A 72,089-nucleotide genomic window follows, 5' to 3' on the forward strand; every position below is an offset into this window, starting at 1 on the left:
AACTATCAACATTTGTTTTCCCCCTTTGAAAGGCAGACAAAGAAAGCACTTCCTTACTGGAGTGTCCTTTAGCAATACACTCTGATGGCTGATTAAAGTCCTGACAGTATTCAACATATTGTGGTTTGCTTTTAGTCTTGCCATACCTCCCAACGCTGGAAACATTTTTTGCTTAAATAATCAAAAAGCTCTTATGAGCTTGTCATAAGATATCCGAGCCTTGGAAATAACAACAGTTTGCATGAATTCAGAATTTGCTAGAATTTTTTTCAGCTTTTTTCCCCTGAATTTGATCAGGGAATAAAAAAATAAGAGATCCGTTGTGAAGGGTTCAGACATCTGCCTAATCCAGGCATTACAGAGCATTATTCAATGAGCACCAAACATTTCCTCATTCTGCGCCCCAAAGGTCAGGTGTCTATAAAAGTGGCACATCAGTCCTTCTTAGGAGGCAGAAGTGTCAATGAGCACATTTAATCTCCATGCAAAGTGCCCTTAACGTCCAACACACGGACAAAGAATGGAGAGGGAAACCGAGGGACGAGTCTGCTGCTCAGAGGAAAAGCAAAAGAAACTTTTATTACAACCAAATTATCCTGAACCTTATTTCTGCATTTCTCCCGTCCCTATTCTATCATTTTGTTTCGCACACATAAGCTATAACACATTCTTAATGGGCGAATATAATGCAGTGACAGATCTCTGCACATATCCATCGAGAGTGAGGGAAGGTTAGCTTCACAAAAAAGTCCGGTGGCAGGGGTCTCTGTGTATCTCTAAGCACAGTAAAAGCAGTCAAACTCCCCCCTTTCTTTTCGCAATGGATGTGAAAAATGAGGGCAGGAATTGTTGTGACGCCTGAAGAATTGCTTTTCCTAGACAATTTTTCTGCCACATTCATTTATCAGTAAAGTGAAAGGCACTGGGAACACACACCAACAGTGACTGGCTGGTTCAAAGCACATAACTCGAGCTGTGGATGAGACATTGAATTCAGAAGATGACTGAAATAATCAATTAAAATGACACGGTCGGGTAAGGAAGAATAAAATGTCAGTGTCTAACAACATCCCGTCACATGTTCCCAAAGCATCCCCGATATTATAGATCGTGGAAATCACAGGAAGAAAGCCGTGTTCAGTTTGTAAGCCATGGCTGAGTTGATTGAACAAATCATGACACAAACGTCTGTTGGATAGCAAAGGAAGAGGAGACGAGCTGCAGCAATCAGCCCGACAGTTTTCAGGCCCAATTTCCAATCGTCCAATTTCAGACCAAAATGCTCACGTCATAGTTTTGTAAACATAAAAACTGTTGGAATCTTTTTTATATAGTTTTTGCTTGTGTCAGTTTGAAAACCTATAACAGTGTATTTTTGTCAACCACAGCTATTCTAGGAAATGGGCAGACTGCGTGCGGTGGTTAGGGTTATGTTAAGGATTTGAGGAAATGTCTGGACTCTTGAGTGCGGGAACACGGGAGCTGAGACGGGTTTAAAAGGTTTAATGCACAAGGTCTTGAGCAGAATTAATCACTCATCACATGAGATGGACAGACGGAATCGATTGCTGTGTCAGCAGTAATGCTGGCGTTGTAACGGACTGTTGTGGTGAAGAGGGAGCTGAGCCACAAGGCAAAGCTTTTGATTGACCGGTCGATCTACGTTCAGACCCTCACCTGTGGTCAGGGTCTCTGGGAAGTGATGGAAAGAATTAGATCCCGGATACAAGCGGCCGAAGTGAGTTTTATTCGTAGGGTGGCTAAGAGAGGGTAAGGAGAGCGGACATCCGGAGGGATCTCGGAGTTGATCCCAGTTGGGTCGAAAGGGGCCACTCAAGGTGATTTGGGTCTCTTGCAAGGAGGCAACCTGGGTGCCTTCCATTGCAGGTTTTTCTGGCAATGCCAAGCTGGGAGGAGACCCTGAGGTGGACCGCAAACTCGCTGGAGGGATTACATATTCCATCTGGCCTGGGAGTGACTCAGGATCCCTCAGCAGGAGCTTGAAAGTGTTCAAGATGTCTTGAACGCCCTGCTCAGCCTGCTGCCACTGCGACCCGACCTTGGATAAGAGGAAGAAGATGAACACTGGGAAATGTTCTCAGAGCCGCTGGTTCCAATGCGTTTGTGGTTCTAAGCAGTTAGGCTCTCGGAATTCGAATCCAGTCGAGTGGGAGTGCTGACAGAGAAGCAGTTATAGGGTGAAGAGTTTCTATGGCAAGGCAAATGACAAGTGGGCATTACATACTGCAGAGTTTGATGGTCTTGTTCAGTCAACTGAGCTCAACTGTGCAGTAGTGGTCAGAGATCAGGAGCCACGCCCAGGCAGCAGCACACGTGAACAGATACAGGAATCAAGTGAGGACAAACACTGCAGTGAACCAGGAAGTGAAAACATAAAGAGCAAACAAATTTACTGTGGGTCCATATTCCTTCCAGATGAACCTGAATTATAAGAGGAAAATCATTTATGACAATAATTGCCATCCATGTTTCCTTGAATGTCTTGGAAGGACTGACACGAAGCACATACGATGCAACATCAAGTGTTTCATTTCCCAAAAGTTTTAGGTAAAAGTGAAAGTCTTTGTTGTTACGTCCATCAAACAAACCAAAAGGTCAATATCCATCTAGATTCAAAGTCTGTCTCTCAGCGGCTAACTATACTGGCTGGTTTGGCTGTTTGTTTTTATCAAACCAAGTAGCAAAGCAAAAGTAAGGCAAGTTGGCAGAGAATCTTGATATATGATTGTGACATAGAGGAAATGAAACACGATTTTATAGAGATTACTGAACAACACGGTTTCCTTATTCCCAACAGCCAAACTTTTCATTTCATTTATTTCATGCTGCAGAAAACATTCTTGTCAACCACAAAGCAATTTAATTGTTTATTATATATTTATCCTTTCCTTTTAAGATGTTTATCATTCAAAAAATATGCAATTTACTTTTATATCCTTATGTTAAATAAGGGAAACATATAGCTTCAAGAAGCATGAAGGAAAAATATCAGTATGATGACTGTTTTGTAACAAATAGGCAATGCATTGTATCTGTGCTATTTCTATTGTTGTTATTGACGGAAATAATGGTGGCTGTTTGTTTTCTCTGTGGGGTAGTGTTACATTTACCTTACAAATATGGGAATTGTATTGATTCTCTTCAACACGACAAGCATAAACTAGATTCTGCCCCGCAGAGAATGTCTGATATTTAAATGGCTTCAGCATTAAAGGAGTTATTTTTCAAAACCCCTCTATAGACTCACGGGAGACCATTGTTTTCCACAAGTTTATTAGTGCTGTTCATAAGTAAACTGAACTTTATGTGCAAAAAAAGTGCCACTTCAAAAACGCCTCACATAGTAGGTGTCAGTTTTCACAGGGTGTAAACCAATCAAATTGGTTAAATATGTCAAAGCGTCAACTAATTTACAATAAGAAAACATATAGAGAGAAATATAACGTAATGATAGCCATGATTGCAGGAGGAATGCAGAGAAACGCCAGTGATAATGTTGCAACTCCGATTTGAATGACAATAAAAGCCATTTGTGTTACAGATAGAAAAGAGAATCAACTCTCACAATGTACTTTCCCCCTCTACAGCCGCCACAAAATACAAATCCTCCATGGTCCTGAAACCTTGAACTGTGCGACAATGTAACCATGTATACATGCTTCCAATTATTCAGATTCATTAGGCTAATCATCCGTAACAACAACACTAACACACTGGGGACGTGTGGAAGCAATTAGCTCCATTTATCTGATATAAGCCTCAAAAACCTGCTCTCTCTCTCTCTCTCTCTCTCTATTGAGGGTTATGCAGTTGTTTCCAAACAAAGAGCAGGGAAGTCTATCACATGTGAATTTGTGGACCGGGTACGTCATCTGTGTATCAGCACAAGCCCCCTGGTCACGCAACACGCTGTAGGGTTTTTGAAGATGAGCTCACCCACCTTGAGAAAAACACTGCCACTAGATGGGGTGAAAGTGTTCACATCCGGAGTGACTCATCTTTCATCTCGAGCATGTGAACGACAAACTTTGACTTGCAGGACGAGCGAAGGAGCGCCAGAGGGTCAACTAAAATGTTGGTTGTAGAGAAACATACATACACGTTTCCCCACCTGGGTATTTCTATGAACCCCTGCTAGAACGCCACTAACAATGGAGCCAGTTCTTCACCCACCCCATCCCAACACCGTCCTTGCTTATTTGGGAAAGGATCCCCTTCTCTCTAACACAACCTCCACCATAAAGAGCCCCAGGCCTGAGCTCTCTTCTCTCTCTCTAGGGGCCTGCACGGGAAACCCAGCGTTCCCTGTGGATCAAACTGCAGATGTGAGGATTCTCCTCGAGTAACTCCCGATATAAACGTTCTCTCCTTGTTTCCCTCTCAGCGGACGTGAGCGACAGAGGGAGGACACCGTGTTTTCCTGAGAGAAAGATGGCTGGATCAGTGCCCCGGACATCCAGATTCCACACCACAATACCTTCATGCCTCGGGAAGACAAGAGGGTTTTTGTTGTTGTTGTTGTTGTTGTTGTTGTTTTTTTACACAGTTTCCTTTGGGTCCTTTGTTACGGGATATTTTCGATGTGTCCCCTGAGACAAAGCTTGAAAAAAGCCGCCCCCTCCCCTGCACCCTCGATTATTAGCTTGGATCCATTAAATTGGTTGGATTGTTATGTGTTCATGATTATGATATTTGATCCCATTGGTATTCAACAATTGAGTAAAGACAGCCTAATATCAGAAAACCGCCTTCACCTTGTGCAAAAACACAGCTAGGTTTCTTACAAGAACTCAATAATATGATGAAATTGCATCCTCGCTTCATTGCTCTGGTTACCCATGGTTTTTAGAAATGATCTAGAAAAATTGTGATAATTAAATCACTGAAAGGCCTTGCACTGCTCTACTTCGCAGACCTTCTCATCCCTTATAACCCTGCTCATAGTCTTCATTCTGCTGAGCAGCTGATGCTCTCAAAGCCCAGAGCAAGACTTGAGATGTGAGGCTTTGACTGTGAGGTTCTCTCCAACTGTGGAACAAGCTCTCTCTGTCGATCGGACAAGCATACGCTGTGTCCTCTTTTAAGAATTCGTTTTTTTTAAAATGGCTTTTAACTTTAGGTTTGTTCGTTTTATTGCTAATTTCCCTATCCACAGTCTCTGGAATTAACTTAGTATTTTTTCTGTTTTTATGTCCGTGAAGTGCTTTTATCATTTTATCATATATGAAACTTACGGTGGAATTACAAGAAGAATTGTTAACATATGAATACAATCTTAATATTTTCATCCATACTATCCGATTTTGTCGTAAACCATTTAGAGGAAACCGACATTGACATTGTTTTTATTCTAAAACATAAGTGCTTAAAATTACCACAACACAACAAATTGAAGTCGAACCTTTCATTGATTGAAACATCAATATTAACCTTCACACATTTCTTCTGTGGGACCAAAGTACACTTGAAATAAATGGAAATATGTGTAAAAACAATGGCAGAACCTATAACAAGGGAACTCATTTCTTTCTCTCTATCCTCGGCGAAATCGAAAATGGCTGGCACGGAGGTGTCCTTCAGGTATGTCCTTAGCTAGTAAAATATTACTAGAAACATTAAAATAATATGACATTATTGCAGAGTAACTGGCGGTTATTCATAGAAGAGGTTGGGGTGTTAAAGTGCTGATGACTTACAACGTTATATTTGAATGTGGTTTTTAAATTTAACAGTGCAATACCGAGGCAGATGGGGTGCGGATGTGCAGAATCCCGTTCATCCTTACCAACAATGGTTGTGCTCAGTTTTCAAAAATGGAAAACTAATTTTAGTAGCTTTTTAAAAAAAACAACTGCAGGGCTGAAATACAAACATCGCACATACATACATCACCTGAGCTCCAAAAGAAGTCACCAGGTGTCCAGGTTATTCCTATGCTTCCCTTTTTAACCCTGCGCTGTCGGCCGATATTTTTGGACACACAGGTCATGTCCCTCCGCCTGCGGAGCTAACTCTGTGATAAGCCTTGTGTAGCGTTATCACTGCTGCTAGCTGCTGTTTCTCACTGGAATATGTGTCACGCTAGCTGCCAGAGATATTTATCAAAGGTTGCGTGTGGTAAAGATAAAGCGGAGCAATTTAAGTATGTGTGCGGGTGTGTTGCACACAAATTAACTTCCAAACAGTCATTTCATCGGTTTCCAGCAGCTGCTTTGCTTCTAAATAATGACAACGATAAGCTGCAATGACATCGCGGAAATGAGTTTTTCTGCTCCAATGCTGTGGGCGCATTGTCGACCGTATGGAAGAAAAACCGCTCCAGTTCTCAAATGGCATTTTATAAAAGATATTATGAATAAACAGTAAGAAAACAATGTGAAATCTATGTTTGATCTCGTGACCTGCCACCAAAGCATAATCTTCAGCTGCATTAGGACAGGCACTGAATTCCTTTTCTACTGTACAGTATGTGAGAAGGCAAATGTAGGCAAAGAGTAAGCCCATGTGAGAATACAGATGGAAGATTCACGGCGAAATGTGTCCCGCTGCAGTGAAGTGGAACAATCTCCCGCTACGTTCTTCATATGTGAACGGCAAAATCCGGGGAATTTCTGGACCAAATTTTTCGGATGTTGTCCAGAGATCAAATCCGAAAAGCTTTTGTCAAGAAACTCGTCTATACCTCTGAAAAAAATACTGAGGTCCAGATCTCTGTGATCGCAATGTTGAGTACCGCCATGACTGGTATTTTCTATGGTATCTGCTTTTTAACTATCTAAATGTCAAGTCACTCATGGTGCGTTATTGCTGCAAAGAAAAAAAGGAACATTTTCACAGAAGGACGAAGGTCACATGAGGCAATGCCAAACCAATTCAGATCATTTCCAGAATTGCATTTTTTGTTGTCGCAAGACAATGAAGGAGCCGGCTCGTGTGAAATTCTTATTTGTGTTCATTTAAATACATTTAGCTTCAATATTTTCTCACACCACATCCCAAAAATAAAACTACCCCGACCCGTTTACTGAAGATATTTACAACCATTGATCCAGAGCGGCACTGGGGAGCCGGGGCAGATGGTAAGTAACCAGCGAGTGACTGAGCGTGGCCCTCACTGCGATAAACTATTGTTATAGTCGGGAATAAATTAGGTTTATAACCATAAAACACTCTGAGTGGGGGGAGATAAATCAAGGCATCTTGGGTGGATTAGACATCCACTTATAAAGTCTCACTCTTGAGCAGTTTTTGCACGCGTGGCCTCAACCCTTCGCTTACTCGGATGATTCAGACCTCAAGGTCACAAACATCGCAGATTTCAAAAACAGAACACTCGAATCAGATGATTTAAAAAATAATAATTAATTCAAGTGTCTAAATAAGCACCCTGCGCCGCGGGGCTGAGCGAGAAAAATAATAATAATGATTCAATGCCTGTTTTCTGAGCCTTTACCTGCGTGCTGCTGCCTGCATGGTGTGTCAAAGTGATGTTTATTTGTGATTATTACTATCCCACCTGGGAACTGCAAAGACAACAACCGTCTCATACTGGTCAGTGTGTAGACCTCGACTGGAGACGTGCGGCTGTAGGTTTAGTGGCAGTGCTGAGGGGGCATTGTCTGTGTCTCTATGAGAGCAGATGAACTCTCTGTATGAATGAGCGACAGTTAAACTCTTTCATCCCAGCATCCGCCAATTTTAGCTCTTCCATCTCCTTCCGACTGGCCTGCCTCCTTGTTTGTCTGCCAAGTCTCCTCCATCCGACCGGCAGTAGCCCTCAGTGTGTTTCCAGTAGTTCAAACAACCTGATTTCCCACACACCTGTCTACCATTTCCATATTAGTCATATATATATATATCGTTGAGGAATTTTCGTCTATCCTCCCTGAGAAACTCTTCAGATGAGTCTTCTCAGGCACCAAGCAAAGTCATCTTATCCATCGCAAGACGAAACAGTCATTGAGCAGAGGAGGTCTCTCTCTCTCGAGGTGTCATAGTCGCGGGGAGATGACGACATTACTCTAAACTAAACACACTACAGAGACCAGGGATGGGCCGACACTGTGAACATGTTGATCTCTGTAGCGAACCGAAGTCTCCTCAATATTGAGCTCTTATAATTAATACTTCTGCTTAAGACATCCACGGTTTCCGTCTTCCTGAATCAGAATTGACTCCATCAATTATTCCATTTTAGCGGACTCTGGCGAACAGGACTCTAAATTATTGCATTTCATATATATATATATAGTATGCACAACCATTTCCAACTACATCATCATCATTCCAGATTGTCTTTAGCAGCTTTTTGCCTGTTGCCCTCCTGCCCTGTTCTTTGAACTTTTCCGGCCTTTTTTAGACTTTTGCCGGCTACATTTCGTCCCTCTGGACTTGCTCGTCTGTGCTGGCTGGCTACTTGTGGCCGACCTGTTTGACACCGAAAACTCTGCTCTTAACCTACTTGAGTCGTGCTTTAATTTAACACCATGGCTAACTGAACGGTTGTCTGTAAATAGAAGAAATAATAGTTAGGGACAGTGGCTTCTACATTATTACTATTTGTGGTTTGGTATGTTTGATATTATTTTCTTTTCCCTTTGAAGCCGCCTCCCTACAGGAAGTTGGGTCAGTGTGTTGGTTTCTTTAGCCAAGATGTCTAATGACTAAATGTCAGTAAACAATCCAAAAGGTCTAATGTTACAAGGATGTCTATTATTGATGGATGGCCAGCAGTAGTCTAACGTTACTGTTGCACCAACAAAAACATTGATATAAGTTAACATAACGTATATTATTTACAAGTTGACTACTATATTAATAATGTGCTTGATAAAGCGTGGTTTTATCTGCAATTCATATGGGATAATTAGCAGTGGTTGAGGAAGTATCCAGATATTTGACTTGTAGAAAAATACCACTCTGTAAAAATAAAAAAAGTCCTCTACTTATAATGTTATATGTAGGTTTTGTCAGAAAAATGTATTTAAAGTATTAAAAATAAAAGTGCTCAATGCAGAAAATTACGCAAGTGACTATTACTATGATATATACCACCATTTTATTATCATTATTAATGAATTGATTTTACTGTCGTCGTTTGTTGAGGTGACACTCTCTTACAAACTTATAACAAAACTTACAAACTAACCCTAACCCTTATCTTCATAATCAATCTGCTGATACATTCTCCATTAATTCATTGATTGTTTGGTTTGTAGAAATTCCAAAAATAGTGAGAAACTTGCTAATGTGCTTTTTATAATTGGCAAAACATAGTCATCCAATCTCTGATAAATACACGCAGAAAGCTACAGAAATGCGTCTATATTATCTTTACAATATATTTGGACTAATAATTGAGATCCAGTTTAATTAAAATATTTGATTAAACATCTTCATTCATTTAATTAGTATAAATGAAATGCAGTATCACCAGAATTAGGCATAGTAAGAATAAAAACATTCCCGATAGATCATTAAATTGGCTTTAAAAACATAATCACCTTTTTTCTTAAAACATTACCTGAACTGAAGTGCTGTTTTTTTATATTAGTCCTCTTTCTGTATTGTCTGTGGATATGAGTATTTCTAATTCTACCTCATTATAACCACGATGACAGGGAAGGCTGACCTTGTCAGTTGACGATATGGCAATATGACAATCTCTTTCACTCATTTCAAAAGTAGCAAAACTAATTTCCTCATTAGGCAAATTAGGGAAAGTAATACGAAAAGAATACAGCTGAAGACACTTATAGTAACCATCTTAAGAGATAAAAGATAAATAAGCAGGGCTGCACAGTGGTCCAACTGCATTAGATTCAGTTAAAAGCAATATAAATCATAGATAAGTCTTTTTTTAAGGGTGGTCAGAGTTGGGCCAAGTCTTTCACTTTCTGGATGTCTGTGCTCTAGTTACATTATGCTCCAGCTCTGCGGGGCCTAATTATTGCTTTTCTGTGGTTTGAGAACAGTTAGGAGCTCATGGCATGATGGTGGGAGACATTGAAGTAGTTATTTTGTCCAGAGATTTGTAGACAAACGGCTGCTTTATATTTTGTATTATACCGTATGAGTCACTGTGAACCAGCTGACAACAGAGAACTGGTATGATGTGTTTAGATTTCTTAAATGTGCAGCGACATTCTGTAAAAGCTCAACCTATACAATCCAGTTTTTCATACCCAAAATAAAGCCTTACAATAGCTGTGTGACGCACGGAGATAACACGTGGATACATATTTTTTTACATGTTGCCGGGTTATGGACCTTGAGTTTTGTTCTAGGCTCTTAGAATGAAAGTAGATAGATTTTTGCAATTGATAGAAGTGACTTAGGTTCAAGTCTTGGTATGGTTATATGTGAAGCTTGTCAATAATGTAAAAATCCATTCAACAGTCAAAGCAAGCAGGAATTTTTAATGTCAGCTAAGTTTGTTCCAAATGTATAAATACACAGCACATGGAGACAATTTTTGTCTGCAGCAAACTGGCTACACTTGTCATTTCCTCTATTTACCATCTGAAATTGAAAACTTCATTCGTATTCTCCTTCCGATACGTTTCATTTACAAATATAGACACCGTGGGTTTGCTACATCTGCTGCCATCTGCTTTATTGGGCAATGATAAGGTCACTGCTCGATCAGATTTTCAATGAGCTCAGATTAAATTCATAGTAACACTTTTACGGCCATTTGGAGCATGTGAGGATGAAACATTTCACCAGTTAAACATTTTATTCTTGCTGGTATTCTGAAGAAGTTTGATATAAAAAGAGTTACAACCATTAAACCATGTCTTAGTCTTTGGAATTAAACCCAACATCCCTCCGATTAAAATAAATAAACTCTGTTTCAACAGCATTGTGTCTCAAGATGTTGTGTATCTGTGCTCAGGCATACGTAAAACTTTGATTTTAACTTATTTCATTTTAGGAAAATCATCAAAAATATACAGAATTTATCTTTGTGGTGAAATATACATCATGCAAAAAAAAATCCCAAGAGTGTCAAGCTTTATGAGAGGGTGTGTGCAAGGCTACCGCTTGAAACAATGAACACATTTGTAGCCATAACACTCTTCACAAGCCATGTCAGTGTTCCATGGATTGTCACCAGCCTCCCACCTGCATCTCTAGGTGACGCCAGAGGAGATGATCTGGATCCTGCAGGTGGAGGTGGTGCAGTTTCCTCTTTCACTGCTGCACCCAATGATCCAGACCATGACTGGATATAAAAAAATAAAACTGTAATAGTGAGAAATGTGTCATATTGTAGGCTATAGAGAAAAAGGGCAGAAGACACAGCACTCGGATTAGATGAGCTCCACGCAGTTAACTGAAAATGCATTATTCCCTCAGCTCAGTAGTAGAAGGAAAAAAGTTTGCAGTCTGCTGCTCTGTTTCACATTAAATAGCAATAGAAAAGAAACTTATGCTCACTTTGGTCGCATAGTGTGAGCGTGCACGCTATAATGGTCCTCAGCTCTCAGTAATGTTATCACGAGAAGAGAGAAAGAATCATTCAAATAGATGTTTTTTTCACATCAAAAATGATGAATTGGACCTGCAAAAAAAAAGCTAACAGAAACCTAACCAACCTTCATATTAATGCATGCATAACATTGAACTGTACTTCATTTATTTAAATGTGAAAACAGACATTAATCAACAGCAGTGTTATGTGGTGTAACATCAACTAAGATGTGATCTGATTTGCAGCTGCTGACTCCAGAACTAACGGCACATTGAGATTTGAAAAAGTTAACTACAATAACGCTGATGTTCCATTATGGTTCATGAATGTAACCTACAAGAAACTTTGCTACAGCCTTTTTATATACAGTCTACAATCATTACAGCTAATGGGTAACGTTAAACCACCGCATGACAACACACTGCCAAATTATTTGAACACTTAGCTTAGTATTCCTTGAATTATGGAGGCTGACTTTGCTGGTACCAGCGTGGTTCTCAAATCCATCCCAAGCTCCCCCCTTTTGTCACTTCTGTTTTCAAAAAAAACCCAAAGATGTTGAAGGCCAAAGTCTTTGACTTCACAACAGCAGGACAAAAATCAATTGGATGGCGTCATGATGGGTTGCCAATTGGTTACAACTTGCATGGTAGTTTCACACCCCTGACGTTAGCACAGATATACGACAAGACCTGTGCTTTCCTGTCACCTTAAAGGTTGTGCACATTTGTAAGTTGTCTCATTGACCACGCAAAAGCGTGTTACAGGACAAGTCACATTCACACACACACACACTCATTCGCTCAGTAGGGCACTCAGAGGCAGTTTAGGGTTGTCTTTCCCAAGGACACACCGTGTCATGCATGCGGACTAGGGGAAGCTGGGAATCGAACCGCTAACCTTCGGGTTACATGGACGAACGACTCTACCTCCTGAGCCACAGCCGCCAATGGTCACTGATTTGAGGGGAAAACAACTTCAGAGATAAACGAGACATTGGAGATGTATGAAAAATCTTTTGTTTGCCACCGAATGAGTGTGGATTTATAATTGGAATTTGGAATTGGAAAGATGCAGGGCTTACCGGAATGAAAACTGTTTTTGTGTATTCGTAATCTACAATTTTTTACCTCGCTATGAGTCTTGTGTAATCAGCTCTATATGTGCTTTGCGTTGTGGGGTGTTGTCCTAGCGCTTCACGGTGTTCTTTGACGTTTCTGATCACGCTGCATGAAGGCGACCTCCTGAATGCGCAGTGGCAGAGAGGCCGAGAGGGTAAGCACATGTGGGGAACTGCCTGCTCCCAGCTGTCAGTCTGCTTCAACCACCGTGACAAGACCGCCAGATCAAAACTGAACAGAGAGGACCAACAGATGACATTACTGTCTGACAGGTAGCAAGTCACTCCGCTCGCTCTTTGCTCCGTTATTCCAGTATCGCATTCCTCCTGTACTTCCCCTACTGTGTTTCTTTCCTATATATTGTTTTGCTCTTCCTTCCTTTTTCTTCCTCTCAAGCTAAAGAACACACTGTCCAGATGAGAGGAGCATTATATAGCAAAAAGGGAACACGGAGAACTCGAGGTAACAAGCGGAAGGACACAGAAATCTTTGTATCAGAGGCTGTGTCCGTGTTGGAGCAGCTGCATATACTGTAACCCTGAAATAATGGCTTCAAAAACATCACATTACTCTTTTTTTCCCATTTCATCTTTGTCCTTTGTGATTTGCTGCCTCTTTCTATCATCTCTGTGTATGAGAAGCAAAAGCTAAAGTGGGTGTCAGGCTCTTGCTAACGCTTTTTTTTTTATTGTGGAAGGGGAAAAAAAATAGTGGAGGATACCCCCCTTACCCCATTTCACAGTATATCATAATGGCCCATTAAGGTCTCCCTTTGCATTTGGATTAGTGGCAGTTTTGGCTGTGAATCCCCATCTGAAAGTCAATTCATTAGGCTCTGAAATGGCATCGCTTTCCATTAACAACTATATAATGACAAAATTAATGAAACAATGGTTTTATCACCATCGCCGATAAAAAAGGGAGGGGGGGGGGGGTCGTGTTGTTAGCTCATTTGCACTGGGGAGAATTTTGCTTTATCATGCACACTGGTATGACAATACTAGCACAGTGCAGGATTACAGAGCTAATATCCACATAAACACATGACAGTGAGAAGGAAATTAACCTCACCGGGCTTTATTATAGGAAGGAACACCTGTTACAATCTCGCATTCATGTAATTATCCAATCAGCCATTGGTGTGGCAGCAGTGCTGTGCATGAAACAATGCAGTTACAGTTGAGGGGGCTTCAGCTCACATCAAACATAATAATGGATGAAAAAATATAAAAATACGATCACAGGCATGAGTATTTGTGAAACAGCAGACCCCCTGAGATATTTTTCATGGACAGAAGTCTCAAGAGTAAACCCGTGTGAGGAGAGAAAAAAGGAAAACATCCTGTGAAGTAAAGTTCTGGAGATAGAAATGCTTCACTGATGGTGGAGTTCAGGAGAATGGACAGATTGGTTGCGCTGACAGTCTATTTTGATGAGAGGAAAAGTATGTCAGACTGCAGGTTCAAAAGCGAAGCTCTTTCAGAGAGATATCAAAGGTTGATTTAGCGAAATCAGCATTTGGGTACATTCTAGTAAAGCTGTACAGGGAAACTTGACAATGTCAAGCAGCCCAGTGGACTGAAGAGCACAAATCTTGTGGATGAGCAGAACCATCATTTGCGTGGTGAAGAAAAACCCTTGTACGATTGCACAGCCATAATTCACGAGTTCTCTCAAGGATGTATAGGTGCAAATGTGTCACGATCAAGAGAGAACTCCAACCTGGGGAGGATTCTCAAACTATGCAAACCCCAGGTTGCTGTTCGCAAAAATAATAATAACAAAAATAAACCTTGTGGAGATCTTGAAACATACTTCTGTGGACTGATGAAACAAAAAACACACTTCATCAGAATTATGGAAAAGACTCGGCGGGAGAAAAAAAAGGAACAGCTCATGCCCCAAAGCCACCACCTCATCTGTGGCTCTGTTATAGCTCGGGCTTGTACTGCTGCCAATCGAGCTGACAGATATTGTAGACGGAAGCAACGAGATGAATTCAGAGGTACAGAGGAGCGCTTTGCAAGACATCTCATATTCACTCTCATACGACAATTTACATTTTAGCATCCAGCAACACTGCAATCGTTTTTTGGCTGACGTTGTGGAATATTCTTGACTGGTCAAACACCTGATCTCAGAACGACTGAGCAGCATTTGAAGACCAGACTAAAGACGAGTGAGATCCCACCATATATATGCCACTAATGCCTCGTTCACACCCAGGACCATGTATTGCGCTGAAGTCGGTCGGGCCAGTGTGGCAGCCGAAACGACTGACATCAGAAATCAGGATGAGGACACACAAAGAGGATGCAGCAGAGGGGGAAAAGCAAAGGGGGGAAGAGAGATGGGTCCATTCGAAAGAGTCAAATTGATAGCAGGAGATATAAGTCGTATCTCTCTTTTATCAGCATGGGCAAGGTGAGACCTCTGGACGACAAGATGGACGAGCTGGTGGCCCTAGTGAGGCCTCGGGGGGGAATCACTTTATATGTGCTTCACCGAGACATGGCTACACCAGATCCTGATAGCCACTGTCAACAGCTTTAAGACTTTTCGAGGCAGACGTGATGGAACATTTTTTGACGTCAGACATTGAACTGTTCAGGAGTTCTCACACGCCATCTTGTTTGTTGTTTACATTCACCCCTCAAATTAATCTGGCAACAGCGCACGGCATCATCCGCTCGATTACCGTGAGACTACAGACTGCACCCTGGTGCTTTCTTCATGATCTCCAGCGGCTGCAACCGGACATGACTGTCCCTGCTTTCACTCAGTTTGTGAACTGTACTAAAGGAGACAGGACCCTGGTAAAGATTCTATCTTCTCTATTCACTTCACACAGTGTGTTTATTACAATTTCTATTCACAGTACATTTTACTTTTTGCTTACATTTTCCCTAATTGTTTTTTATGCAATTGCAACAAAGTAATTTCCCTTCAGGGATCATTATCCTTTTTTTCTGATTCTGATCTACCACAGAGGTATCCCTCTATTTATAAATTAAATAATTCAAGCTGTGACTTTTATGTTGTATCCATTATTTTTTATTCAAAATTCAATGTACTGAAGCTCAGACCCTGAAGAACAAAAAAAAAAAAGTGCATCTATCCAAATACTTCTGGGCTTGACTGTATGTAGACGTTTTTCAATCAGCGGCCACATGTGATTAACTCCCTCGGCGCTAAATGCAGTCTATTTATAGTGTTATTCGGTTTTTCAAAGTGTGTTAGTATCTGCAAAGGAGAGGGTGGTTAACCAGGCAAGCCTTGAAGTGGGTCAGTCCTCCCTGTTCTTGTGCACAACCCCGAAAAACAATGCGGAGCCACACTCCGAGTCCTTGAGATAATTGTGACACAATGAAGTTATGCATAAGATGACAGAAATGATGATGAATGGGCGGCTGCGCTAATAGAAATGACTTCTCCGTGGGATATGGGGGATGATTGACAGTGAGGAATAAAAGCTAGGACAATCAATAGCTATTGATTGATTTCACAAAGGCAGAGTTCACAGAAAGAGAGGCAGTTAGCGCGCGGGGAAGAAAAGGGAAGGGGGAGTTATCAAAAATGTGCAGTTATGCCATGTTAGAGGTTATAAATATGATTAGGAATCATATATTGTGATTCATTTCTATTCTAGTACATAATGGACAGGAGGGAAATTTGAAAAAAAAAAGAAAATAAGTGGTTCCTTGGTTGAGAATGTGATCAGGTGCCTCGATGTGAGTACACGCATGTATAAGACCACTGCCATACATAATGATAATCAGCACTGGATGGATGACAGATGGAAATCTTTTGTGTAAGTGAGATTATCGGATTGTTTGCACACACGGCATTGAAAATAAGGACATCCCAGCAGTATTTTTCATTTTCTATTGTCTTTATTAATATTCTTTATTGATGAAAGCAGGTTAGGGACAGCATATTCAATTACATATCAACATATTTTTATTTAAAACATCACACTTCAAAAGTTGTTTTAACAAAATGGGGTAGAAGACTTAGATGTCATTTAGTGGAGTGAATCGAAAGGAATACAGAGGTATCGGCATACCTAGTAGATCAGGTTATGGATATTATACCTGTAGTAAAGAAAAGGGCTCAAGATCTGATTCTAAGTTTGGAGGCATGGTTGAGATATTATTGAAATATTCAATAAATGGTCTCCCTAACTATAGGAAACCATCTGTAGCTCCCTTGAGAGGGATTTTTTTTTTTAAAGAATAAACATCACATCATTTAACCAAACTGAAAAGGAGACTGGTTTTGGAGATTTCCAAGATAGTAATTGTCTTCATCTTGCTAAGAGTATTGTGAAAGGCAAGTAATATCTCCATGTCGGCCTCTACATTGCAATGGTTCTAAACTAATACGGCTCTAGGACCAATACATCAAAAATAGTCACAGATTTGAGATTTATTTCAACCAATCTGAGCCCTGCACATGAGGAAGGTGAGTTCATTCTGTCCATAACATCTTTCCATCAATCATCTTTCAACTCCATCCTCTGCCCTTCTTCCCACTTAGACCTACCTTGAAATATTTCGTCTTTAGTAAAAAGTGTAATTTCTTCATAAACATTTTAGACGAAACCATTTTCAATCGGCGGAATTGGAGAATACGATAAATTGTAAACCAGTTTTTCTGTCCTTGAGAATTTGTGGGTATCAAACATAGATGTTGCATCGGTGAGGTCTTTGGGAAGTTTGTTGCACTTTTCTTTTACCATGGGACGCAAAAGACATTATTTCACACAGTAGAACAGCCTTGATGGTTTCTCACAGCAGTGAATAGGAAATCACACTAATTCTCGACCGGGAAAATGTCGACAGATTTAGATGTTTTGTTGCAAAACTCCTCATCTCCAAGCAACAGAGCATCAAAGCACCAGGGAGAGAGTTTCATAGTATTGAGAGGAAATGAAACATCAAATTGAAGTGGTGCATGATCTGAAATCCTTACGGTGTAATATCACACTGATACAAATATAGCTGAAAGTTATAAAAAAAATTATCTGTATGAGAAAAAGCCTGCAACACTGGACCAAGAACAACATTTAGACCCCCTCCAAAAAATCAATTTGTGCGCATTTAAATCTGCTAGACGAGGCAGAGGTCTGTTCATGAATTTAATACCGTCCGAAAATTGGAGATTAAATGTTAAATGATAAAACTCGGATTTGAACTGAGGTTCCTGTCACAATTATGTCTCCTCCATTGAGGTCCGATTTTTTTATCCAAGGCCGTAAATTGAATTCTATCATTGGTCAGTATTGCTACAACTCTCGCTGAAATGTTAAAATTGGAGTGGAGGATTTTTCCTGATCCAAGGCTTATGTAGTCTCTTTTGATCCTCAATGTTTTAATGAGTCTCCTGCAAAAATAAAATATCTGGGTTTCAGGCTGTAATATAAGTGAACACTCATTTCACCGGGCTTTTCAGTCCGCATTCATTCCAGCTAAGCGTCCTAACAGAACAGTCGGACACGTGTCCTGCAGTATATGACATAGGAGCCATAGCTGTTGTTTCTATCAGAGTTAAGGAGGCTGCTGCCACATTTATTATAAAAGACTCCTCCTACTTCCTTGTCAGGTAGAGAAAATAACTAATTCCAATGAGCCTGACATAAATAGACATGCAGGCAAAACTACTGAAAAAGCTTAACCGACTCAATAATGAACAAACCAGAAATAGACACATACAAAAAAAGAAAAAAAACCTTAAGTTCGTAGTTCCCTGTGAAATAACATTGGGAGTTGTAAGTGACAAACGTGATCCCTACGGTGCATTCTTCTCTCTGTCATAGAGGAGGTTGCTCTCTCTCATTCAGGGTGTATGAAAAACACTTTCAAAATCTCATGAATAATCATCAGCATACATGTGTAATTGGTTAACTGCATAACAATAAACATAGAGCAGTAATGCGTTCTAAGGACAAGGCCTCAGCTCGTGTTTCTGTGATCGAGCCGTTGTTGTATTTTAATAGAAAGTGTTGTGCTGAATATATTGTCTAAATTACAATTGAAATTCTGTACAGGACGTCAAACAGTACAATAATGCAGACGGCACCACGGTCAACATTTAAACCACGGAAAAATGTTGTATAATAGCACTAAAGTAAAAGTCATAATCTCTCTTACTCTTTCCCTTCTAGTATGTTTGAGTCTACTTCACACGTCGCCAATGATTATTGTAAAAAGGCTTGAGCCTCATCTGGTATCAATGAAATAGACCTGATTATCCATGTAGACTGGGGTGTTGTTTGCTAAAACATATTTATTATAAAGAGTGGCTTTGACATTGTTGAAGGCTGCAAATCTTCTGGCCTAATCAGGGAATAACACAATGTTGTGACCATGGAGAGTCATGACCTGACGTCTATTTGTCAGTAAGTATGGAGCAGAATGAGAAAAATGTCTAGATCCACTGTTGCTTCCCTCATCGCTATTGCAGTCAAGTCGGTGTAACCCTGCCCAGTAGAAGTGATGGCGAGAATAAGTCTGCGCCAAACAATCACTAGGTCTAATCCGTCCACGCTCCCACAAATTCCAACTATCCTTGTGTTTGAATGGTGGGGATCGATTTTCCACTTCATCCACTTTATCAAAAAGCATCTCATTCTGTGACCACAGAAATCTGTAGCAGTGCTCCGGTTCAACAAGCCCGTCAGTGCGGTGTGAAAGTGACATTTCCATCTTTTTAAATGCACTGGCCTTGCAAACTGATGGTTGATCTGAGGCAGCTCCGCACGTCTCGTCAATTTGGTTTAAAGCGGTGTCCAGCAGGTTGAAGTCATTTGAATCGCCGCTCAAATGTTTTCCAAGTCATTAGGGAGTAGTGGGTCCGAGTATTCATCAGTGAAAGGTGCTGGATTTGACAAGTGGACACCTGCGACCTGCACCCATTGGACCGTACCAGCTGTCAATCACGTTGCATCCAAGCTCCAATGTATACCCTGCTTCATCGTCTATTATACTCTAGTTGAGACCATCATTTACAAAATGAACATCATGCTGTATTGCAGAAGACATGAAACTAGCGATTGAACCATAAACTCTTCAGGAAAATGTTCACTGATGTTATAAATCAAATGAGAAGAAGGGTAATTTTCTCATAGACTTCTTTAGAAACTGACGTCTTTTTGCAACCTGTGGAGTCGCCCTCTGAAGGCCATTTGAGGGAATGCAGGTTTTAGGCACATTGGCTTCACTTTCTGGCCACGGAGACTACGTCCATTTGGCTCGCACCATTCTTTCCTCTTTGTAGCAGGCATGGTTGAGCACAAAGCATGTTAGGTTGCATTGGCGACAGTTTAAAACTCAATAATATTCACGAGTGTATGAGACAGAATTAAGTCATTTTAATTTACACCTTAACTTGTGTCTCATGCAACCACTTGCTCGGGCGGTTTTCTTTTCTATTGTAAATTGGTTTTTGTTTGTTCATTATATTTTCCATTCTTTAGCTTTCATTCATTATTCATCATTCAAATGAGAAGTATAGCACGCCATATAATTTGTTTCTGTTCCTCACTGTGTTTGTTAGATCGCTTACAGCACGAAAACACACTGCAGAGCAAGGGGGCGATTATGAATTGTGAAAAACATATGCCGTTTGGAATGCTCAAAACAGACATGGCTTATGCAAATGCAGCCCATGCTCCACATGCAAAAAATGTAGTAAAAGTATACCTCTGATCTTACAGCCCACAGCTGCTCTGGTTCCTCTTACTGAAATCAGAAATCCATTAAACTGAATGGGGTGTATCTGTAAAGATACAAAATAAAGTGCATATTGCCTTGTTTTGTTCCCCAACCTCCGAGTCAATACCTCTGCGTTTACATTGTAATCATGGTAAATTGTGGGTGGTGTAGCTGATGTAAGGTTGCAATTAACTTACTTAAAACTGGCAATGCGCCACGTTCGCCACCGCACATTCCACTAAATTGCACAATTAACCTGATAATGGCGAGCCGCGACTGAATAGTTCAGGGCCAAACAGCCTGAGCGAAATAAGAAACGATAAGAGGCGAAACCTTATCTTAAAGACTGTGCCTGACTAGATAAACACAAAAGCACCCACAAGCAGAGTTCAATAATTAGATCAATTAAGCCAGTGGGTAATCAGATGCAGAGAGAGCGCCGACTCACAAAAGCTTCCTTTCAGGGTGTGGAACGGAGGGGCCAATTCAGCCCGCCGCTCACATTGTGTTGACTGAAGGGCAGCTTAATATGGTTAATGTTGGTCTCTCACACACACACACACACACACACACACACACACACACACACACACACACACACACACACACACACACACACACACACACACACACACACACACACACACACACACACACACACACACACACACACACACACACACACACTTCCTGAATCCAGGAAATGCTTTGTCGGAGACATGTATACTCTTGTGTCCTTTGAGAAAATCCAAACTAAAAGCTCTTGACACGATATTACACACAGAGAAAGTCAATCAAGCCTCTAATTTACACCCATTTCCTTATTTCCTCATTAGACATTAAACCCGATCTGTATAATAGCACAGCTCTCTGTCTCCTCCCTCGTCTCCATCTCTGTCCGTAGTGGCTTTTTCTCTGCCTGCGTCTCTTTATTCCATGTCTTCTCCAGCCTCAGTATAATGGACATGTCGTCACATTTTTATACACCCGTGCACAGACAACAGTGTGCACAGGCCTCAATAAAAGGTATTTAATCTTTCTGAGGCATCCTGAGGCTGACATGAATCCGTCTCCTAAGGAAGGGGTTTAAGAAAAGATCATAACTACTCAACCCTCTAACCTTACCGAGCCCATTGTTTTTCATCTGCCACTCCTCTTCACACTTAAATAATGGCAACGCTTTTATTTTGGAGACGGGGCGCTCGATAACACAAAGTGTGACTTATATAATATGCTCTGTTTTGCTACAGATGGATGCTTTTCCTTGGCATCTTCCACTTACAGGCGCTCTGTTGCCTTGTGATCTCTCTCAAGATGGAAAGAATGAGCCGAGCGGGGATCTCTCCATGGTGCTGAACTATTTCCAGCTGAACAACTGCCCTCAGGCCACGGCAGGCAGAAATATGCCTCAACAGTATATGACAGTGCTATATCCACGCTTCAGCAGCAAGAACTGGCACCGGCTTTATAGTACCACTGTAAATGTTGGCGAAACATCTTGGTTTTTCACATCGGTGAAATGCACAGTATTAAAGAGGAAACCGAATAAACATGTCAATGTTTTTTTTTTGTGGCCACAGCGCCCATGTTCACAATTTAATCCTAAATCCCTGTGTGCATCTATTTGGAAACACTTTGAAAAACAAATAGGAGTCGAGAGAGTCTGTGCATGTCTTTATTCCAGCTGTGGCACCGGCCAAGGTTGCTCTGTCCTCAAAGCGCAGGTGAGAGACGCGTCTTTGAAAACTCTGCGGAGGCTAGAAAGCTTCATCCTATTCATCATCTTCAAAAATCTAAAATCTCTGAGTCAAACAATTGCGACACGTGGCGGGGGGGAATCGCGGCGTGTAAGCTTTATTTTGCATTCACTGGCGTCTTGCCGTCCGGTTTTGCGATGCAGAAGAACTAAATCAGTGCAGCCAGCCCTGTTCAGTGTGCAGAATGCATAGATGCATCAATTCAAGTCGCTTCATTTACTTTTCTTTGGTTCAGTGTGCGCACGGCTTTTATCTTTTCAAGTGAAGATGGGCGCCCAAGTCTGTATCAATTTTTTTGTTTGCCTGCCACTGTGTATGAAGGCAGATGTGGAAGAAGAAATAGAGAGGAAGGGGGGAATACATGGGATCGCCTCATTGGTTTCAGTGTGGGGTTGATGAGCGTTTAGAAGAAAAAAATTATCAACGAGAGAACATTTAGAGGTCAGCGGGTGTCGGGAAATGTGAATGCAAACATTGTCGCTCCCACCAAATTGAACACACAAAGAAAACTCGTTTGCACAAGCACTTATAGAACAGTACACCATGCTTATGGACGGAGCTGCACACGCAAACACAGGAGGCGAGGGACATTTCACACCCAATTAAGAGGACTGGTGCATGGGGGTCCAAGCCAGTGTGTGTGCATTGTAGTGGTGAAATGGCTGCTGAGCCGCGGTGCCAGTCAGAGTCTATTAGATTAGTAATCGACTGCTGAATTGATCACCAATTATTTTGACCATCGACTAATCGGTTCAGGTAAAATAGTGACAATTCTCTGATTTCAGCTTCTTAAATGTGAATATTTTCTGGTTTCTTTGCTCCTCTGTGACAGTAAACTAAATATCTTTGGTGTGTGGACAAAACAAAAACATCATCTTTCGGGTAACACAATCAACATTTTTCACCAGTTTATGGCCCAAACAACCCTAGACAATTTTACAATTTCGTTGAACAAGCCAGAACCTCTAGAAAGGAAGAGCTAGTCAGAACGCCCCCTCTTTAAATGTGAGCATACGGGCCAAGTTTAACAGAGCAGCATATACAGCCAGCAACAAACACACACAATGCAATAAAGTTTCAATGTTTCCCCTCAGTGTATTATACAAACTCCACAAACCACACAAAAGAACACTGTTGCCCAAACCCATGAGTCAATTTCTCAGTCTTAGTCAATATATATAAGTAGTGATTCCGTTACAGGTCGCCCAAAAGTCAGTAGGAGTGGTACCTCCTGTCCGGTTTGCAGCTGTGTTGTGTGCGCGCCGGGCTACCGGTGTTTACCTGCAGTTCCCGGAAGTGGCCGGGCCGCGGTCAGACTCCGGCGGTGAACGAACCGGGCCGTGGTCGGAGGGAGAGTTGGGGTGAGACGTGGATATACGCTGGATCCGGAACTTAATCACCGCGGGCTGCAGCGCGACGCCGGGACGGTCTCACCTCTTCCTCTTTTAGTGGGTGAGTTCGCGCCATCGTCCTTTTTTTTTTTTTTTTGGAATCAGCCAGTCATCAGGCGAGGAGGGTCGGCGTCACGAGGGGGCGTGTCCTTAAAAGCGTAGCTCGCCCAGCGCCGTTGAATGAGGGTCGTGACAGCGGAAGTCCAAAATGCTCGCACGTCACGTGTCTCAAGTAGACCTCAGATAGTTCCCGGAAGTTCTTGGCGCAGAATTAGAATCCATTATTCAGAGCGACAGAAACGCCATTTTTGGTAATTAGTAGTCAATAAATGTATCGATTTACAATAAAGCAGACCCACATGCCTATGCAGTTGCTCTATGTAATTAGTCAATACGTTTTCTTAAATCATAAATGTAAAATTTGCTGAGACCAAGTTGTTATATCTGTTAACATAAGTGTTGCATTTATAATTTCTATCTCATTTTTTAATAGGCCTATAACAAATTGACTTTTATTTTGAAATCTCTGTTGACGCTATTTAAAGTCTCACTGCGCTGCTCTGGCGTGATTGAGACGGCAGGACAGCGAGGAGGAGAGGTTGGACACGTGCTCATGGTGAAGTTTTACCCACCTAACTAGAAGACTCAAAGTTGAGTTAGAAGTTATACGGACTTATCAAGACGGAAGGATTATTGCCTTGTTCGCAGCAGGCAGCCAACGAGGTAATTTCTTTGTTTGTGTTTTTACTTTGTTAAGACGTGTTTTCCACATGCTGTGCGTGTTCTATTAATGTCTGCTAATTTATTGGTATACTGTGTGTGTGTGTGTGTGTGTGTGTGTGTGTGTGTGTGTGTGTGTGTGTGTGTGTGTGTGTGTAGTTTTGGATTTGGAGAGACGACTCCAAATAAACCTGTAGAAAGAAAGCCCCTTGTGTTTTCCTGTGCTTTGAGGGAGTTGCAACGATATACTTTCTGTAACAATTTTAACGATACCGATACTTGTACTACTCTTAAATGGGTATTCAAATCACATGACACCACCCTCAAGGGACTCTGCAGCTCTGGGTTAATTTGCTCTATGTATGGAGTTAGAATTGGGTCATTAATACAGCGCACAAAAAAATGACTCACGAGAGATCTATGTGATTTCACACGCGCATATGTTAACCATAGCGCGCAAATTTAAATGCCTTGAGGCTCAAGAGGGTCTGCTCTCGCTCGCGGGAAAAGCAGCTCCGCTGCTCGAGGGTTATTTCTGAGCTCGCGCTGCACATCTTACACTCGCGCGAGACGCAGCTCCGCTGCTCGTGGAGCGCTTTCTACGCTCGCGGAGAAAGTTTTTGACACTTTGGGGGCGGAGCCTCTGGACTTTGACTGACAGCCCTTAGGGAGCCGGGAGTTGCCAGGTTGGATTTTCACGTAGGTAGGATACTGTTGGCAAGGCGATAGACAGTGGCCGCATCGGCAGTGTGATATATCTTCGAATATCAATGATCAGGACTCAGGCATTCCTGTATAAAGTCACTAGAAGTGGAAATGCGAGACCAGACCCTCTTGAGCCTCAAGGGATTCAAATCTGCGCGGGATGGTTAAATGTGTGAAATCACATACATCGCTCGTGAGTCATTTTTTTGTGCGCTGTATATATGACCCAATTCTGGCTCCATACTATGGCTTTACTTTCACATTTTGAACACAACAGTTTTAATATCGTCCGCCTTTTGTGTTTAATGTCCTTTTATTCAAAACGACATTATTTGAGAGTTAATCATGAACTTTTGAACCACATTTCAATAGATTAAATTTGTACTTGCACCTCTTTTGTCTTTAATATTGGAGATTGAAAGGACAATCAAATCATACGATACACTTTAAATATCAGTGCTCAACACCTTTGCCGAGGGACTAAAATGTTGTTTGGGTAAAAATTGAAAATACTCCAACAGAACTTTTCAGTCCTCTGACCTTTTGCAGGACATCTTGAAATGTGCAGAGTCTATTTCTATGTGTATGAGATTATTTTCACTTTCTGCCTGCAGATAACTCAAGAGCCTCACACCCAACTCCTCTGAGACCTTTTGTTTGCCGCTCTGATAGTCTACTTTAAGACATGCACACATCCAAACAAACCAGTGTGTCAGGTGCAGGGTAGAAGTGAAAAACTAATTCTTATACCTGCACACAATAGCTTTGAAACCCTCCGCGGAGGAATCATTCATTTGCGATGTGACCTCTGAGAAGGTCTTGTGGGTATTGCACAGGCTTAGTGAGGCGAAAAGAAACAAAATCAGCTGATCGAATGCACCCACGTGAAAATGGGTGCATTCCATCAGCCGACTGTGTGTTTTTCTTTTTGCTTCCTCGATATATAAGCCTCACAGTACCTTTGCAATACCTGCAAGACATTCTCAGAGTGGGTTTCAGAACTATTCAGTGTGCAGGAAAATCACAACAGATGTTTCTCAGTGAGCGTTCTGCATTCGTCTTAAAGAAAAGTCCAAACAAAAACCATAACATCTGTTTTCGTATTTAACTGTCTGCTAAGATCTATGTAAAATGTGTTGCATGTTACGAATACAATTTCAATATTTTGTAGCTGCTTAGAGCATATAAACTAGCTTCAGCCCTTTTTCCTCATGAGAATATAGGGGACCGAGATGCAAGAAACAATGTCAGTTTTGTGTTTTACTCGTAGAGTGTATATAAATTTGGACGTATAGTCACTGGGTCTGGAGACTGATGCCGATGCGGAAGTGCCTCAGATCTGTATTTTCTGGAATGACCAGCAGAGGGCGACCCCACTGGTTGGAAAAAAACCTCTTTCTATTAGTCTATGAAAAATAACTTTACTTCTCACTTGATCACCGGACCTGTCATTTCCGGGGGGTTGATGTCCTCAATCCCTAGTTTCAAGTCTTCTTCAGTACAGCATGATGTTCATTTTGTAAATTATGGTTCCATTTAGAGTAAAATAGAAGATTAATCACAGTGTACATTGAGGCGTGGATACCGCATAATTGACAGCTAGTATCGTCCAATGGGTGCTGGTCGCAGGCGTAGGTGGGCGTGCAGTGGAGGGATTCTTAGTCAGGCACATCCTCCACGCCTCCAAATATAGTTTCTTCCTGTTTTCAAAAAGGCACTGGCCAAATTGCTAAACTCCCCCCAAAAAATTGGTGACGTCATTGGTTCGTTGCCACTTGGTTTTAGAGTGGAATTTTTGTGCTACCCCTCTGACCACACCCAACTTTGATGCCACGGTGCTCTCGTGAGCTCTTGTCCATCAACGCAGCAGGATGGCACTTTAAACTTGGAGGTCTGCAAAAACAGGAGACCAGTGTAAAGTTTGCCTTGCTTGTTCCCTTATGCTCATTGGTGATAAGCATTCTTTACAGTCTGAGATCACACTCAGCCAATTGGCCTCATGCATGCTGCTCACACTGGACCCATCAAAATATTGATTCATCCTTCAGGTCCGTTTGCGACTTTTGAATATGTTTCTTTTCAGCTCTTTCAGCGCCTATTAAGGGAAGGGGAGAAAAAAATCTGGAGCTTCTCTGTGGTTTCCTTCCTTTTAGAAGGCACGGGAGTACTGAGAGCAGCTCAGCACTCTGCCTGCTCTGAAATCCAGGAGGCAAGATGATTGGATAAGTATTCACCGCACATTGCCGTCCCTGAATGGCCTCGTCTACCTTTTCGCACTCGGGGCTCGCCGGCCGACACCCATGCACATTCGCCGCGTCTGTTAATGGATGCGGTGGATTCGGTGAGGGGAGAAGGGGGAGGGGGCAGAGAGGTTGTTAACTTGTGTGGCTGAGGCAACGTGTGTTGAAACTGGACCCTAGCTGAAAGGGTTGGCGCCAGAGGTTGCATCCCACTGTCACGATGGCACAAAAGGGGAGAAAGGCACACAAAGGATACCAGATGAGTTCGGTATGTGTGTGTGACTGTATGTGAGAAAGCGACGACGCGAGCAGGAGGTGACCATGAAGCCGTCTTGCGGTGCATTAATCTGGCAGTTTTTAATGGCTACGGCAGGCAACAGCTAACAGTTCTGCACTCGCACAGCAGTTCCACAAATGCAGGCCTCAGCAGCCGAATGGACCATGACTGTGAGCTTGAGGAGCCTCTGTATGTGTGTGTGTGCACGCCTGTGTGCACGCGTGTGTGTGTGCGCGCACGTGTGATCCTACACTAACAAGCACCTCATGCCCCCCCACAAAATGAAAAGGGGAGGAGAATTGTCCGCAGTGAGGACACAGATTTGTTATTGTTGTCATGGTTAGAATTTATGGTTATAGTGTAAATAGTCATAATCGTTCGTATGTCGCTGCTCCTCGGTACCAGGCAACAGTAGAAACAAAAACAACACCGGAAGAAGATAGCGCTGCTGCACTCTGGGTCCTTGTATCTTCACTGAACAGCTAAAAAGATTAAGGAACAAAGTAAACGTACTAAAAGTCACAGACAAAAAGGTCTGTTCAGTGTTTAATACCACTGATTAAAACTATAATACACCGCAAATAAGTGTATATAGCTGCTCTGAAAGTTTAAGCCCCTACTGTGTTTCCTGCAAGAAATGATTAATATCCTTGTTTAAAACAAATACCGAGTAAGCCTCTGCAATTTGAATGCCTATTATGCAAGGTCATTCATTATAGCATAATATAGAACTCGACCGAGCACCAGTGAAGCCGCTTCTCCTCTTGTTTATCACATTTGCATAACAATTTTGGAGTCATCTTTTTCATGTTAAAACCGCAAATTTTCCCGGACCTCTTTAATTTGGGTCCCTCTGCTACGGGCTAAGGGCAGGATTAGGGTCTGTGGAAGGAATAAAGGCCCTAACAGTGTGTAGGAACGGGAGTGTGTAATTTATTGTGTGTGCATCTGCTTGTACTTTGTGAAGTCTTTGTGGGAGACAGACAGAAAATGAGAAGCCACTTAAACCAATGGCCAGCACAGGGAGACACTTTACACCATCATAACATTGACATTTTGCACATGCATGCAATAACCACTACAGACAACTACACAAAGAGACATATGCAGTACACAGCTGACTCTAAGTGCTCCCAGTCTTTCTGAACTGTTCACTTATAAGCTAACCTGGTGAGAATAATCAGAAAATTCAACGTACGATTAGTGATGCTGAAGAATGGAACCAAAAAAACCAAATGCTTTTTCAATTAGCAATCTTATCACCCGCCTGTGAGGTGGGGCCACTGCAGAGCAAAGACAATGGACAACACATTGCATTTCCATTCAGAGGAGTCTGCCTCCGCAGAGCAAACCCTCTCCAAACAACAGACGAGCTGCGTGGATGTAAAAACATTCTCTAATTAGTGTTTTTTTTCTCCCAGCGTTCGTTTGTCGGTCATTATACTGAACACAATGACGGAAATTGTACATTTGTGTGTTCACAGTTAATGTCAAACTGCCTTCGTTCATTTTGTGTTTCAATCCAGACCTAATTTAGATTAGCACTTTACCAAGCCTGCATTTCCTGAAAAGGTGCGTCTGTGATTACTGTTTATATCTTAATGTTTTTGTGGGCATTAGGGAATTATGGCACTTTGTGGTTCACTTCCTGGTTGTCGGCTCCCTTTCTCCGTTCTGCTCCTCCCCCTGATTGTGGGCGTGACCTTTGGTTCCTGCTCCTCCTGCCTTCCCCTCGGCACCTGCTCCACGTTCAAGCAAGCATCCATTCGAGTCTTTGTATGCTTTTTTGGAAACTTTTTTTGTGACTGCCCACGTGTCTTCACTTTGTTAGTCTCTGGATCACTAGTCCAATGAACTAGTCTACTGGATGGATTGGCACAAACTTAAATGGCCTTCAAATGTTGCATCCTTGTTCTTTTATCCTGATATTTTGGTTCTGCACACTACCATGAGATTCACATTTTGTAAAATCCCATGCCGCATGTGTAGGGCTCTGTATACGAACACATATTCTGTCTACTGTTGGATTATTCCGTACTGCGTCAATCATCTTGTGGGTAAATTCCCCCTGAGCATTTAAACACTGCAACTTTATCAGCTCGCTCCAAAAAAAAGTGTGAAATAGTTCTCCTATGATATCAATTTAAATCATCTCACCTGTCTTCGAACGCCGTGGTTAGCAGCCCTTGAAATAAAAATGAAAAATAAATAAATACTTGCATCAAACATCAGAGTTTGGCCAAAGGCTGCGGTTTTTCGGTGTTCCAGGAATACTTTTAAGTTCCTGATTGGAACATGTTCAAGGAGGCAGCTCGTGTAGAGGCTGCACAGACCTAGTGAAATATGCATCATCCATCACTGCTGCTACTCAAGTATACAGCTGATGCTGTGATCACAGAAATGACCACCCACAGCGAAATGCTGAGAGTCTGTCACCCACATTTAAATCTGTTGGGAAAGCGGCATTGTGCGGACAACCCTTTGCAGCTGCATCAAGAGCACGAGAGGCCCGTTGACTCAAAATAGTGTAAATCTTCACCAAAGAAGGTTCAGTGTGGTGTACGTGGCAGAGCATTCAACGGCGTGTGAGCCTCACTTCAAGGGGATTAAGCTGCAGCCAAGGTCAGGAGAACCCCGAGGGTGAACGTTTGTGAGGTGACAGGTCCGGACAAGAACACGGAGAACTTGTACACAACCTTAGTGCACAGCTGTGGGGGTCCGCTGTGGGACATTTTGAAGGTGTCTGTGAGGACAATGAAAATCTCTGGACCCATAAATGAGATCGTCCTCGCTGGACAGCTGTTTTGAGACGCGAACTCTGGAAAATGCCCCGAAAATTGGGTCGGGACATTTTCTGGATAGCAGGAAATTGTCCGAGTCAGACGTGTTTACAGCAGGTGGAAAAATTTCCAGCACATTCAGGTGAGTGTGGGCAACGACGAGACTTGACTCGCTCGCCATGAATCTTCATGCTAGAGTATATTCTCACATTGGCTCACTCTGATTGGGAATTTCACTAGGGGGCTGGCAGGTGCAAGTTCCAGAAAATGTCTGGAGAGACATTTCAGATCTTCTAAGCCCATCCAGAAAAAGTTCAGGAAAATATCTAGACTTCAGTGCATGTCTGAAATTATTAAAAGTTACTGTGTGCAACTACCTGTTGCAATGGCTTTCTTTCTCAGTCTGCCAGACACACAGGATTAAAGTTGGCTTCAGAAATAAACCAGGTAACTCATGACTTTTCTTAAAAGCTTTAGAAGATCAGTTACCAGAGGAAGTAGTAAGGAAGGATCAGTAACGTCTCTACTTCCCGAGGAGACTACAGAAAGAAACGTCGTACAGTGGGTAGTGAAACCTGCTCCTCTGGTATCAGTACCATTCTTATAATCAAAGGCATCGGTACAGATTAAGTGTCCTGAAAAAAATTGAGCAAGTCTTTGCAAGTTGATTTTCATAGTGCAAAGAAAGACCAATTGACTGGCACAATGAACAACAACAAGTGAATTGATTTAAATCTGCTAAAATAAACGTTGAAACACTCGTATGTTTCATCTATTCCTGAGCAGCTTTAAGATGTTTGCATGCATTCCCAGACTGGGTCATCTTGTGAAATGAATATTGTGGAAACTTTTGTTTTCGTCATTACCATGGATACATGGTTTAATTTTACGTAAAGTGGCTTGATACGTTTCACAGCCTAGCCTCCTCTGTGGGGTGCTGGATGAGTGTGCGTTGTATCACTTTTTGGACCCAAGCCAAGAGTGAAATTTTGAAACATTACCGAAAGCACTATCTCTCGGATCAGTAATAATTCAGGGACTGGCTGAGAGTCGAGAGCGGAGAAGGCACTTGAATACATTTATGACTTCCTGCCTAAATTAGATGTCACCACAAATGACAGTATTTAATATTTAATGTAATGACATAACTATTGGAGAAATATTGCATCGCTCCTGCCCTATTATCTGCCAAAATATTTAGCAGGATTATCTAAGTGATTACAGTAATTAAGTAACTCTAACCTTGATTCTAAAATACTTTTTACGCATGAACAACGATTTTGACCAAACTCTGAGCATAATTCAGGCAACAACTTTAACACGCATTTGCTGTTAAAGTTTAGTTTGACAGAAAACGTATTTTGCTCGGAGACAGGGTCGGCAAAGAGGATGCAGGTTTCGTTGACACGGGAATGGGGCCTCGGCATTGATGCTCAAACAGGGTCTACGTGGAGGGCCTAATCAAGGAAACATTACGTGACCTCATCACAAAAGTCAACATGTGAAGTGTGCGAAGCGGCATCTGGATTAGCGTGAGTCATTCTGGAAACAAGTGCTGTGGATAAAGTTCAAATTGAGCTCCTCGGCCACAATCACCGAAAGGTGTGATTGGGGAAGAAAAGGAAGCAGCATCTGATGAGAAGAAAAGAGCTGCAAATTGTTTAACAAGGGGCCGGAAATACTGGAGTGTTTGGGGGTTGTTGGACATTGATAACACACACGCATGTCCTGACGTCATTCAAGAAACTGGAAAGAAGCTGGCTCTTACGTCAGGACAAAACGAAACCTCAAATTCCGCCAACATCCATCGTTTAAAATCTGTGGGTAGGTCTGAAACCTGCATGTGTGTGCAAGACAACATAGAATATCCCGGAACTTAAAACTGCTCTGCTGGAAGAGTGAGTGAAAATTTCTAAATCGAGAATAGAAAGACTCGCTGGCTACAAAATGTGTTTGCAAGCTGTGATATTTCCCCGGGGGATGTTTCCAAGTACTGAATACTTTTTTTTTTTTTTTAAGCCCATGAAAATAAAAGCAATGCTGAGCATTGCAACGTTTGAAGAAAGGTTTATTTTTAATATCGGTTTTCTTCGGGGGTTGTATTTATTTCGTTTCACTTCTAAAAATTGAATAAATACGTAATTTGCTCGGGGCAGCCCCAACCTTTGATACGTATGAAGATCATATACTCTCGATTGCAAAATAGCTTTAATATGGTTCAACATAGATAAAACCGGGTCTTCAAAGCTTTGTTGGAGGGATAAAATATCAACAGATTGTCCTTCATTTGCTGTTTTGACAACAGTGGTGTGGTCTTGCATGTCAGTCCAAAATCTACTGAAGGTGTTCAATTGGAGATTAGTGCAAATTTTCATACACATCAAATTATTCCAGTTAAGTCAAATTTTATTCATATAGCCAAATATCACAGATCACAAAATTGCCTCAAGGGGCTTTACAATCTGCAGAGCATACAACGCCATGTCCAACTTTCCCAGTTCATTATTGGTACAATGCTGATTATGAAAAACTGATTATCCTTGACTACAGACACATTCATTCACAGTACAAAGATCAAACCTGCCTCATTTAGTGGAGAGAATACTATGGGATCAGGTCAAATCACATCAGTGTTTATTCAACAAATTGAAATTGGAAGGACCTGAAAACCTCAAACTGTCAGTGAGTGTGTTGACAAAGGCTGAACGTTCCATTCTTATATTTCATACGTACACGGACTGAATGGATCTTGTCTTTCAACGTTTGCATATTTACACAAACATCATTCTGTTCAAATCACTTAAACATCTGAATTTACAATATTTTTTATATGTCAATGTTAATCCACGTGAGGGTTTTTTTCTGTAAGTATGTCAATCAATTTCAAAAAGAAAAATATCCAACACATTATCCTCTATGCTGTATGTAGCCTTCACTCTGCAGCCTGTGGGCCTGTCAGCATGTAGACATAGATTCATACAGCTGCCTGTGGTACATGACGTTAATTTGGCATTAATAAAAATAGACCTATTAGACAAGTTCTTTGCTTTAAGCTCAGGTCATGATTTAATTTTTAAAAAGCTACTTACAGCAGTCTGCAGGCTCCACAGTGAACAGTGAACGGTGATCTCTACTTTGCAAACAGCCAAACACCATTTAAAATGCTCATTAGGTTTATGTATATATATATCACTGATTTTACCGTGGTTTTACTGGGTTTCATGTACAGTATACAGATCAATATCCAGAGAAAGAATGTTATAGAGGTACAAGGTCCGCATGATAAAGGACAGGAGACTCTACTGTTCATTTCCTGTTTCCTACAAACAGCCAATCGTTCCTTATTCTTGTGGTTATTATTGTAATCATGACAATGGAGGCCCCTTAATCTTTTAACCCAAACAATGATGTTTTAGTAAACCTAACCAAATCGTTTTTGTGCCAACACTCAAAACCAAAAAATGGGTGTTAGAGTAGAAAACATTTCACAAGGAAAGACGACATGAAGTGGCCCTAGGAGTGAGCCCTGTTGATCCATTTATTTAACCAAACCACTTCCTTATAACATGTTAACACTCCATGATTTTCAGCCTGACTTTCCACTCGCCAATAAAATTTTGCAACTCGCCGACTAAGGCCCCAGATCTGAATAGTGTCGAATAAAGGACGCTGTTCGAGAGGCTCAACGACGCGTCGGCAAGCAATGTTGTAGAAATACTGTTTGTGTATGTGTGTGGAGAGTTGTAAAACTGTACCTCAATCCAAGTATATAATTAGATCTGTACACGTTTTTCGGAGACCAGGCAAACACTTTGGGGGGTTCATCCTGGTGAAAGATCAGTCACGTAGAATGAACTCGCAAGAACTGCAAGACTCCCAATCACAAGACAACAAGTCGTGTAGTGTAAACTGCACAGCGATCCGACGACATTAAAAGTCGTGTAGCCTGAGCTTGGAGACCCCTGTGGCTCCATGTCATTTGCTATTTTTAACGCATTTGAATAATGAATGCTTCTTGTGAGGACTGTTTTCATAAGGAGATCCATTCATCATTTGTCTTTTCCCCCTTTTTTTTTTCCTATATTGTTTCCTGCAGATGAGACAGTGAATTAACTTCTCTGGTCTGGTTGCAGGTTATTTATTTAGGAGAGGCAGGGATATATCACTGATTGTTTTAAACAGTTCTGTTTGATCTTAGCACCAGAATAAATCTCAAACATATGGAGGATGAGACAGACCCGAGAGTATAGTTTTCGTCCAGTTGGGCGTCTGAAGGGATGATGTGATAATTGATTGTCAGTGATTATGCAGCCTGTTTCGAAATGACTTCAGCCCTGCAGCAAATGCCTATTGAGCCATGCAATACCACAAGGACCAAAACAATTTTTTTCCTTTAATGACTTCTGTTTGTCTTCTTGTGCTGGTCTGCTGAAGTTGAAGCTGGCGGTAGTTTTGACTATGCAACTATATGGAAACTAAATGGAAATGAATGCAGCAGTTTAATTCAATGAAATTGTCTGTTTGTATTTTTCCTATTTAGAATTTTGGAGGGGAAATGCTCCCCATTATTCACAAATTGTAATTACTAATTGACTAATCATGACTTATTCATGGACAGTCATCAGAATGGAAATACTACTGGGATGCCCTCTGGAAAATTGTCATTGATGTCTCCTGTTTGAGTCCAACTGCGGAACAAATTCGCACCCACCAACTACTGTACACACACATGACTCGTAATGAAGCCGACTGCGGAGCCATATGTGGGATCTTAACAGCATAAAATGGTTTTGACATTGCTGTGCCACAGCCGCCTCTGTTCTCATCTATTAAAGTTTACTCAATTTCGAAGGATAATCCCTTTTCAGAAATTCTAATAAAACAAGAGCTAACATTCAAGCCTCTTGGGAACATTGGGTGAGGCTTTTTTTTACCCCCAACTTGTTAACATGGCGTTAAGGGTTAGCTAACATTCATTATCAGTTTTAACAGACCTTCAACTTGTTGCTACTCCTCGTTGCTACTCTCAGATACGACCCAAATGTTAGCATATCTCCTGAAAAAGCACGACTCCAGTTACGTGTACACATTTCCCGTGGGCTTTCTTTACATGAGGACAGTCTCCAAATGAAAATGTATTTACATCATGGTTTTATGGTCTTCATTTCATTTGACTCGTGGGTAATGAAGCTCAAACGCAAAACCCAAACATTAATGTGCAACCACTTGCACAAACTAAACATTTGTTAAGCTCGTCCTCTGCCTCATGTACTGGTGTGTCTACCCATTTTCGCAAATGCATTAATGGTAATGAGAAACATATGCAAGAAATGACTTTGTGTAAACCTTTAACAACGTCAGAAATGTACTTTTACTCTACAAGAACAAACATTTGCATGTTCCTTTTAAAACTGTTTACTCTGAGGTTTTACAGAATCAGGTGAGTTCAAACTTTCTTTCTTCAGACCAGCACTGCTGCTGTCAGAATTCCAATGAGGCCATTACCATCTTCACCCATCCTGTTAATGTCCTCATATGCATATTATGTCTTTTCTCACTTTCTTTCCTTCTCTTTTCTCCTTCCCCTTGTCCTCTCCCATGTGCTGCCCTTTTCATTTCCTTATTTCTCGTCCCTAATGTCCCCCACACCGTCTTTTCCCCCTCTATTTATTATCACCATAATTCTTTTTCTTCCGTCTCACACACTGTCCTCACCACTGTTCTCTTCTGCTCTTGTCTCCTCACAACACTCCGATGTCTATCAAAAATGGAATAATGAGAGGGAAATCTGCCCGCTGCGTATCCTCACTCAGGCCCCGTCTTGCCCTGTGTTCTTGTGGTGTCCTTGGCAGGAACGAGCATGTCAGCTTTCAAGGTAATGGCCGCAGAAATTACAAAAAGGTGTCTTTAAAAATCCCTGCTGATGATAACCACATACACATTGAAACAGATATTGTACGACACACGCACAGTCAATGTCACTTGGTTTTCCTCCTCCCTCTCTTTCACTCCTCTGTCCCCAACTCTCACAATGTTTTTCACGCCGCTCTCCTTCTCTCCCTTTTCTCCTCTCCCCCACCTCGTTCACTCATCCTCCACCTCGCCTCCCTGGCTGTTTCGCCTCCTCCTCCTGCCCTTCCTGCAGTGCACCTCGTTGAAATATGAGATCACAGATGAATTTCACGACGAGCCGTGGCACCTTGGTGCAGAGACGGAGCTAATGAGAGGCAATTACCAAGATGCAGAACTCGCTAATGGACTTTTACTATCGTTTGTCTTCAGCTGATCTCGCTGCACTCCTCCTACGGCGTGCAGGGGATGTGCGGGGAATGGGAGCACAGCGAGTGTGGGCCACAAGTGAACGTGTGTCTTCATCATGTTAGTTTGTCACGTGTTGGGTCCATAAGTCATAAGTCGAGCATTGTGCAAGCAGTGTTGATCAAGAACTGAACTCGAGTGAGAAACTGTCCTATTGTAACCCTGGAGCCAAGGCATCACTCCAATATTAGCAACGCATTTAGCTGCAATAGCTTGAAATGTATGGCCCCAGGCCCGAATCTATTTAACCTTCAAAGAGGCAATGAATAGCTGTTAGTAATAGCTTAGATAACCTTTGAAATAAAATGTGTATAATTGCACATGGTGACTGCTAATGATTCCAATAATTAGATATCATTTAACAATATAAAAATTGGAAGACTGGAAGATATGAATTAATCACAATTTTTTGTCTCCAAGAATCACATACTGTACAATAACTTATTCTGCTTTCTAGGCCTTCATCAGCCGTGGTTACTCAGCCCAAAGTGAAAAGAAAAAAATCAACAACCTCAAAACAAACTCAACACAAAGAGAAGACTCCACGGGAGAGGGAATTCAAAGGGAGAGTTTCCTGGGGGTGCACAGGGACAGTAGGTGGGAAAAAGTCAATTACAAAAATGAAAAGAAAGCCGTTCAAACAGTAGGAGCACTCTGATTGATGTCCAACAATCGGATTTTAATAGGACAAAAAGAAAATCATGTATAGGCAAGGCCAGTGTAATGAAAAGAAAAGTCCACTACTTAAAGTAAAGAATAGTGTGTAGACGATCTCCAGGAATAACATGTGCAACCATAGCGACAGCACTCAACAAACATGGCTACTGCTGGAGCCTGAAGAAGTGCTTTGATCAACTTAAACAAAATGTGAAGATTTAAAAGGAAGCAGCGTCTTTAATAACTGTTAGATATTAAGGTTGGGAGGTTCGGCACAGTAGGAAGGCTCTGTTTCCTGAGAATTTTGTCTGAGTTCTTGATAACGAGAAACCTCCCTACTGATATATTGACGCATGCAACGGAAGGTTCAATAAATGTATCAGACCAAGATCATTTCATATTTTATACTAAATAAATCTGCTCTATGGAAAGGAAGCCAGTGCAGTGAGATGACTGGAGCTAGAACTTCTGGATGTCCTTTCTCCTGACCACCCTGTTGGTCGTTTCATCATTGTCACCAAACAATCATGTAGTCAGGCCACCTGTTGTTCCACCTGATTAACATTATATATCTCTACAAATCATCCAATGAATACAAATTAACAGTAAAAGTTGTCATCATCAAGGCTAGTGCCTTAAGCGTATCCATGTTTAAGGTGTGGTCAAGGCAGAGCGTTTCCCCCTTGCTAGCATTGTGACAGCAAACCAACTTTCGACTTCTTCTTCTCTGACAGTAGCCAGTCCAGCGGGAACACGTTCAGTTTGAGCAGTCGGGCGGCGGCTTTACGATCGAACCATACTGTGAGTGCAAATTTTGTCTCTCCATTGCAGCTGATTCACTTGCACTGTGAGTTGGAATTTAACATTACATGTCTAAAATTGCAAAGTATGTATGCCCAGCTTTAGGAACAAACAAAATCACCCTCTCTGCAAGTTCCAGAATGCCACCATTGTACAATGTATAGCCGATGTCAAGGATAATTTTATGCATTATCAGAGCTTGGCAACCACATCAGCAATCAGGTGTGTGGTTGTTCCGAATGGCCACTCTGGAAAGCAGAGTAAAAAGCAGGCTGTCAGTGCTATTGAGAGTGGATGTGAATGTCAGATTGTTGGATTTTGAAAGAAATCAGACTTTCTTTCAACGTTCGTCAACCTTCCTGGAAGCACTCCTAAAGAAGCACAATGGTCATTTAAGAGCCTATAAAAAACAACTGCCTATTTACTTATCCAAGAAATACTAAAATAAACCTTAAATAAATGTTTTGGAGGTTGGAATTTCTGACCCCCTGATAGGTGTAAGTTCAGTACTCATTCTCCTTCTGGCTCCTTTTGGTCTCCATCATCTCCAGAGGGAAATATACGACTCTTCAGTAGTGAAATGCTCCCCTAGTCGCAACCTTTGTCCTACCAATTGACCTTTGTCAGTACATACTGAAAGTGGTATTGTCGGGGGGCGAAATACATGATGATGGGACCACCTACAACAACCTGTAGGGAGTTTCAGCACACAGTGAGGGTAAGGAGCTGGCCATCAAGTGACATCAGTGCACACCCTCTACAGCAGCTTCAATTATAAAAGCCCATCGTTCCATATCGATAAAGGAGCAGGATATGCTTATTTTCTCACACACCCTTGAGAGAGCCACACCTTCATCACTCTCTGCCGAGTATATTAACTTGCAAACTTCTCGAAGGGATCTCCATAACAAAATGGATGACTGTGTTGTTCTTCTCAGCCGAATCCTGGCATTGTAATACCGGGTGCATTAAGTGAGTCAACGGGCAGCGGAAAATCGCTCATGCACAAACTATTTCTAACTGCAACCTTGCGCCTCAGAGGAAAATATATCAGGAGAAGAATGATGTTGAACATTGATCCGATGCTGTGCCTGCAGTCTGGCCTCTCTTTGTGACAGGATATGAAAACATAATGTAGGACCACAGCCCATGACGGAGCAGGGAACCCATAGCATAAATCAAATTCAGGTGGAGGTTTAGGGGTTCAGGGAAAGTCACAGGATTGGAGGGAGTTGGATGTAAAGAGAATGCCAGAGTTGTGGTGAACATGTTTATTAAATTATTTATTATTTTTAAATAGTTGACTATTATATAGTGCATTATGTAATGTTGACAAAGAAAGAAGTGTAATGTGAGTGAAACAAAAAACGACAATAAACCGTCAGATATTTCGGGGTGAGCTTTTACCAGAATCTCCTGTTTCGCTCTGTCTGGAGGTGACAATCCTCATGTGGGAGTATACAGAATATTCAGCTTGTTCTGCTCAGCTGTCACTGTTCAGCTCTGACCCGAGGTTTACTACCTGAAAGACATATCTCTTACCCATAATGTGGAGCGCCTCTCCATAGGACAAAGGGGCCCAGTCCCTTTCATATTATACTGATAGAATATGAGAAAAATGTCACAAACTCATTGTTCAGTAGCTGCTGCACAATGAATAATACAATAATGATGAGATTAATAGTAATTTAGCATTTTAGATATAACAGAAAATTTATATTAAATATATTCAGTTAAGTGTAAAGTCACGTAACCCTACCAGATATGTCATAATACCCCAATGGGTTATTGCATCAATATTATACAGGCTACGACATAGTGCTGCAAAATTATTTCTACTAAATGAGAACTTGCTGATAGTGTTTCCCCCCCAGTTTACTTATTACATCTGCCTTTTTCATGCAGTCCTCATAAATAATGAAACACATCTCCTGCAGCTCTCATGACACAGGGGTGTAATAAGTTTAATCAATGAAACAGTTCCAGGGGGGAAAAAAGTCCACTTCAAACTGCACTGATCAATATTTATACATCAACAAAAGGCTGGTTAAATGAACATGTGAAAGGGGTCACTTGTAGTGATGAACTAAGAATCACCACCTCACTCTGCAATTCACCACTAATTGACAGAGGGATTTAGCTATCGTTCAGGTCATCGTTTTAGTGGTTTACGTTGACCGTGAATAAAGATGACGATGCTGGTAAGTTTGGTTTTAATTGGATAATTGATGTTGTAAAACAGAATGAAATGTCATGATTTGCGTGTGGTACCGCTGCTATACACCACAATCACGACTGCACAGACTCTGGCTGAACATTACGCCAAAAGCGCAAGATGGCAGCGCCCATATCTGGGACATTTTAGCTCCATTGAATCATTGTCCATCTTCATATAAAGTCTACAGTTTACACCTTACTTCACATTGTTTCCTGACACAGCCGGGAGCTGTATTGTTTGTATCATCATACACTACTTGCTCAGCACCAAACGGCACAAAGACAAATCTGGTTACTAGGAGGTAAACAATGTGGAGTGTTTACCACATAAGGGCCTTACATTTCCCACAGGAGTTGCTGGAGACGAAAAGATAGTTGAAAGAAGAGGGAATATTGGATTTGCAGTACAGTACTTTGATTGTATGGCCTGAAACATGACTCCAAACGAATTATACTGTTGTTCCATGTCTGCTGGATGTGTAAGTAGGCAACTGTTTGCTATCACATTGGCTATGGTGCTTTATAAGATGACAATGTTGCGTTGACAGATTGTCCTGTTAGCCCCCAAGTGGCCAAAAATAATTGAATACAAGAAACTATGCACTGAGCCAAACAAAACAGTGAGGTTACTGTGATAAAGTCATTCCCCCAGAGGGGCAAAGCTCTGTATTTGTTTTGGATAGATGTGAGAACCTGAACGCTGCTGTTGTCACTCCAGCGTGGGGCGTCAATATCCAATATGTGATACGAACGGAGGGGAGACATTGATTTTTCTGTCAACCTCTGAGGTGTTTCTTTGGACTATCGAGAAAAAAAACGGAGCGCCCGGAGGAAATGTGTCTCGAATTATTGAGACTGACATGTCTTCCAAGATAAATCATAACTGTACAGAGAAAAAATGACAAGCTGAGAGAACAATTGTGTATTAGTACATGTGTGTTTTTGCTTGTGAGAGAGATATCAAGTTGGTGGTATCGTTAGGTGTTTCAATTTTTTTTCTCATTCTGTAGCCCAAATGGACTTGGTGATGTCCTGGACTTTACTAACTACACATTCAAAGGAGCTTGTCTTTGCCTATTTCTTCTGAGGACAATCAAAGAACTGCCGATGTCCAGCAGAGCTTGACAGCAGTCTGCTGCCACTGGCTAATCAACTGCCAACCACTCACCAGTGATTAAATGGCAGGAGAGAACAGTTGTGGATCCTTATTTTACATCATAGTGATAGTCATCTCAGATATGAAAGGGAAAATGTGGTGAGGCAGTTAGATTTGTGATTCATGCTGATAGCATCTGATTAGAAGGGCGACTTCCTTCCATATTTTTACAGTGGTCCATCAGGATTATGAGCAACTTTAGGTTCAAAAGCCAGTGATAACACTTCATGAAAATAATTTGCGGTTGTGAATATCCAACCTTTTGTTGGTGCATTATCTTGTCAATGTAATTACATGAAGTAGTTTCTATTGTGGTGGCACATCTGAGGCGTGGAAGTGGGAATATAACAGCATTGCCTCTACATCAAACACCGAAAAGCATAATGGCCTTTTCAAGCCTCCCACGATATTTACATCACTGACCCTTTGGCCGTTAGTAATTACCACAACAGCGGGAAACTATATCAGCATCATGGGTTTTCTTTGTTGGCTTCTTGCCACCACAGAAAGGCTTTTGCTGTCATGACATTCATGTTCAGCTAACAGAATCTACAAAGAAGCAGAAGCTTATCTCCGCGAGCTGCCCTTTAGTGTAGAGCGGTGCCGACAACGACCATGATGATATCTTTCCACCGCCGTCTTGCTTTTTATTTTGTAAATGTGTGTGGGTTTCAACAATGCCATTATAAAAGAAGACAATGCAAAACATGCAGGAGATACGCCTATGGCGCTTCTTTCTAACTGACGTTAATAATGTGCCCGCTAAGGCGCAGACAACCCCTGACTGTCAGTATTAGGGAAATGAGAGTGAGATGTGGTGGTGGCTGGCAGTGGGGGGGGCAGAAGGCTCCGCAGGCCATGCATTAGGTTTGAGCTTTAATCTCAATGTGTGGCAACAAACTGAGCCAACGGCTCCCTAAAAGATATTTCTCTCCGTCTATCTCGCTCTCTCTGTTTCTGTCTGTCTTTCATGCTGTATCTTTAAACACCACCGATGTTCCTTCCATGGCACTCATTGCCTAACTATCTTCAGAGCCTAATTACAGGCTTTCCCAACGTGTGGCTGGCATCTAACGGGGAGATGAGTTAATGTGCGTGACGTTAAGTGATTTTCTCTTTCCGTGGCGTACAAATTCAAGTGAGTTCTGCCACCCACCAGGGTGTGCAATCAAGAGTGTATAACCATAATGGCATATAAGCATGCGGCCCACACTCAGACTTACATGCATGTGCTCAAAGAATGAATTTGTCCACTGTGAGACAACATGTAGGGGAAAGTGTTTTAGTTGCAGTGTGCAGGGTGACCATATGGAATACTTTACCGCAAACCCACATATATGAACTTCACAAACTGATGTTATGTTCTGCCAACAGTACAGGTTGAAATATTGTAGAATAACAATGAACTATGACCTGCTGGTGGGGCCAGGGGAAAAGCCATGGGATCACTAAAGTGGTCAGTAGAATTAATCCTCCGGGGACCAGGAACGTCTGCACATCCATCAGATAATTGCTGAGATATTTTAGTCTGGACCCATAGGTAGATTAGACTAACTGGCAGACTGACATCCTTAAATCCATGTTACTAGCATGACTAATAACCAAGTGTGCACACTAATCATGGTTTGATAAACATTTAGTAGGATTTTTTATGTTTTTTACTCTGAAAGGCACAATATTTTCCTTTGATGTTGATAAATTATATGTAATTATAATACGATGGGCAGTCACAACACCTAGGAATAGAAATGAACAGGGTGCGTTGCTATAAATATAACAAAACACAGCTACAGTAGAAGGAGAGAAAATTAAACTCCCCCTCTGCTATTCTACAAGTGGAAAATTAAATCAGCGTGTGTTTGTTTCATGTCGGCGGTTGCAGGTGTTCCCCTTGCGGATGTGAACCAGAGTCCTAAACTAAACATTAGGGTTTCTAATGCTGTTGCGGCTGTCAAGCTGTGACCCCATCAGACATTCTATGTAACCTGTTTATTCTACGCTGTTCAATTCCATCTGGTATCCCGTGTCATAGTGTATCCTTCATTTTCTATTTTGTTACATTACGCACTCTGCACCTGTTGTACTGGGGGGGGGGGGTGGCGGCGGGTTGCTCTGTTCGTGGGCTCGCTCAGGATTTCAAAATGAAACGCTGACCTTCGGACTGCTCTCATCGCCTGCTAACATTTGGAAATCAACCAAAGTGGGGTAGGGACGCCGTGGGGGGTGGGTTGGGGTGGGGGGGTTCTTAAGGGTGTATCCTTGCGTTAGATTAGCATAGGGTGCTCTCAGTTTGTTTTTTAAAGGCTTGTTTTCGTGCTCAATATTACATACATAGACGTAGACGAACGAAGCTGCGTTCACATTGTCCGTATTTGTGCATGTCTTCTGAAATCTTAGAAGGGTGGGATGAAGGGGAGCTGTACCTCCGCAATCCGTGTGGCTCCAATGTAGGCTTGTTGCTTAACAACTGTGCCAACGTAAAGGAATGCGTGGAAGTACGTGGGCAGCGACGAGTTACACCATTTGAAATGAACGTATCTCTTTTCATTCGTAAAGGCAACGTAAATGAGCCTTAACACTAGAGACGGACAGCCAAACCCACCCTTTTTTCAAGGTTGGGGCTAGCTGTTGTACTATCTTTATGCTAAGCTAATGTGACCAGGTGTTAGCTATAGCTTCATATTTACCATACAGATAGGTATAGGTTACCTTTTACAAACTTATCTAGCACCAATTGGTTCTGATCCAACTTTATCTCAGTGAAATTGAAAAGTTGGGGGCAGAATCTCCTCAGATACCCTCTTCAACTACTTCATACTCAAACAACAAAACCTGCCTCCAGTCACCAAGCTGCAAAAATAATAAATCATACATTATTAAATAGAACAAAGAGAATGGGGGGGGGGGAAAGCCCAACGAAAAGAACATATAAAAAGAAAAAACTGCTGATGCTCTCAGTGGGTTCAGATGGTCACTGCTCTATTCATGCGAACAAAAACCAGATAGCAGAGAAAAAGAAAGAGAAGAGAGAATTCGTGAGGCTCATTTGTCGTCTTTCTCACGGCTACTGATCACTCCAGCCATGATTTTTTTGGGCCTTTACAGGGACGGAGAAAATGCGAACTTATGGAAGCAATGCCTAAACTCTAATGATCTCAAACTCTTGATCTCTCCCTTTGTGATTAAAGGTTTACATCATGTCCGACCAGGCAGTCAGTCAGGCAAGTGGCAGGCCAGGGAGACGAGAGAAGAACAGAGGGAAAGGTGATTAAAAAGGCTGCGGTTTCAAAGGGGCTGCTTTTCTTTTTTCTTTTCCTTTTTTTTTTTCTAATGCACAGATGCCATTCTGGGAATCTGGCAAGGCAGAGAGTGTGCAACAGGATTACAGCCAATCGCTAATGAGCTATTTAGTGCTGGCAACGCTGCCAAGAGAGATGGTCCTGCTGGGTGTTCAGTATGAACAGTCATATTGTACAAACACACATGTGCAATATACGAATATAGCAGCACTAATTCAATCTATAAAAAAAATAAAGTCACGTACGTGATGTAGATGTGAAGGACGGGGTCGTTGTCAGGATAGTTTTTGCATTTCACTCTCATATGTGAGAGATGAATCACAAGTGCTAAAAATTATCATTTCTCTCCAGGTCACATTTGGAATATATATATATTTTTTAGTTTATTTATGTTTTGGATATTGTGTTTCACAGGCAGCTGCAGTGTATATTTTTATAATTTTGCTGCTGTTTTATATTTTTATATGTTTATAATGTCAACCTAACACCAGAAGTAAAGTCGTTTGCTGGAGGCCTCCAGCAAAGGGAACGCATGTTTTTTGGGGATTTGTATATTTGGAACAGCCCGCTCAGCTCCCTGAGTAACTACAGACATGATCTGAAGAAAGCGTGTGTTGTGATTTCTTAATGCTAAATACTCCCCTTTTTATTCCCGACTCTCTCTACAGTTATTTACTCTGGGTGTAAGCTATGACACCGTGTGCATTTTGGTGTGGTTTTATATTGTACAATAATGCAGTTGTTAACAAAGCAAAGAGGCAAAGTGAATTGTGAATATGTTTTCTGCATAAACAGATCGATGTATTTTCATGGCCTGTTTTGAAAGAGTTCATTCTGAACTATCACTAATGGGATTCACAAATTATTTTGTAGTTTCAATAGTTTTCCATGGCGCCATGGCACGACTAATTTCATCAATTCACAGTAAATGTCTGACTAAGAGTTACGTTTGAAGCAAGTATTTGCAGGGGTTTTTTTTTCAGAAGGTGTTTGAATGGAGATTTATACAGATTAGCAACGCAAATGTCAGTTTTCATAAATATAATGTTGGACTGCTGATGACTGTTATGTGGATTTTCATGAGTGTATCTACTAAAACTGATTGTAGCATTCTAATTATGTGATTTAGACAGATAAGGCGAGTGCACAGCTCTTTCACCCAGTGTTCCTATCTTGTGCAGCATATCTTTTTTTAAAAATCAAGAACTTCTGCTCTCTCAGCAAAGTGCTGTTCCGTCTCGTAGCATTGCTCTCCTCAACTTCCCCACCAGAGTCAGGCAGGGCGAGCCCACCGAGCGTGGGCCCGACCTTGACGACAGTGATCGCCTAAGTAAGTGAGACGTCTACGCGGGCCACTCTGTGGCCTTGCTGACCAAGGATCACAGCAGTGTCTCAGCCAGACCATCCAATGTCATTATCCAGCAGCGGGAGAGACACGGAGGGGCCTCAACTGGGACGCAGGAGACACACGAGCTGGCAAATCATCCCCGTCTCAGAGTTTGATAGTCCACTTCATCCTCTCTCTTCTTTCTGTTCCCACCTGCTCCTGGCCTGATGCTTTCTGATCTTCTCACCGAACAGTGCGGGAGAAAGGGCAGTGAGCGAGACACTGAGAAATGGCAGGAGGCTGAGGGAAAAAGAAGGGTATAGGAAGGGGGGGGGGCTTGTTGTAATGTGCCTTTTTTCCGCATCACTAGATGAAAAGGGTATATGTTGCACACTTTGTGTTTCCCTCATTTGCCTCCCTCTCCGCAATCGCGTCACCTCATGCTCATTACCACAGCGGATTTTATCAACAGCACATATGAATTTAACTGCGTGTCTGGCTCTTTGTTTTCCAATTCTTTTTCCTGTACGCCTCCTCCGTGGGTGAGGATGACAGACGCCGTGAATCACTCCCAACAGCCTCCTGCAGCCCTGCGATTCATCCCCCGCCGCTGTCTGATCGTAGGGGATGAACAGCAATCACCTGAAAGAAAATGAGTTTAAAAGTTCAAACTTAACCTGCAGTGGACTTCACGGTTGCTACATATAGCAAAGTGACACATAGTGCGCACAATGCATAGCAACTCCATGAGGCTTTACCTGGGCACAGCGTCGCATTGAGCTAAATGCTAATGTCACCACGCACAAATGCTATGTATGCTAAACAATAATGCTAAGCAGGTGTTGTTGTTTTTTACCAGGTTCACCATCTTAGTTTAACATGTTTGGCACGCTAATCAACAGAAAGTATATCTGCAGCTCAGGGGATGTTTGTTTTGCAGATAGTTAGGCCATGAACGTGAAATATCAGGCACAGGCCCTTCGTCGGAAAAGGGTCCTGAAGAAGGACTCGTGCCTGAAACGTAACGTAACAGGGAAGGTAATTAAAAAGTTTGTGCAGACTAGCGTGCAGACATTTCTTGTCCTCTGGTTAATGTCGCTTCTCTCCAGCAGCCAGTGATTATCAAGTTTGGATGTGCAGGCTTTCGTATATGCTTCAACCTCATTGTTGCACTTCAGGGACATCGAGGGAATTATGGGAGTCAGTCAGATTCACCGTCTGGAAATCATGAAAGACAGAAACAGAATTGAACCAAAATGTCAGCCACATGGTGGCACTATAGAGGGAAAGTCAGAGGATGACCAACATCATTAGGGTCCATTCTTTAGGGATCATGACTTTTTTTGTACCGAGTTTCATGTCAATCCATCCAATTGCTGTTGAAATATTTAAGTCTGGACCAAAGTGTTGGACTGAATAGTTAATAAAAAGGCTTCATATGTTGGAGTTGTTTTTATATCCTGGGGTGAGCATAAATGTTTAATGTGCATCTTACTTGATGTCTACATTCTACTGCTGCAAATAATCTTGTTAACTATCTTTATGCCATTGTGTCAGTTCTTTTTTAATTTAGCACTGATATTAACGGTGGCACAGAAATGACATTCAGTGTCGTAACTGTAGTTTTGAAAGTGCTGTAAAAGCCTGCTTACTCTTCTGTGAAGTTAAAAGTCTTTCTTGCCTTTGCTTTCGAGGGAAGCAGTTAGATCAGAGAGTGGAGCAGAAAGAGTGAGTCCGGAGCTGTTTAAAAAAAAGTACTCTGGCGGAACAGTCCATTTCCACCACCACTGGGAAAGAGTGGAGTGAGCTCTAAAACAGATATCTGTCTGACTGTCATTATTTTTGCTGGCCAGTGGGGGTGTGTAAGTCCAGGGCGCGCCAGTGTAAAGGCGCCAATCGCTACAATACAGCCTCTTTCAGGGAAGTGTCCGGACTTCAAGACTTTAGGACTTCAGTCTGGTGGGGATCCTGAACATCCTAGAAATTGAGAGAAACCCCAATCAAATGTGACTGACAGAGTCCATCTGTGCTTCAGTCCGTGAGAACACCATCGCTCCTGTCGGATAGATAGAGAATACCTGCCATGAAGAGCATCCTGGTTCGTTTCTCAGATGCATGTTCAGATGGCTGTAGTATAGCAGCCATGGGGCAGGAAGCTGCTGCACGTATTCATTTTAACGAGGGCCTGGTGACGATTCACCTGTAGCCCGGCCCATGCAGCAGCAGAGGAGTGGGGAAAGCATACTTCTGATACCAACCCGTGACAGATGTGAGCAGCTTGCTGCTGTGTTGATTCCGAAAAAGACTCTGATAGTGCAAACACTATTCCTCGCGCCACCCAATATACTTCAGGGAGTCTCTTGATTTTAGGAATGCTACTCAACATCTCCTCCTCCTCCTCTGCGTGGTTCTGTCTTTGATGTTCTTCTATCTCCCACTTCAATTTTTATTGTCTAGTTTGATGCCTTCCCCACAATCTCGCACTCGCACACTTTCATCTCCAAGCCATATTGCTGAAGTGCTACAATATGACTGATCTGCACGCCAGCTATAATCCTCACACTTCTCCTTCTCAACTGGAGAATCACTCATTCACTCCCCCCTTTTCAAGTAGTCTTCCCCCTCCAGATGGAAAATCATTTGCTTTTCTGGAAAAGATCATCAGATAGCTGCTGGCAGCGATGCGTTTTGCTTGGGAAAACATTCTTCCAAATGTTCCCACCTCGGATTAAAGTACACTACCGACACCATTACAGTTCACACCAGCGGCCAACATCCCTCACCCCCCTGCCATGCAGCTGCTGTATACATTCATGATGTACATTTTTCAGATGCGACTGGAAAAAGTGGAGCATGTCCTCAATTTACAGCCCTGGTCAGTTCTTAAAACGCCATAAATGACACATTATGGTGTTACCAGACCCTGACTTCTTGAAGTTGTGTGAATAATGACAGTAATAATGACAATTCTGTTAAAAAAAATAGCCTGGGCAGATGCATTGCATTGTTATAATTCGACATAAATGCTTACAGCCAAGGTCTGAATTGATGTAGAGGTCTGCAGATTATGTGACTTTACCACCAGCAGGTATTGACACTGCTCTTCACACAGTTCTCCACGATCAGTCAACATAATTGTCTTGATACCATGATAATTTCCAAACTAACCAACCAAACTAAACTTTTACTGACATACAAATTATTTTTGTAAAGTTTTGGAAGACACTGAAAAATTCTGTCAGCTTGCAGAGAGGGACACCGTGGTCTTTAGGTCTACATGGTAACGACATGAGAGATGCAGGTATGATGTTTTATCCCAGTTCCTGTTCCCATCATCTTAGTCTGGCGTATTAGCATGCTTGCTTTGGCTTATTTGTATTAAACCCAATGTACAACCGAGGCTCATGGGAATATCATTTATTTACTCTGACCTCAGGATGGTGCTAAATGCAAAGATACGGCAATTTATTCTGAGTTGAACCTGCATTGCTTGACAACGACTGTCAGAAAAGTGATTCGCCCCTAATGGATGGATCACTCGGTTTCATCCTCTGGGGAACAAACCCCAAACGTGCAAATATTGACAATACTGTCCCTGGTGAGATCAGCTCGGTGTGTAAGTGAACATATTCACATCAGTTGTGTCCAGTATTTATTGGTGGAAAAAAAACAGCCTTCACGAGAGATTGATGTAGAAATATCAAACTAATTATTGCATTGCTGTCACGCACATGCAGAGTAAAATAACACAATTATCTCCACAAGCAGAAACAAGTTATGTTTCCCAATTACCTTCAAAAATGACTCGTATGAGTGTTCCAAAAAAATTCTAAATAGTGTTTTCTGATCTGTAAACAGACCGTTTCAACGCATGAGACTCATTAATTTGCGGCAAACACATCAGGATCTAAGATTTTTTTATATTGTTGCTCTGTGTATGAAGGCAACATGAAAGTTTACCCCATAACAAAAATCTCCATAATTATAAGCAAGACACTTGTTATGTGTTTGAGCCAAATCAAGCACATACAGGTGATTGAGATATTGCCATTCATATATAGTTACTAATTTGTCCTTATTATTTTGTGATTGATCAAACATTACACTTTTAGATTTTGCATTTTCACTTCCTCCTTCATTACGGCTTCTGTCTTCAGAATCATATAATTGGCAGGAAAACTTTCTATTCCCAATATTTGTGTTAATTTGGAACACTTGAATATTGTTCTCTTCCCCTTTTTCGTTACGCAATGGTTGACGAGGTTCCTTTGTGCCATAAATTGATTTGTTATCTTTCCGTGGAAAAACCTCGGCCAAGAGAATAACATGGTGAAAAGCAAGACTTATAGGGGACCAATGTAAGCGTGCTGGTGTCGTTTTTCTATCAGTTTTAACATCATAATGACAAGTTTAAGCCTTGGATGGTTCTATTTCCGCTTTTAAGTAGAGGGGTCAGGAAACCTATCTATCTCCGCTGCACAGTCAAAAAGTAACAGGCCAACATGTTCTGTCCAGTAATTGTTCAGATCCAACTTACACACACACACACACACACACGTCCAGCCTGCAAAACCAGCATCCCGGAATGATCTCTGAGTCGTTACTTGTTACACACACACACATGCTGAGGGTATTTTACCGGGGCGACTGAGGGAGAGGTGACCAACCAACAAAACCCTGGCTTTGCAGTCTATTATTTTTACGGCTCTAATAACCTCTACAGCACAGAGCCATCACTCTAGGTTAGATCCCACATTAACAGCTGTGCCTCCGCATCAAAAATGCCATCCCCCGTGATATCCTAACCCCCCCTCCCCCCCACGCCATAAAGGTTTACGAGCCGCCGAAATTCAGGTCATGTTCGATGATTACACCGTGGAGTAAAACGGGGGGGGGGGGGGGGGAACATAGATTTAAATGAATTGATGAAAATTCTGCCTTGAGGAGCATGACTGTGTGTTGTGAGCAATCTGGTGGAACCAGTGCTCACAGTCTGGACAGCGGCGGAGGGGAAGCTGTGGTTGTTGTGCTCCACTAGATGAGGGGTGATAGGCCCCACGTTGCCAAGTTGCAGTTGCCCCTGCATGGTCGCACGTTGCCAAATGGAGACGGTGGCTGACAGCAGACCTCTAAAGACCCACCCAGAGACCATTTCCTGGTCATGTAGTGTTTTCCAATGTTGCTCCAACAAGGATCACCGCACGCCTCGTCTCCCTGCGTGAACGTGAATACGGCTGAGTTCCTACAGCTAATCGGGGAGGAATTCCAGACAGCAAAAAACTGAAGGGAAAAAATGTGCATATATAGTTGTGCGTTACAGCTTTTGTAACGAATTTTAAAACACGGGGTAATTAGACTCTTCTACTTGTAAATTCAAAAGGTTCCTATATTTGCTGAACTTGATAAAAAATTGCTGAAATGTGAATTAATTAAGGGGAAAGAGGGAGCTAATTGGTGGTCAGCCCCCCCCCCCCCCCCCCCCAAACACACACGCAGACACACACACATTAACCTGACAGCAGAGAAGCATTCGGGCCTGACCTCCAGCGGCCACCCCTCCAACCCAGAGGCTAATTATAAACCTCATTATGTTCTCTCCGTCCTGTTCCCCCATCGCATTAATTCTGCTACGCGGTCAGATGGACTGCGGACTGATGCCGACTAGCAGAGGGGAACTAGAGACGAGCCCCGTCCGAGCGCATTCCCCCGCACAGGCCCTCGAGCACGACCACGGGTGTTTTTTATTTTGGAATAGAAAAAAAAAACCTTTGGATTGAAGTTCAACGCGGCACTCTGAGCAAAAAAACAAAAAAGGGGAAAAGGGAAAAAAGCGTTATCGTTCTTCGAACAACAGCTACAGATGGTCTCGCAGTCTCCCAAACAGGCTTCTTTTTTTTTGCCGTTTGAGTTCAGCCGATTTCGTGCACGTGGAGGGAAAACATCTGATCGGTGGCAGGAATTTAAGAGGCTGATTGGTGCGCGTATGCGTCAGAGTGGGGGTTTGCGATGCATGGATGCAGGTTTTCAGTAAAAGGCACAGGACAAGACGAGAACTCAACATCATTATCAGTAATAACAACATAGGTCCGCGTAGGCGTCTCCCTCGCGCGCGGACGCGTGCGAGCGGGAGAAGACGAATGTTCAAAAACAGTGGCGTTGAGTTTGAATGCAGCGGCGATGCACTGCAATGGACGGGGGTGATAAATACTAAAAAGCATCGATGATCGGCTGGTTTGGTCATTTTTCTCCGGGTGGAAAATGTGGCCTGTAGTGTGTGTGTGTTATGTAGCCCGGCCAGCTGAAGATTGATCCGAGATATCTGCAGTAGCTCCAACATCTCTGACGGCAGCACCTTGAAGCAGCACCTCGTCCAGAAAAAATGCCCGCGCTGCTCTGGATGACACGCGATTGGCCTCGTCTTCATAACAGAATTTTTCATATTTCTTATTTGAAAACTCTGACCTAGAGCTGAACAGATCTTCTCCCGGTGGCTCAGTGGTCAGACGTGTCGCCTCCCCGCAAGAGGGACCAGAGGTGTGATACACTCCAAAGACATGCAGGTTTCGATTCAGTGGAAACTATGAATTATCTGTAGGTCTAATAACCTGCACATGAGTGACAGATGGGGGACAGATGGTGTTATCTCTTGTCTCTCACCCTGCGTATACGGGGATACGCTGCAACCTCCAGCAGGATGGACGGATTAATGACGATGACGGTGATGATAATAATTCTGACAATGTTTCTATAGGAGCGCTGTAATGTTTGTTCAAGCTACATGGCGATAATCTTGATTAAATCTGTGAAATCTTTAATACACAAAGTATGATTATGTTCGGAATAGCCAGCCCTCCAAGGAGCGGGATTTAAGAGGTTTAACTATATAAGTGCTGCAAAGAGTCTGATGAAGGCCAAAGAAGGTGCACACTATACTCTGGTTGTAGTTTTGAAATGTAAAAGTATAGTTTTGTCTTTACTTGAAATTAGTCGAAAGGTGTTGATTTGTCATGTATTTCTCTCCGATCGTCATGATCTGGGGTTTTAAAAGCAACGGACAACCGGTCTCAAGCTGTGGGCTGGTCCGCGGGGGGACATTTTCAAGAAATAAATGTCAATCTGGCCCCCACAGGGTCACTTAAGCGTTTAATTTCTAACCAGACATTCACAGTCTTGGACTGTCTGGTCCCTTTGGCACAGGGGTCACACAGGGGGCTGCTGAAATATGTGCTCCCTGTATATGTGCACTTCCTTTTTAAGCCACCAGACTTTTCTGTTGTTTTTCAGCACTCTTAAAAACTATCATATGTTTCATAATTAATTTAACCAAATACCATGTAGTGGTGTTAAAACGTCGCTCAACTAATTACAATCAAACAGCATCACTGACTCTTGATAATTACGCCTGCAAAAGGCTGCAACAGTCATCGAGAGTTCAGACCTGCAATTGCTGCCCCTTGAATTATAGTACAATTTAACAAAACAACTGTTGATCCGATGTCTCGGTGTTTCTATCAGTTTTCCTCTTCGCCTCCGGCAAAGTCGTTCGGCCTGCTGTTGGCGGCGCAGGTCACCCGCTCAGTAGACGCTGCACGTGGCATGTGTTGGATGAACACCGGGGTCCCTCTCTGCTTCATCGTGGGACGCTCCGCAACTTCGCGCTACGCGACAGCTGCACGTCGGCGTTGTCTGTCCAAAAATGCCCCGTGTGCTCTGGCACAGAGCTGTTGAACTGGAATTGGTCGCACAGTCGTGTCCCCGAGAGAACGTGTCTGGTGTCACGAATGTACAAAATTCTGCAGAACTCTCTGAACTCCGGTGGACAGGCCGTGTTGGCCTGCCGTGAGCATTGTCGCATGTTGGCAGAATGTTTGACACGGCCTCACTGTGGTCGACACAAACCCCCTGATGATTCTCACAAACTCTGGCTACTGTCGATGACGGCCATCTTATTTGTTGTTGTTGATGTTTTTATGCTTCATTGTCTGTGTGTGTGTGTGTGTGTGTGTGTGTGTGTGTGTGTGTGTGTGTGTGTGTGTGTGTGTGTGTGTGTGTGTGTGTGTGTGTGGGTGTGGGTGTGTGTGTGTGTGTGTGTGTGTGTGTGTGTGTGTGTGTGCGTGTGTGCGTGTGTGCGTGTGTGCGTGTGTGCGTGTGTGCGTGTGTGCGTGTGTGCGTGTGTGCGTGCGTGCGTGCGTGCGTGCGTGCGTGCGTGCGTGCGTGCGTGCGTGTGTGTGTCGCCTCGGAGCAAAATGGTTCTGGGTTCGAGTCCCGTTTCAAACCAACCAGGGCCTTTCAGTGTGGAGTTTGCATGTTCTCCCCGTGTTCTCCCCATGTATGCGTGGGTTCTCTCCGGGTTCTCCGTCTTCCTCCCACAGTCCAGAGACATGCAGGATGGGGTCAGGTTCATTGGAGACTCTGAATTGACCGTAGGTGTGAATGTGAGAGTGAGTGGTTGTCCGTCTCTGTATGTGGCCCTGCGATAGGCTGGCGACCTGTCCAGGGTGAACCCCGCCCCCTTCTCTCTGTCATTCACGTGTGACACTGTGAAAAGCTGAACTCTCACAAGCGCCAAGAATCTTCTGAGCCGTGCGTCTGAGGTGAGCGTGTCGTCGTCATACCTGAAAAGTATGTGAGGAGAGAGAAAAACTGAATTATACTTATATTTTTCTCCTCAGTAAATGGTGGACCTGTCCTTGACTAACAGCGTGTGTGAGTCGGATTGAAACATTATTATGGTTGTTTTATTAACAGGAAGCAGACCTGAAACGCAGAATCTCTCTCCGTCTAGTTTGATGTGATCAGAGAGCGGATTATCCCCGTGAGCAAGTCATCGGCGTTTGATTGGTCCTCCCTTCTCGGCGTGAGAGCATTTCACTTCTGTTTTTTTTTTTTTTTTTTGAAATCTCTTCCCTTGTTGCCCCTTGAGATTGGCTTTTAATGAAAATTGTGTTCGGACTAAAAATATGAAATTCTTTATCATGTCCTTCCGTCTATTCCATTCTCCAACCTTTCAACAGACCGCGGTAACTCCCAGAAAGGCTGCGCGTGGAAAAGAGCAGAGGGAGAGGGGGATTATTAAGCGAGTCTTGATAATCTTACACGGGCTTTTCCTCGCGGTGGCTTTGTTTCCGCCCCCCCCCCCCCCCCCCCCCCCATCGCCTGCAAGAGAAAAGGGAAAAGGAAGAATTCAAAACAAGCTCCGAAGACCGAAGATTATCCTGCTAATTACATATTATCTGAGGCAACACACAGCCACGGGAGTACCGACAGAGTCGCGCGCGCGCACACGCACCGCCACCAAGCAGCCAATTACAATTACTGTCAGTTTCACTGATGAGCGCGGTGGATAACGGGGACAACAGAGCAGCAATCAGAGCCGTCGATTGGACCCCGCAGCCACGGGGACGGTGCTAACGAGGGGCCCCACGGGCAGACGCACAATCCAGGTAGACGGGACAGGAAGTGCAATCAGTCACGCAAGGGGCTCCGCGCGGATCTGCAGGCGGCCGCGGAAGAAGACATGACCCCCGGAGCGTCGGACGGCGAAGGGCGGCACGCGCTCGGGGATCGGAGATGAGCGCGACCGTTTGGGGGTTTTTTGTTCGCCGCCTACAAGAAAAGACGCGAAGCCGCGTGCCATTCACCGAGGGTCGTCCCGCTTCGCCGCACACGTTCTCACCTCCGCAACCAAAGCAAACACCAGTGATTAGCTGTTCCCCAGGCAAATCTCGCAAATCAGCCACTCTCAGTAGTTCTTAGCCGGAGTTGGGAAAGTGATTAAGCTCGCTGTTCAAAAGCGGTCGGACGGTACAAATAACTATAAGGAATATGGGACGTAATTTCGCCCGTCACGTAATTTCCTCACACATTCCAGCCGTCGCCTCGGGAGCGCCGCCGCCTGCCGGCGCAGCTTGTACGACCGCGCGAGGTCAACTGGATGCACAAACAAAGGTGGCTTGCAGGGAGTTGTAGCGATGCCAGTGTTTTTCACCAATCGAAGTCTTAAGGATACATTTGGATTTGGCAGTTTTGTATTGTGCTAAATTCCCTGAAAAAAAAAAAATAAACTCCCCCTTTTGGAATAACAAGGTGTTTCATATTCTACCGCACGATTACATCCAGAGTTTGCTACGGTCCTGATTCACTCGCAAGATTTCATTATGGGATTCATTAAGTTGTGCCCCGAATGGCGACACGCCCGGTCACAGCAGTGCGGTGTTGGGAGGCGGAGGTTGGTATCTGGCCGCCGACCGACAGGACACGTGAAGAGCGGCGCTTGCCCTCCACCTAATGACCACCGCTGAGGTGCCCCCCTCCCCCCCTGCCCCCGCCCCTTGAGCAAAGCCACCGGAGGTCATCACAAACACAATTTTCAAAGGGCGATAAGTTGCTCTTCAAACAGCCAATTCAGCCCGAAGTCGGCCCGAGGCAACATCCGCGCCAACAAGATTGAGTTTTAGAATGCAGCACTTTTGCCGTTCACGTCCGCACACTGCTCCGTAATTTTCACGCCCCCTCAAAACGGAGGCTTTTGGAAAAAATGCTCCCGGCACCATCTCCGTTTTGAAAACTCTCCTGTTGTTTTGTGGTTTTTTTCCGGAGGGGGGGGGGGGGGGGGGGGGGGGGGGGGGGGGGGGGGGGGGGGGGGGGGGGGGGGGGGGGGGGGGGGGGGGGGGGGGGGCGGCGGCGCTGCTCCGCTCCATCCTGTGCAAACGGGTGGCTCCGCCCCGTCTGCGCATACGTATATCTGACGTCGAGCGCAAATGAAAAGCCATTGCGGTTCCACCTCATTGTCGGCCCAAGCGAAGAATTCTCTGCTCTTAGCAACCAACTGTAGAGTTAAAGACAATCTGCTGCCGGTTTACACCGGCGGCGTCACGCGTCATATCAGCCGTGTTGCTATAAACGGAGATGACGTTTTTGTTTTAGAGCGCTTTTTTAAAAAAATAACATTTTATTGTGGCCACAGCCTGAGAGAGCCGTCACATCTGTTCATCCCGGAGCCAGCGTAGTGACACATGATGTACGTCAGGGGAATGTTTAATTTATTCATCAAGGCTGCGGTAACATTTTCCCCAGAATGCTATTTTCAGTTTGCGGATAACAAAGGTCCTAATTGTGAATTCTACTGTCGTTTTCCTGTCTTATATTTGCAATATTCTGTATCTGTTGTGTGATTTCACCTAAACAAATATATACTTGCTCTGGTTTAAATAGAATTCCAAAGGTTTCGCATCATCCAAACTGTTTGGAGGACAAACCATCAGAGAAATACAGGCGCATGCACATTAGGTGCTTCTGTTTGTGGCATCTGCTAAACTCATAATCATTATATATGTTATCATTAGAATTTCTTTCACATGTACTTATTTCTTACCACGTGGAAATGGTGCTACTTGTGAAAGGGGACACATTTCCTCTGTGCCATAATCAACCCAGTCCCCCTCGCTTTGGTTTTGGAATCCTCCCTATTATCTTAGTCTCAAGGTTGGAAAGTATGGCCATAATTGGAGTCGTAATTTTAAAATCGCATCCGAGTGGCCAAGAGAACAACGTGGTGAAAGCAAGGCTTGTAGGGGACCAACGTAGGTGCGGATGTTGTCGAATTTCTCTCGCCATTTTAACATCATAATCACAGGTTTAAGGCCCAAAGGTTGTCTATTTCCATTTTGAGTAAAGCGCTGCACCGCTGCCACATGATTGGCTGAGGGGATAATGGCCGGAATAAGGCGCACGCGTGTTCCTGATAAAGTGCTCGGCGGGTGTATCTCCATTTGCAACAGGGGGCAGGGATATCTGTTGTATGAAGAGCCAGGCTTCATACGAATCCACACGTGTGCTGTCATTCATTTTGCTGAGTCCACTGATAAAGAAAGGGCCGCGTGAGACGGAACTGACACAAACAGCTCCCCCGGTGGCTGGGCGCCGCCTGCTCCCCCCTCTGTTCGCGAGGACTCGAGGATGCCACACGTGAGTCCCTGCAGCCCAGATGGATCAGTGGGTGGTCCCGAATGCACCCGAGCGTTGTTGTTGCTGCGGCGGCGGCGGCGGAGCCCCCGGTGAGATGAAGTACTCTTGTTTACTGAGGAAACCCCCCCCCCAGACCTTTGAAAGGTGGCTGACATCACATCTGCTCGCTGCAAAAGCAGACTTTACACCGGGGAGACATCTCCGCAGCTCTTTTTGTGCAAAGCCGCCCGCACGTGAATATGGATGTGTTTGTGACGGCACGCCTTAAACCCCCCCCCCCCCCCCCAACCGCATCTGATTTTCCCATTTAAAAGGCGGTGTTTACGACCGTCTCTGTTACATATCCATACGTGCCTCCGGCCTGACAGCCGGTAAAAGAGGGTAAGCAAGCGCAGAACACATTTCCATTTTTTTACTCCCCTACGGATGGATGACTTCATCCGCCCCCCTGCTCTCCGTGACCGAGGCCTCGCGCCACAAAGTGTTGCTGTGCGTCCGTCACCTCCGTTTGCTTCTCCTCCCCCTGCTGGCGGCGGGACACACGCCTGCCAAACCCCTCGGCGGTTCCGTCTTTTTCCTTTTTCCCGGTCCACCTCACAGATCATAAAACATAGCCGTTTGTTGTTATAGCAGCGCAATAAAAAAGGACTTACCTGGAGAAAGAGAGTGCTCGGCTTCTGCCAGCCTTATCGGCGCGAATGTCTGTGAGCGAACCAGGCGCTCGGCCACACGCGGGACGTTCCGTCACAAGCGTTTTATTCAGGGTTGTTGAAGTTTATTGTCATTATTATAAGTTTGAGTGTGTGCCTGTTTATGCCAAACATCATTTTTCGAACCAGACTCCACCGGACGAATACGCACAAACAAAATCCCTGTAAGTGGGAAGCTCATTGTCTCCATTGCTCGCTGTCGTCATTAACTAATTGGACCATGTCTGCACCTCGGTGCATGTCTGAAAGCCGCTCAGGTTGTTTTGGACTCCTCCAAACGGGAAGGAGAAATGAAAAAGTGACTTGCCATTGGGGGAAATACACATTTGGGAGATTGCACTTTCTTGCAGAGAGTTAAATGTAAAGAGTGATAACTCGTATATATTGGCAGGAAGGTAACCGGAACCAGCACAAAGACCAGGATCAGGGGGCTTGTCTGGTTCTTTTTCTAAAGTTAAAATAATAATCCTCCTACCAGACATTTCAAAGTTTCCTGGTTAACGAGTGTCTCAGAAAAATATCAGAATCACAGAGACTGGAAGATGATGGATTCTTGGTTCTCCCTCGTTTGGCTTGCTTGTGTCCTCGGTGGGCAAACCATCAACAGTCGACTTAGATAAATAACTGTCCATGCGCCGAAGTAATGAAACTGCCCTTCTCCACGAGAAACACGCGACGTCGTGACGTCGTGACAGTGTGCTCTCCATCTACCTCCGAAGAAAAAGAGGATGTTTCATTGCTTTTGTCTTCTGAATTATGTGATACCGGAGTCTGCCCACTGGGCAGGGGGTTGATGTTTAGACACTGCGATCGAGCCCGCTGAGGCGAGACCGATGGCAATGACTCAGTAATGATAACAAGGGTTAAACGAGGGGGACTGGACCGGAACTGGACCTTAACTGTGAATCGTAAATTTCACCCGAGGCACCCTCAAGACGTGTCCCTCGCCGGGCACGGGCGCGCCCGCTCGTGGCCGACTGCACTGTCCGGGCAGTTGGGTTTAACGGCGTTGAGTGTCGGGCATGAGCGCATTGTTCGGCGAGAGGAAGGCGGCGGCGAATTAGAGAAGAGAACAGAGCATTGTGATTGAAGAGGAGTGCAGGGGGGGGAGGGGGGGGGGGGGGGGCGTCCACCGTGTCCGTTCTGAATATCAGCGCACTGTATGAGCACGCGTAGGGGGACTCGTGCACACTCGTGCAGCTCAATCCGCGTCCGAGGAGTCGCGTTGACAGCGAAGCTGGCACGTCAGGGATCGCTCTCAATCACCCTCACTCCGCGCACCACTGTTCGACTCGCACTGACGACTGAGATGGGGATTAAGCACTTGGCACCGCGACAATTGGCCCCACCAGCGCTCCCGATGTGAGCGTCAGACCAAAAAAAAAAAAGGCCATGGGCCCACGGGGCGGCGTTTTCCGTCCTCGGCTCCGTCTGCCCTTTGACCCCCACGCTCGCCCCACAGGCCTCCTGGCATCCGCGCATGTCGGGGCGGACGGTTCGGCCGACCAGCTCCCGCCGGGGGAGCATGTTAATGTCAAGGAACAAGCATGTACATGTCTATTCAGTGGTGGAAGACTTGTCCCGTTCCACCCGCTCGAGCTGAGTTCCCTTCTTTGGCGGTTCCCCCAAACATTGTTGTCTCATTTCCTGTTTTTATTTCGGCTCGGGTCCCTCCGCTTCCTGATCCTCCTGAGTCCCCCCCTGAGTCCAGGGGTGAGGAATCGAATTGTCCTCCCCATCTACTGTTCCTTGACCTCGGTGGAAAACGTCGCAAAGTCAAGGAAAAGGTGTAAGGGAGGACTGATGGGACTCAGGAAAAGCCGACTCGACTTATTGGCGCGCGTCTGCCGTGGTGAAACTACACACTTGCGAAGATGAACTTACAAAAAACCGGTAGCGTCTCCATCAGCATGTTTCAGGGTGTTGGACCACCGTGTGACATCACATGTACATGATTCGTGTGTAACAGTAACTGACGTGATGACGTGCGTCACTTCTGGGTCATATTCATACTCTTCTTCTTCTTCTACTTGGGATGGAACCGTTTGCCGCAATGAATTGTGGGGCGAGTTTATCTCCTTCCTCTCACGTAGGAGGCTCCAGTGAACCCTATGCTGAAGGAGACGGGAACGGGAGCATGGAAGCTCCTTTCCTGTGCATTTAGAGAACCCGAACAGCTCTCATCACGGCTGCCGATCAAATACTTCCGGGTCACGTCAAGATTTAGGAAACTTCCTAAGCGAATTTGACAGTTCGACCTCGGTCCCCTTGTCCCTCCTGGTGTGAATCTAGTTTTTTGATAACTCTACTGTCTCTTGGACACACTCCTGTGTACTGAAGCTTCTGCGTTAAATACCATGGTGGGTTTTTTTGCATTATAAACCTGCCCCTGTGTAGAAGTGCAGATGTTCTACTGGCAAAATGTTATTTATGACATAAAAGTACTTGTTCTGCAGTAAAAATGGCCCCTGTGACTGATACAATATCACATACAACATTATTAGAGTGTGATTAAGCAGAGCGGCGTTCTTATTAAGAGTATGAAAGGTGTATATTAATACTGCAGTACCTATGACGCTGAGACACCATGAAAACATGTGCAAGCTCGAGCATCCAGCAGGAGTCTAATTCATTTTCATCTTGCTCGACACGATGTTCCAATGCGTCAAAAAACTCACCAAACCCTTGGCAGTGAGTTCCTTCATTTTTAATAATCTGTAACTACTCAAGCAACTAAATCAAACATTGTTCATTCAGCAGAATTTGCACACTTGCATCTAATGTGCCCGTGCGCGCGCTTGTGAATTCAAAATCAGTTCATGTCAGGAGCTGATATCATCTCTCTGATGAAGCACTGGTGATCTGTCAGAATCAATCAGAGGAGAACGAGGCTCTGTCGTCCTTTCAACCCTTCAACTCTCATACGAGCAACTCTCTCCCATTCGTCTGCCTTCTCGCGTGTCGTCCGCGGTCCTCGTCGCGCCGAGTCAGTCGCTGTCTGAAATCTGCAAATAATGGGACGTTCGCGTAAGGAGAAATTAACCTAACCAAGATCTTTTCCGACAAGCATTCTGCTTCAGAAGGAAAGATACAGAAAGAATGAAAAAAACATTTCCTAATTCCCATTCAGTTCTTTGATTTAATTGCTGCTGTGCTGCAGTGTAAACCCTCAGGAAATGCCTGTGGATTAAACATCATAATTAAGAAAAACCCACAAAAAAAACTGCTGCTTAGAATAGTCACAACCAAAGATCAAAACTGTAGGGCCTAATGCAGAAATCTTTCATATTTTCTTTTTTTTGTCTTCCTGTCTAAAAAAAACAACCTAATTTCTATTTTGATATCTTCCAATTAGTCTGTGTACAGGTAACTGTCTCAGAGACAAGTATAGTTGGCTCTTGTTGTGAGCCTTTAGTGCTCCTCGCAGAGAGAGAACCGGGAGAAACAGATGAACATGAGCAACTGTGTTATCCACACCGCCAACATGTGGCGCTTTGGGCGCGGCCGCTCTAGTCGCGGGGAGATTTTCCGAGCTAAGTGAAGACAAGAGATGGATCCTCGAGAATGAGACGAGAGGACAGAAGCTCTCCCAGTCCACCCACGTGTGTGTGAATGCAGAGAATATTCAAAATATGTTGCAGTCACCTTTGGGGAAAGACAGACGGATCCAAAGGTGAACAAACCAGGTCACGAGAAATCCATAGGTATTTCATGTCATCGATTCACTCCATTTGAAAGGAAATTTGATTTAATGACACACATGAAACACAACTGACTGTCGCAAAGTGACAATGCAGAAGATAAAAAATATCATGTTGCACGCAAGATTTACAGTATTCACAGTATTCAGCAGGTCGGATCAACAATTGGTCTTTATAAATGAGTTTTGAGTTATAGCTAAGGAGACAATGAAATGGATGATTATCATCAGTTAATATTTAATGAGACGATGACATCATAGATATCGCTCTCTCTCTCTCATCGCTCTTCTTTTTTTTTTACGTTAGTTAAAAGCTTTAGACATTTTTGAAATAACAACATAGTGCCAAATTACATTCTGCATCCCAAAACATTTAAATATCGATCCCCCCCGCCCAAAAAAGCTATAATTATTAACATTATTTTTGTAAATGGAATGGAAACTGTATTGTACTGAATTGCAATGGAATCATTCATGGTGAGAACTTTTTGAGACTTTTTGTTTTTAATATTCGCTATAGCTTGTTGGTGCTGATGCATAACTTATCAGCAAAATGGTAATTTTAATCATGATTATCTGTTGCAAACTGACTTCATTTAGTTTATAGTTTACAGACAACGGTGTATAAGGTATAATTCTTCTTTTCTCACTCCTCTTCGAACATGTTAAGCAAGTGTTGGACAGTCTCTTTTGCTTCATGCTTTTATTGATTGTGAATACTACTTTTATTTATATCTGTCCACTTGTTTCATTATTTTCTTTTGTTGTTTTTTTTCCTTTTTTTCTGAACAGGTTCTGAGTAAACACATTTTCAATAAAAAAAAAAGGTCAAACAATTCACGCTGCACGTCAAGACAAATAAACATGTCCAATGAATCCTCTGCAATATTGTCTGTGATAAAACTGACAGACAGAGGAGGAAATGGATGGTAAGATCATATTTTCTCATTAAAATATGACTTTATTTTTGTAGTAGGCCTATTATATCATTTTCTTGAAATACTATGACTTCTCCTCATTCAATTACAACTTTATTTGAGTAACATTATGACCTTATTCTCAAAATCTCAAACCCCCCCCCCCCCCTTCCCTTCTTCAATATGGCCCTTAATATACTCTGTCGTAATTCTTGGAATGCAACATTAAACATTCTCATCTATATGTTTTTTTATTACTTGGCACTAATACTCTTCTGTATTAAAGGGATAGTTCAGTGATTTTGAAGTGGGGTTGTATGAGTTACTTATGCATATTTAATATGTTACCTTGTGGAGATGGTGGTCAGCGGTGTCATTTGACAGTGTTTGGAGGAGATGTGTATGCACAACTCATACAACCCCACTTCAAAACCACTGAACTATCCCTTTAAACTGATGCCGTGGGGAGAAGAAGGAAGCACTGGGCTTCGCTCTGACTCGCCTCCTTCCCTACGTTTTTAGACTTCCGGGAAGGCGGCGACTCCAGGAAACACCGGATTGAGCCTCGGCCCGGTGACCGAGGGTGCGGGGCGTCGCCTAAACTCGCCGCGGACCAATCAGAGGCCACAGTGGAACTTTGTAAACAAGTCTCCAGCACGCTGAGTTAAAGCTCCTCTTCTGGTTTGTACTCACGAAAAGGACGCGACGGCGCCGAGTCCAACGGTCCTCAACAGGTGAGACACGGTTGTGTTTAATATGTACCGTGTGTTTGTGTGTGTGTGAGTGTGTGAGAGTGTGTGTACGCGCGCGCCGAGCCGTTTGTGTGTGTGTGTGTGTGTGTGTGTGTTCTCGTAGTAGTAGTAGAAGCGAAACTGCTGCTTAAGAAACATCTGTTGTAGTGAAACACGAGACGGCGAAACGAGGCCGTTTTCTTTTTTATACATGAGATCAAAATGAATACATATCTGTATAATCGTGCAACGTTACATCATGTTCGCGTGTTTGAACACACAGACGAAGAGCCGAGTGACGTCACCGCCTTGTAGTGAAACGTCAGGTTCTCCTGCCCCGAACACACACACACACACACACACACTACATACACACACACACACACACGCTACTAACACACACACACACACACACACACACACACACACACACACACACTACATACACACACACACACACACACGCTACTAACACACACACACACACACACACACACACACACACACACACACACTACATACACACACACACACACACACACGCTACTAACACACACACACACACACACACACACACACACAGACACACACACACGCACACACACACACACACACACACACACACACTACATACACACACACACACACACACACACACTACACTACATACACACTACACACACACACACACTTAAAGACACACACACACACACACACACAAGCTTACTGCAAGTTTCTGTTTGACTGTTACATGAATTATTGTAATACAACGAGTTGTTATCCCGTTTGACGGACGCGTTTTTAAAAAAACAAACAAATCAATCGGAGAGACTTTTAAAGGGTGTGGTGATGGTCCCGCGTATGGACGAGTCTCACTGTACCAATCTTCTTAATAGCAACACAACAACTTTATTTCCACAGCACTGAACCTGAACAAGGTAACAAAAGTGCTTTTGCAAAATACAGAGTAAATGAAACACCACAGGAAACAAAGTCAGTTAAAGGGCAGGCGCTGAAATGTCTTCCTGTGAGAAAATGTCTTTACCATTTAAAAAGTGATGGCAAGTCTGATCTCCTCAGGCCTCGGGGTCCTGATGGCCAAGGCGCGGTTAACCCTCAGTTAACAACCTCGACTTAAAGCCCCAGTGTGTCATTTTTGTTCTTCCCCGGCGGCAACTGGCGGTAAAGTTGCAAACCGCAACCGACCGAGCGCCCGACGGGGGACACTTTACGGCGGCGCACCGCTAATTCCATTTTCCGGTTCGCGGCAGCGCTGACCGGCTCGACGCGCATGCGGCGTCTTCTGGAGCTTTTTGTGCAACAACCGCATTCAACACGACGCACGTCGGGTCCACCTCATGTCACTATATTTAACTCATTCAGAGGACACGAAATAACCCTTGGTTCTTTGATGTGGGTGATTACACCTATATGAACACATAGTCGTGGACAATATATACACTTGCTGTGAATAAGTTCTTCTAAATATTACACACTGTAGCTTTAAGCTGCGTGTCCCGATTCAGAGGCTACGTTTGAAGACCGATTGCGTCACAGCGGCGCCACTCGGCTCCGCCTGTCCCATTTCGGACGCCCCGTCAAACTCGGCGGACGAGTGTGTCCTTCTATTCCCCGAGAAACGAATCCCAAAGGGGGAGGATCCTTCTCGGACCAGCCTATCTCAGGATTCATCGTGCGGCGGTGAAGAACTTTCTCTTTCCACTGCGAGGGAGGAACACGCACGTGTCATTCCGGTTGGACCCCCCCTCGCGGTTAACGCCAAAAGCGGGTGGCCCCTAAACTGGGACACATCTTTTGGAACTAGGCACTTGAGGAACTGCACCGTCGACGGCGTGCGCGGCGTTTCGCCGCCTGTGCTGTTTTTTTTTGTTGTCGCTCCGAGCAGCCTGCTACGTGCTACGAGAGTCTTCACTCAGAACGGATGTGGGCACAACTCTTTCGTTGTGGAACGTCAACATCTGCACACTGTGTTCCCCTCAGCACGCCCCCACCTCGGGCCGGGGGAGGGAGGGGGCGAGGAGGACGGGGGGGGGGGGGGGGGGGGGGGGGGGAGGGGAAAGCTTCCTGTCAGAACGGCTGCGAGACGATATCGGGGCTGAAGTTTTGGCAGAGGCTCAGGTCTGGATGGGTGGGGGGGGGGGCGGGGGGGGGGGGGGGTGGGGTTCTTCTTCTTCTTATTAGTATTATTATTTAATGTACTTTCAACATATAACATGTGTGGAACATATTGGAATCCCACGTCGTTTTCATAAGCAAACTAATCACTGGCCCGACTGTCGATTGTGTATAAAGATGGACGATGCCCCCCCCCCCCCCCCCCCCCCCCCCCGGCTTCACTTTATTGGAGCTGTTATGTCCACCATCTTTGTTTACAGTCTATGGGATGGACCGTACTGCAGCCAGACCATGGAGCATGGGGTTATGTCAGACCCTGCTTAGATATAAACCCTTCACACACCCGACGCAATGAACACACCTCTGGATTGATATTTGTCTGATTTTATATCTGGAGACAAACTTGGTGGCTGTCCTGGAAACACTGCGAAACGAATCTGTTTTTAGAATTGATTTGCGGTGAGAAGTTGATCCTGCAGCTTCACAATGATAATTCTTTCTTTCTATGTACATAGCACTTAGTTTCACCAGAGTGGGAATTATGAGAGACAGCGAGTCATGCCACTCTCTAAAAATTCGCCCGTACGTCACTGATCAGCATCACACATCTGACTGGCTCAGCTGCGCCTCAGTGGATGTTCACTTCCCGTCTTCTTCAGAAAAAAAAAAGTATTTTTTCATATATCTGATCATGCAAACTTGTTCTCGGTGAAATTCTTACCACTGTCGTAGTTCCTCTGAAAATCAAAACCTTATCTTTTTTGGCAGTAATCTCAAAAATGAGAAGAGCATTTTGTTTTGTTTTCCTGTTGCGTTGCATTCACAGATCACCACCTCGCAGTGTTACACTAAACTCACTGACGTCATCGCTTCCTCTCACTCTGCCTGTACACAAACAAGGTGTGTGTCAGCGACAGACAGACCGACTGTGGTGTTTTGGTGGTTTGCTTTTACAGTAAACGCATGGTGCTGTTGTGCAGAGAAGAAACACGAAGGTTTGATGAGAGTGAGGAGAACGTTCTTGGCTCCGTTCGTGTAACATTCATCTACGGAATAGTTCCCGGTGCAAAGATTTTTAAAAGAAAAGCGAAACAAGACTGAACAAAACAACATGACTTCACATATTCAGGGAGAAAGCAGGGCAGTGTTCATCCATCAGTCAGCTTCTTTGATGCATTAAGTATGAACAGAGTTGTAGTTGTGGTGATCGTGAACAAGATTGTGCAGCTGCTTTCAGACCTGCCCGAGGTCCGGACATTTCCCAAAACTTTTCCTGCTTGTAAAATTTTGGGAAAATGTCAGAGTGAGCCCATGTGAGAATACAGCAGGGAAGATTCACAGTGTGTGCACTCTTCATATGTTTATGTCAAACTCACGAAAATGACCGGACCCAATTTTCCGGACATTTTAGAATAAGTAGTGCAATCATCACGGAAGTTAATTAGAATAAAATGCAGTAAAAGACGTTTAAAATAAGATGAAATTAAAGCCTCTGTGTGTTTTTTTTTTCTGGTGGCATCTGGTGGTAGAGTTGCAAACCGCAACCAACTGAGCAACCGACAGGGGACACTTTATGGTGGCGCACCGCTGATTCCATTTTCGGTTTACGCAAATCCGCCATATTCTGTACCGTTTTGCGCAACTGTATCTATTCCAAACAAAGCAAACATGTGTTATACATTATACATATACAGTATAAACACATAGTTATGGACAATATATTCAATTTCAGTGAATAAGCTCTTGTTAATATTACACACTGTAGCTTTAAATATAATTGATTGACAATGGACATTGACAGAATCATGAGACAATTTCAGACTGAAATTAAAGCAAGATTTTTTTTTTAAAGTATGTCTATAAATAAGATTTAAAGCGCCATGAGGTGTAACATAAAGGTAATTCTGTGTGTTGTCTGCATAACAATAATGACTAATAATATTTTTCCGAAAGATAGAGTCGAGAGTGAAGCATGTGAAGAGAAAGTTTTTATGACGACCACAGGTTTCAGCTTAATAGTTATCAGGTTATTTCCATAATTTTGTCCCTCGAGAAAAGCCAACATCAGATGATGCAAGGAAGAAGGAGTAATTGTTTTACCCTCATTCGTCAAAAATTGGAATTAGGTAACCAAACTAAAGTTAAATTGTTTTTTTTTTTTCTTGTATTGCTGCTGCTCAGTAAGTGTACACATGCAGTGCCGTTTGCTGTGTGTGTGTGTGTGTGTGTGTGTGTGCGTGTGTGCGTATTTCTGAATCAGCTGACCGGGACATTAAATAGTCTGATTGAGCCCATGACGATTGACAGTGAGTGAGAGTAAGTGTTGGTAAGGGCAACCGTGGACAACGTTTGGAGGACGGGTTCAAACGGCTCTATGTATTGTGTGCGTGCAGATGTGTCTACTGTAGAATTGGACCCGGCTCAACTCTGACACTCTGCAGCTGCTCTGCAGGAAGAACATCCGCTGCTTGACGATGCTGATAATAACAGATGACTTACTGTGGGAATGCAGTTACGCAAAACTTGAAGTGGCCGCGTCACACGAGCTGTCTGCATGTTATATCACATCCATTTTCATATTATTTTCTCACTGCTTGCGTGCTTTAGTTTTTGTTGTTGTTTTCTGCAGTCAGGAGTTTGTTTTACAGTCGCTGCATTAAAGCGCAAATATCACAAACGCCTCATTTCAACAAGTTTGTCCACATTAATAAGATCCATATGAAACTCAGCTGCTCGCGTGACTCATAAAGTCCATGATGTACAGACTACGGCACCCGTTGCGTTTTGTTTTTTTGACATACTGCATTTTGTTTGTTTACCGCACTTCATCGCTTTGCATTATTAAAAGAAGTGCACCGCGTGCCTTCGCCTGCTCACCGAGGCGCGTCGTGTGGCGGATCAGTGAAATGGAAAGTCGCTGTCATTCATTTCGGTCGTTGGTACAGTTAGTCAGACATCACAGCTGTTTTAAGGCGCGTCCCGTGCTGTGAGGCTTGCCAGCTGCTGACGTTGCAGCGGTGTGTGTGGGCGCAGCGCCTTAAAGTCCCCCGTGGGCCGCATGCGTCAGCATCAGCTCATTTCCCAAAGGTAGAGTTATGTCACGAAGTCTGCCGGGTGGCCTGTTTCTCATTTTATAGAAGTAGTATTAAGTGATTTTTGGAGAAAGATTGATTGTTGTTGATTTTTTTTGGACTGCACCGGTCGGGGCACGAACCCCGGTATGGGTGAATGATGCCCTAACCACAAGGCCTAGGGTCTGACGCTAGCGCTCTTTAGGTGTCGGGGAGAGATGTTTTCAAACTGCACACACGGTGTTGTGTGGTGCGGTCCGCACCATTTTTTTTTTACATTTTCCATTTACAGATGCAGGGCTGCGTAGAAAAAAACGGATTTTTTTCCCGGCGAGCACACACAGAACCAACAGCTTACAGATGGTGAGGAAATATTTGTTTGAATTTTACCAAGTGTATTTTATTAAAATCGCTTACCGCCCCTTTAAGTACAGTTAATGTGATACATGTAAACTCAAATACTTAATAACGGGCAATAAATATATGGTCTGTCAATTTTATCTTTTTATAAAGTAATATTGTCCTATAACTTCTCTCTATATTTAGGCAAGAACACTAAATATAATTTTTATGACATTTAGGTACAAATTAGTGCACTTATTTACAATGTACTTTACAACTGTACTTGTTATTAGTACCTAATATGTTTTTGTTGTCAGTTTTGAAAATTCCACTTTTTTACATCACCTTTTTAGGAACAAAGGGTTTAGTATTATGACACAATAAGAATCTTTTCTGTTTTCTTTTGTTGTGATAGAAATTGTGATTGTAGATTGTGTGGCTGTTGCTCCTTTCGCCGTTTCTCTCACAGGATATGTTTAACTCACCTATGCGTGTCATAGTCACACTGCTCTTGAACAACGGTGACGCTACAACTCGATTGCAGAGTGAAGCTGCGATGGATTAATCTGAATTGTTTATTGCCAAAGTAGGTTTTTTTTGCTTTGGTGTTTTTGGTGCATGACAAAGCAAATGGAAAAAAACAAACAAGTGCTGTAAGAACAAGGAAGAAGAGCAGTGATAAAAAAAGCTACAATCCTCCTCTCGAGCTTCTTGTGTTCTGCTCTTTTCAGTTGCTTGTTCACTTCACAAGTGTGGGTGAAATTAAAGTGGCATTGTTTCCCCTCCCTCTCCAAGGTTGAGTTCATAGATGGTAAAACTCTGACATCTAGTGGTCAGAAGAAGTCCTGCAACGTTGAGCCGTCTGCATGTCCGTGCGTCGTGATGGGCAACGTGTGATGTTCCAGGCAAACAAGCGCCTCGTAATGTGTCGCTAGGAACATACACTATTCAACCATCTGTCTGTCAACACAGTCCTTATCAACTTTATGTGTTAAATAATCATTATAACATATAAAGGTTGTTTTTTTTAAGAGCTGTCATTGAATTCCAGACACCTAATTCTTTTGTCTGATTTCAACATTGATCTGTAAATAGACACTCTCAACACTCACCATTGATTTATTTTAATCTCATAATGATAATAATGATATTCAAGATTATTTTGTCTGGGGAAAACTAACTTGTGTTTCAATTTAAATAGGGGGCCCTTACTGATACATCAATTTAGAGAATATTATGTAATATATAAAGTATATTATGTATTAAGAGTTCTGTCATACACTATAGATCGCATTTCTTTCAGCTCAAGAGGTGTAAAAATGTCATTCAGATATTCACATGAATATATTTTTTTAAATTAATCATACATTTGACCACAGTATTCTTACAATGGTAAAAAATAAAATGACAAACATTTGACGTACACAGAGAACTTGTATTTTTACGAAGAGCTGCAGGAAACATTGACGTTGCCCTTTAACGCTCATAATCCTCATGGCTGCTGTTCTCACGTCTCACCACTAGATGACAGAAAAGTCCTGCTGATGGAATCAGAATGATGGTTTAAAGGGACACTGAAACAAAAACAAAAACTTTGCGTCTGTTGTTTGAGAGGAACGCATCTGTCGGCTTCAGTTAAAGTTCAAGTTTATTGTCGTAACTTCATACAGAGTATATGGGAACGAAATTTTGTTTCTCGTGGCACAAGGTCTCAACACACACACAAACACACACAAGATAACACAAATACTCAAGACACGCAAAAGATACACAAGAAACAACAGAGGAAAATAGGGAAGTCATACACATATAACATGTTATAAAGTTATGAATACTGATAGAATAGAAATAGTGTGAGAGAAAATATAAATACTGTGAGAAAAATGTGTAATACTTTGAGATAAAATATTAATGAGCATATTTTTAACCAAAGGAGCCAAAGTTCTCAAATGCTGAACACCCTTTAAACACAAGTGGCTGTACAAGAACTTTGGTATAATAGAATATTCTATAACGAGCTAAATTTGGATTCAATTGATGAACTGATAGAATAATAATTGAGGCAGTTGTACAAGTCCTTTTGATATCTGTTAGTTCATTGTTACCACACAAAAGCAATAAATATCGTCGAGGTCCTTGCCAGCCACGAAAAAAAGCCTCGCACAATCGCAGCACAGATGTAATATACGTGAGTTACTAAACCATGGATGGAGTTTATTCAATACTACGGAGCACACAGATATGTATTTTTTTTTGTTTCATCGCATGATTAACAACACTGGTTTGTGCAGAAAAGCAGGTCCAAGGAAAGTCGAGCCAGCGAACATAGCCCTGACTGTGTAGCGTTAACAATGGTAAACGGACGCGCTGGGGACGTGAGAGGTGCAGAGATAGCACCAACGCGCCAGCTGCCCTGCCTATTGGCCCCATCCTCTTGGAAGTCAAGCTACGTGGCCTTTTCGTGTAGGCCACCGTGGACCCCCCCCCCCGAAGCCTGACCTCAACGTGGAAGTTTATACCAGACGCAAAATCAATCT

At 43.2% G+C, this 72,089-nt stretch overlaps 1 protein-coding gene and 1 long non-coding RNA gene across 3 annotated transcripts in view; both read left to right on the forward strand.

Annotated features, from left to right (window-relative positions):
• The first annotated feature begins 23,417 nt into the window (after nucleotides 1-23,417).
• On the forward strand, nucleotides 23,418-45,055 carry LOC118315755. Of its 2 annotated transcripts, none has more exons than XR_004794936.2 (4): nucleotides 23,418-23,542; nucleotides 24,027-24,204; nucleotides 36,017-36,078; nucleotides 44,541-45,055. It is a non-coding gene; the product is annotated as an uncharacterized LOC118315755 (long non-coding RNA). The 2 variants fall into 2 exon arrangements; XR_007030998.1 differs by lacking the exon at nucleotides 44,541-45,055 and adding an exon at nucleotides 36,349-36,899.
• Nucleotides 45,056-63,884: 18,829 nt separating this feature from the next.
• Nucleotides 63,885-72,089, forward strand: part of ccnd2a (cyclin D2, a) — a 149,939-nt gene continuing 141,734 nt past the window's right edge. Inside the window, exon 1 of the mRNA XM_035643281.2 lies at nucleotides 63,885-64,006. The gene's annotated coding sequence lies outside the window, so the exon portion shown is untranslated. The remainder of the gene's footprint in view (nucleotides 64,007-72,089) is intronic.

The sequence above is a fragment of the Scophthalmus maximus genome, chromosome 7 (assembly GCF_022379125.1).
Source record: "Scophthalmus maximus strain ysfricsl-2021 chromosome 7, ASM2237912v1, whole genome shotgun sequence".
Lineage (NCBI taxonomy): Eukaryota > Metazoa > Chordata > Actinopteri > Pleuronectiformes > Scophthalmidae > Scophthalmus > Scophthalmus maximus.